Source organism: Antennarius striatus, chromosome 3, assembly GCF_040054535.1.
Source record: "Antennarius striatus isolate MH-2024 chromosome 3, ASM4005453v1, whole genome shotgun sequence".
Lineage (NCBI taxonomy): Eukaryota > Metazoa > Chordata > Actinopteri > Lophiiformes > Antennariidae > Antennarius > Antennarius striatus.
The window spans coordinates 2,240,098-2,300,421 of record NC_090778.1 but is presented as its reverse complement, the minus strand read 5'-3'; the positions used below and the strand labels follow the sequence as shown (position 1 = coordinate 2,300,421).

General features: G+C 41.2%; 1 protein-coding gene across 1 annotated transcript; it reads left to right on the top strand.

Annotated features, from left to right (window-relative positions):
• The first annotated feature begins 13,293 nt into the window (after positions 1-13,293).
• On the top strand, positions 13,294-47,204 carry tacr1a (tachykinin receptor 1a). The gene is made up of 5 exons (XM_068310961.1): positions 13,294-14,045; positions 28,264-28,458; positions 39,612-39,762; positions 40,632-40,828; positions 46,491-47,204. The coding sequence occupies exons 1-5, from the start codon at positions 13,639-13,641 to the stop codon at positions 46,831-46,833; spliced, it is 1,293 nt and encodes a 430-aa protein (XP_068167062.1). The 5' UTR covers positions 13,294-13,638; the 3' UTR covers positions 46,834-47,204.
• Positions 47,205-60,324: the final 13,120 nt, after the last annotated feature.

The window sequence follows — 60,324 nt, the reverse complement described above, 5'->3', positions numbered from 1 at the left end:
TTGCTGGAATCCTTCAACCCTGGTCCGTCCTTCTGTGCAATGATCAACACTAATCATGTCTCTTCAGGATCACATTGTTCTGTTGACCCTGAATGTTAAATTTGTACTGGAAATGATCAGTCAGACAAAGAGAATGTCCACACAGTGATCAATAGACTTTTTTTGTTTTCATGCCCATGTGATTGAAGGGTAACCAGAGTAGCTCCAACACTGGCCAGGACTGTAATACCTCCCATATGACCATGAATAGCAATAAGTAGTATGAATGAATGACGATGCAGTTCTGTTCAGTAGGAGCTGCAGGGCCAACATTTCATCGTAGGGAAGGTTATTCATCAGCACATGGATTGATTTTTGTGAAATGAATGAAATGTGTCGCCCTTGTGCACCTTGTGACAGTTATTAGTTTGGCAGCAGCTCATCAGAGGAACACTCAGTCTCACAGCTTTAGCAAGTAATTGAGGATAAAATGTTTAGAGGGTTTAATTGAAAGCCAAAAAAAAAGTTAAATTTCATAAATATCATTTAGAAAGTATTTCTTGTCCCCTATTCCTTTAGCATCATTGACCAGACTGTAAGGCAGCTAATAAAGTTTTATTTCAGTAACTCACTCATTCCTGCTGCTAAGTCACCTGAATCCATTCTTAATCCTCTCCATGGTTGCAGCTACATGCACGCACGCACACACACACACACACAGACACACAGACACAGACACACACACAAATTGAGCTTTTGCTCTTTGTGTTGACAATATGGTGATTTAAATCTGATATAGAATCTGCACTATGTATTTACGTAGTTGTGGACATTTTTTCTATTGATACAGATGAAAAAAAAGAACAGCTGTGTAAAACTACATGTGGATTATTTCAGCAGTCAGGATGGTTATACTGTATATATATGTGTGTATATATATATATATATATATATATATATATATATATATATATATATATATATATATAAATGTAGAATAAAGTTTTTTAAATATTTATTGGTAATAAATTATTTAAACATTTACATATGTTGCTATATATGTTATAGCATATTTTGTGGTTTTGAATCGGGGATGTTCTGCCTCACAGACGACTGCTGGACCTATAAATCGGATCTCATTTCTTTGATCGTTGCTGCTATTATGATGCAGCAGGATGTGGGTTCTGCAGAATGAGCACCCAGCAAAGCCCCTAAAGCCGCTTTCACAAAACTATCCGAGGTGGGATTGCTAAATAAAGGCACAATATAGCAGCCATTGTTGGTCCTGCTCCTAGCTAGTAGCCCAGGTGATGCATGTATGAGAGGAGTTTGTTTCTTTTATTTTAGCCCCTTTTTTGTGGTGTTATACAGAGAGGTGGGACGTCTGCCCACCCCATCACCCCTGTTGTTACCCCTACCTGCAGCTGTACCCCTTGTGCTTGTGCAAACCCATACATTATGCTGTAATGTAAAGGTTATTGTATGCATCCCTTAATTATGTCGGACCCTGATTTCTCTGAATATGGCAGATTTGCCTAAAGTCCCTTCAAAAATTTAAGTTGAAAGTTTCTGTAGTTTCCATGGACACCATTTGTTTGTCAGAAGAAAACAAGTCAAGAAAACCAAATTGAAAAGAGAAGAGAAAGATTTGACTCAAAGGAAAATAGACCCGTAATAATAAAAGAATGTAGCACTGAAATAAGTCTAATAGATGTCAGGTTTAATATAAAGGAAGAACTGATGGTTTAAAACATGATCACAAATTCTGAATCAGTTTAATTTCACACAGCTGACAGTTTGTTACAAGAAAACCAGTTTAGATATAATTCCACGTTTCTAGAAAATGAGTCGACAAAATTATTTGTTTAAAGGGAAAAGTAATCAAACAGATATTACAACAAAAAATATATCTTTAACTTGAGGTGAATTCATCCTGTACCAAAGCTCAACAATGGCTTGAATATCAATGTGGGGAAGAAGACTATTTTCCTTATTATATGACTAAATTCATGTCTTAATTTCAGATTTTAATAAAAATCTTTCTTATTCACTGTCATTCTCTAATTTCACATCAGAGAATCAGAGTTTTCATCCTGGATGATGGAGTCATGGGTGTCAAAGACGACACGGTGAAGCTTTTATTGTTTGGAGGTGTCTTCATCTAAGACAGAGACCCTTCATTTTGTGATGCTATTTGAAGAATGTTACACTGTGCTGTCTGTCTGTTTCCCTCACGGCGAGATGGTTCTGGGTTGAATCCACCTCCCAGTTATAATGTCTGTTCTGCTTCAGCTGTGAGCGTTAGGGAGAATCTATCACCTCTGTAAATTATGGTTATCAATTATTCAGACTTTTTTTTTTCAAAAAAAACAACAAAAAATAACAAAGAAAGAAAAGAAAGAAACTAAATGCATGTCTGTGATTACTGTATATCAGGCTTTTCAGGGCAAAAAAAATCAAAAGTATTAATGCAGAGGTTAAAAAACTCATTTATAAAGTATAATACACTTTACATGACTAATACCCAATCTGCTGTATTCGGATGAATTCTTTTTGTACATCTCCAACGTGCAAGAATCAATACCCCGTCTTTTAAAACTGATTAATACTTATTCAAGATTTTCAATTACTTGAAAAGAGTGAGTTGAAGCCAAAATATTTAACAGAGGTGGACAGATAAAGCTATTTGTAATTGATCCACTTAAGCCTTCAGCAGTTTCCCCATAGCTCAGCACGATACTAACTAAAAATCTTAATCTCCTGAGATTAAAACGACAACATGGAGTCTACTTCTGTCCTTGTTGGGAAGATAATTGCTGTCTCATTGATTGTATTGCCATGCCAACTTTTTCTCTTTCAATCCATTCTATGCTTTATTCATCAATCATATTTCAAATAGTTGGATTCCACTATAATGTGACTTTTTTCAAATTGTAAAACAGTCAGAATCTCAAAGAACAGCTCAACACTAAGAGATGAGGTTGGGTTAAACTTTGGGTTTAACCCAATGAGGTTGGGATTAAATTTTACAGTCGTCTTTCTTTGGATTAGCCCAATCCTTTTTCTACTGTGTGCAGAAGGTTCCTGTATTTATTTGAACTGAGAGCCTCGTTTCATTTCCAGGTTGTTAGGTTTTGGATCATTTAGTGTGTTCCATCTGTGGAATTTAATTGGAAACATATTTCATAAAACAAATAAGTCCCAAGAGAAATGAACTGTGAAAGCAAACACGTATTTCCTGAACTTACCCATATGGTTTCTGTGGCTTCATTTGACTAAAGTTTTGTGCTTTTAGAATTTGTGCAAATTGTACTTTGAAGGTTTTCATTCCAAAATAAAAGTGGACCTTAAACAGAACATTACCAACAAGATGAATATTATCTCGATTTGCTTTCTCTTTCTTTTCCTTTGTAACAACGACGTGCCGTCTACAATGAAAATGAAATGAAAGTGATGGGACTGTCACGGCTCATGCCCAGACACGTAATACCAATTTGTTCAGATGGTTTCATACAAATAAATGCTCTCACAGTCAGTTCAAATGTGGCACTTGCTGTAAATAAGATGAAGAATTGATTTGACCTCAGAATAATTTAGTTGTTTTTTTTGGGGGGGTTTTTTAAATTAAAAAAAAAAATTGACCTCAGAATAATTTAGTTTCGATCGCACTGACCTCTTGAAAGATGCTGAGTTAGCAGTAAATGCATCTGCCAAAGGCAAAGAGAAAAGAAATCATCCAACTTTGGTTTTCCTATTAAAAAAGATTCAAAACATTTTCATTCATGGGAAAAATAATCTGACTTTAAAAAGTATTCTGCGTGAAAATAAATATTTGGAGGTCACCTGCATTTAAGAACAAAACTATTATTAAAGTTACAGTTACTAGAATCCCGGAACATCACAAAAACACTGCAAAAGATCATTAATTTTTAACAATCAATAATATAAATCCTGTATTTTCAAATCTTTCTACAGAACAGGACATTTTTAGTCACCAGAATGTAAAGAAAAGACAAACATCCTGTCTCAGAGAATTAAAGAGAGTTCAGGAAAGTGCTGTCAGACCAAAGACAAATGCATTTAGTTGGAACCAAATAATTTTATTTGCTTTGAGATTTATCACAATAAACAGCAGACAGCATCAAATGTTATCAGATCAGTTCTCCTGTTAAAACAATACACAGATTTCTGTGTTTAATCTGAAGATTTAGGATGGATAATATGCATGAAATACATCTAACTTTAGATTTTTTTTTGTCTTCACTAGCACGTAAATGCAACAACCCAGCGCTCACCAACTATAAAGTCACAAGCAAAATCCCAAAAGTCTTTATTAAAAAGAGTTCAGATTACAGCAGACTGACAGCAATATCCCATAAAAAAAACTCGAACGGGAATCCATGGTGAGCATTAATCTCCTCATTCTTTTAAGCAGCTTGAGATCAACACCTGATCGATCCAATACAGTCACGTTCAGTGATGTTCAGTGAGGATATTCACATCCCCTGAGTTTATGGCTCATGACAACCGTTGACATGCTAATAAAAATTCAGATGCTGTGAACATCGTAAATGTGTGAATTTATATCAGCTTGCTCGCCACGAGAATTTCCGCCATGAGATTCTCATGAGAATTTTAGCATGTATGGTTGATCTATGCATGTATCTATGTATCCACCTATCTAAACTAACGTAATTTTATGTAATCTAATCTAACCCTTGTTTTATGTTGAAAAACAATTACTTTTAAAAGCCAAAAAACAGTTTAAACCAATAATAAAATTATTTTAGAATATATTTAGGTTAGAACAGAGACATAATACATTTTTAATTTCAACACTATATTTAAAAAAAAAAAATTCTCATATTTTCAGTGCTCAACAATTTCAATGCTGCCCATGATGGACAGAATGTAACCGTGTGCTTTCTGCAGATGTAATTCTTGGATTTTACACAAGAGGTATTTGCTTTACCGACAGACCTGGTATCTTTTCTGTTTCGTTACACCTGTGTCCACTAGATGTAGACGCAGGTGGATGACCTGACTGTGACCTTTTCAATGACAGCTGCCGCTGCTGGAGATTGAGCTGACCCGGAAAAAGGAAAAAGCTGATGTTGGTACAATTTCCTGGGATTCCATTGGTGGTTGATTACAATACTAAGAAAAACATAATTTTGAGAAAAATGCACTTCCATTCAACTAAAAATATTAAATGTTGAACCCCGAAACTGCCATTATGTTTTGATCTTGTGCGAGTTTCTCGTCACAAGACTCACCTGTGTGATTCAAGCTAATTAAAATCGACCAAACGGCAACATGACGTCTGTTCGTTTTACACACTTCAGTGAGAGCACGAGGACTTAGTTCTTATATTATCACCATGCCTCCCAAAAGTTGGAGAAAAACTAAGTGACAATGAGTGCTTTCTTGAATAAAAGACAATCAAAAGTTAATGAAGTAACAGAGACAGATATTACTGTGGATAGTACAGATAAAGACGCAGAAGAAGCCAAGCGAAAACCAGCAAAATTCCAAACATTTGTAACGCAATGTTTCAATGGGTGAGGCATGGCTAAACGTCAGCGCACAGGACAAAATAATGGGGGTGCAGCTTACAAAAAATCTGCATGGAAAGGCTCCCTCAGCTTGGTGTAGTGTCCACAGGAGAATATATGAATTAGAGGCAAAGAAAATTAATGAGTAAAAAAGAAAATTGAAATGTACATCTTTTTTTTATTTCTAAAACTGTTTTTTTAAACAATGACCACCAAACTGTAACATTTTGATAAAAATAAAATGCAAATTCACCCTTTTCCCCCCATTTCACTTTAAACAGTTATGACATCGTTATTAATAAAATCATTGAAATTAACAGTTTGTTTAGTTTTTATAGTTACTATTGGTAAAACTCAATCCTTGCATACAGCTTCTACCGCATATTCTGGTTTTTTGGGATGTATAAACGTCATGTTGGGATGCACAATTCTTTTTGAAGCGCATCCCAGGGATGCACTACTTTCTGTAGGTACTTGCTTCTCCATTTCACCTGTACATTCCACCTAATACCAGAATTTCCTTTATGGTGTCCTTTAGGGGACCAAGTGGAACCCCTAAAGGACACCCTGGTGGACTACTGGTTGAGAACCACTGCTTTACAACAAACTAAATCTCTGCTTTCAACAACTCAATGTTTACAGGAAGGACATATCCCAGTACCACAATATTTGTCTCCCCCCACCTGTCTGTCTGTCTGTCTGTCTGTCTGTCTGTCTGTCTGTCTCCCCCTCTCCCCCAGTCCGTGTGCCTCTGTGGCCCTGTGTCCTCCAGTCTCTGTCAGTCTGTAGTTCTGTAAAATTAAGTGACCAGAGGTCTCTAGGTGTGACTTTTGTCAGTTTTTCTTCGGCAAACACAATAAGCATTTGAAAATGTACTTTTTTACTAACTAAACTTCTTCCCTGGAGTCTCTGTGCTCTATGTTCTCCCAGGTTTTTCTCAGGTTCACCCCTCATCCGCCCATCCGCTATGGACCTGCTCTTCCCATCCCACCAGTACCACCCCTAACCTAATTATCGGCTGGGGTCCGGCTTCCTTTTTCCTCCGCGCCACCATACTGTTCCACCCCTCATCCGCCCATCCGCTGTGGACCATCTGCTGTGGACCTGCTCCTCCCATCCACCATTATCACCCCCCACCTATCCATCAACTGGGGTCCTGCTGCCCTTTCTTCCTTGGTGTCATCTTACTTTTCCACCCCTCATCCGCCCAGCCGCCGTGGACCTTCCTCTGTGGACCTGCACCTCCGAGCCCACCAGTATCACCCCCATCTCTCCATGTGCTGTGCACCTTATCCTCCAAGCCCACCAGTACCACCCCTCAACTATCCATCGGCTGGGGTCCTGCTTCCTTTCTTCCTTCTTCCTCCATACAGTCATCCACACAGCTGTAATTGTGCCTTGACTTTAGCAACCTTAACCATATTGACACTGACTCTATCTGGCCTATCTGTCACTCTCTCTCTGTCTCTTTCTCTCTGATGCTGTTCTTGTCTTCCTTCGATTTCTTTTCCACCCAACCGGTCGAGGCGGATGGCCGCCCAAAAGAGTCTGGGTCCTGCCCGGAGTTTCTTCCTCATGGAGGGAGTTTTTCCCCGCCACTGTCGCTTATGCTTGCTCTGGAGGGTTCAGTTGGGTTTCTCTGTCTGTTAAAGCGCTTTGAAATGTCTGCTGTCGTGATTAAGAGATATATAAATAAAACTTGATAACTTGATAACTTTTTCTTGTCTGAGTCTCCGTTGTCCTTTTTCACTTCTACAAACTCGAACATATCTTTAAGATGAGGCCATGGGTTTTCTTCCTCCGCCTCATAAAACTCCGGCTCATCATGTTCATCCGATTCAACGGAGGCTTCTTCGCAGTCGCCACCGCGGTCTTGTTTTGAGCTGATTGGGTAGGGGATGACGTATTTCCGCTTTTACGTAAATCCCAGTTGAGAACGTGTACTGTGCTAGGTTTCCTTCTTTGACGAACACTGTGTGTGGCCAATTGCATTTTTTGAGGGGGGGGGGGGGGGGGGCAAAAAAAACCAACAACAGTCAAACTAAAAGTGACGAGTATTCATGAGCCCTCTCAGAAATTAACTCGAGGAAGAGTAAAAATCTTTGCCTTGGAAATGTATTCGAGTAAGAGTAATAAGTATGAAAGAATTCTAGTATTTGAGTAAAGTAAAAATCCTCAGAATCTGTACTTAAGTACAGTACTTAAGTAAATTACTCCGTTACTGTCTACTCCTGCCATCTTTAGATGTCTATGTCCACTCTGTGGATTATGATTGCTGCACTCTTTGGTTTTCAACTGACAGAGGGTCTCTGGGTCTCTGACAGATCCTCTATCTCTGGAATATTTCCCTCTGTGTCACTATCTGAGTTCAGAATCTGTGATTGAGCGTCTTCAGCTGTAAAACTTCTGGAGCTCATTTTTGGTTTGCTGCTCAAAGAGATGACCTGAGAAATGTGACAAGAACAAGGGAGAGAAAGTCCCTCCTCCACACACACCTGGGTCTCTGTCAGTCAAAATACAGACACCAAACAGGCGTGTTTATTGTCCATCTGTACAGCTACTTACCCAGATTAAAGTGTCTGGGTAAAACCTAACCCGAACCCTGACTCTAACCCTAAACCACTACATCATCTGCGTAGAAAAACTCTGCACAGACTTGTGTCCAGATTTTACACACCAGTTACCCAAGGGCTAGTCCAATCCAGCCTCTCTCAAATGTTCTTTGATGTGATTTCATTTATTAATGCTATATTACTGACGTATGCTATGCTAAGTCAACACACCTTGACCTGCTACGATGAGGCCAGGCTGGCTGGACGGGCCACATAATGAGACGCCAAAGAACTGGTTTTAATGAAGTCCAGGGAGTCTCACACAGGACGGTCTGTCAAAGTCTGAAAGTCTTCCTGTAACGGTTGGTTTTTCATTTTTGATGCAGACACTAGAAATGAGAGCACACGTCTCTGATCTGCCTCCTGACTGGTCACCACAAACACACAATGACTGTGGACACATCTCACCAGATCGGCCACAGCGGTGATCAGTGACTGTATAGGGGCGGCCACCCCAGATGATGATGGTAGAAGGTTTGCATGATGTTAAAGTCACTTAACTTAAGGTGGACGCAGAATATCATTCTATGAATTATCCCAGTGAGAGTCGGAGTATTTCCATTTCTGTGGGTTTTTTTCATATTACATTTAGTTAACACAAAAATTCCTCCTCCATTTCATTTTCCATGTCAGTTCTCACCATGATGGTGACACATAAAAGCATTGTACAGGAGGTGGAGGTGGGGGACTTTCTAAGCACTTGGCCTGAACAAACCTCAGGAAATCAACAGGTTGCACTGCAATAAACTTGAGAGGGCTGGAGAGAGAAAGCACTTAAGTGTCAAAGATGTGAATTGCATGATTTCCGCTCTCTGTGAGTGCATGATAAAAAGACACAGCCTCTGACGTCAGCTTTTATTCCAGATCCATCCAGCAGTGTGTCTGACTGTCTGTGTGGGATTGTGTGGCTGCGGTGTTTCAAGCGGTGTATTTACACCGACCTTCTCCTGCATTATCTCTGGACCCTGGTCATTACATCTGTTCACATTTGGAAGCCACTTGCTGTCCTTCATTTGTGTTCCACAGCAGTCTTGACGCAATTTACCTTCACAAAGTTGAAGAATATGTCTTAAAAACATTTTACTGAATGGGTTATTGATTATAACTCCATGAGACTGTGGCCTCACAGGAAAAGAACATATCTAAAAATACGTTTTATTCAAACATTTGTAGGTGTTTGAGGCTCTGAAGAAGGTGAACTAGCAGACATGGCATTATGGCTTTATGCTGCTGAATGAACACTCATTCCATTTCAGGCTCTGTGGAGCTTTATTGAAGAATATAGTGGTTCTTCATGAATGTTAACAGCAGTAAACTAACAAACACAATGGCAAAAGGTTATGGGGGGGGCAGTTTATTCACAATGACACCTCAACGTGTTCCATTTGCCACGCTGTTCAAGATTACCAGCGTTAAAGACTACAGTGCAGATACCATCCATCCATCCATCCATCCATCCATCCATCTTCCACCGCTTATCCGTAGTCGGGTCGCGGGGGCAGTAGCTTCAACAGGGAGCCCCAAACTTCCCTTTCCCCGGCCACATCCACCAGCTCTGACTGGGGGATCCCAAGGAGTTCCCAGGCCAGTGTTGAGATATAATCCCTCGACCTGGTCCTGGGTCTGTCCCGAGGTCTCCTCCCAGCTGGACGTGGCAGAAACACCTTCCTAGGGAGGCGTCCCAGAGGCATCCGCACCAGATGCCCAAACCACCTCAACTGACTCCTTTCCATGCGAAGGAGCAGCGGCTCAACTCTGAGCCCCTCGTGAACAGCAGTGTTTCTACCTTATCTCTAAGGGAGACACCAGCTATCCGCCTGAGAAAGCCCATTTCAGCCGCTTGTATCCGCGATCTCGTTCTTTCGGTCATGACCCATCGCTCATGACCATAGGTGAGGGTAGGAACGAAGATTGAACGGTAGATGGGATGCACGAGAAGCTCCTTCGGAGGTGCGAATTGAAAGCCTCACGGACCGAGTCCTCCTCCAGACATTCCCAGTTCACCCGCACTACTCTTTTGGGCTTACCAGGTCTATCCAAAGGTTTCCTCCGCCAACGGACCCAACTCACCACCAGGTGGTGATCAGTTGACAGCTCTGCCCCTCTCTTCACCCGAGTGTCCAAAACACATGGTCGGAGGTCAGATGATACGATCACAAGATCAATCATTGACCTCCGACCCAGGGTGCTCTGGTACCAGGTACACTTGTGAGCATCGTTGTGTTCGAACATGGTGTTAGTTATGAACAATCCTTGACTAGCACAGAAGTCCAACAACATAACACCGCTTGGGTTTAGATCAGGGAGGCCATTCCTCCCAATCACGCCCCTCCAAGTGTCTCCATCATTGCCGACGTGTGCATTGAAGTCCCCCCATGGAGTCCCCTGCAGGGATCCCTTCAAGGACCCCCTTTAGGGACCCCAAGAAGCCGAATACTCTGACCTGATATTTGGTGCGTATGCACAAATAACAGTTAGAGTTTTCCCTCCCACAGCCTTAAGGCGTCGGGAAGCGACCCTCTCATCCACCGGGGTAAACTCCAACACAGCGGCACTCAGCCGGGGGCTTGTGAGTATCCCCACACCCACCCTGTGCCTCATGCCTGACGCAACTCCGGAGTAAAACAAGGTCCAACCCCTATCCAGGAGTTGGGATCCAGAACGGAGGCTATGCGTGGAGGTAAGCCCCACCAGATCCAACTAGTAACGCTCCACCTCCAACACAAGCTCCGGCTCCTTCCCCGCCAGTGAGGTGACATTCCACGTCCGCAAAGCCAGCTTTTGCCACCCGGGTCTGGTTCGTCGTGACCCCCTGTCGTCACTGCCACCCATATGGCAGCGCACCCAACCCCGTCGGTCTGCCCTGTGGGTGGTGGGTCCACAGGGGTGGGAAGAGTCCACGTTACCTTTTCGGGCTGAGCCCGGCCGGGCCCCGTGGCAGACCCGGCCACCAGGCACTCGCTGACGGGCCCTCTGTCCAGGCCTGGCTCCAGACGTGGGCCCCGGGCTTCCTCCGGGCAGGGTCACGTTTTTCCCTTTCCGATTTTTCATGGGATCTTCTGAACCACTCTTTCTCTGGCCCTTCACCTGAGACCTGTTTGCCTTTGGTGACCCTACCAGGAGTACAAGACTCCCGACAACGTAGCTCCCAGGATCCTTAGGGCACACAAACCTCTCCACCACGATAAGGAGATGGTTCCTTGGAGAGGCAGTGCAGATACCAGCTACCAGATACCAGCTACCAGATACCAGCTACCACTGCACTGCTGGTCTGACCCACAGTGTCACATAAACTAGTAGTAATAGTAGTATTAGCAGTAGTAGTATAGTGGTAGTAGTAGTAATAATAGTAGTAGTAGTAGTAGTAACAGTAGTAATAATAATAGTAGTAGTAATAGTAGTAGTAGTAGTAGTAATATTAGTAGTAATAGTAGTAGTAGCAGTAATAGTAGTAGTAATAGTAGTAGTAATAGTAGTAGTAGTAGTAGTAGTAGTAGTAATAGTTGTAGTAGTAGTAGTAATAGTAGCAGTAACAGTAGTAGTAATAGTAGTAGTAATAGTAATAATAGTAGTAGTAGTAGTAGTAGTAGCAGTAGTAATAGTAGATAGATAGATAGATAGATAGATAGATAGATAGATAGATAGATAGATAGATAGATAGATAGATAGATAGATAGATAGTAGTAGTAATAGTAGTAGTAGTAATAGTAGTAGTAATAGTTGTAGTAATAGTAGTAGTAGTAGTAATAGAAGTAGTAGTAGTAATAGTAGTAGTAGTAATATTAGTAGTAGTAGTAGTAGTAGTAATAGTTGTAGTAATAGTAGTAATATTAGTAGTAATAGTAGTAGTAGTAGTAGTAATAGTTGTAGTAATAGTAGTAGTAGTAGTAATATTAGTAGTAATAGTAGTAGTAGTAGTAGTAGTAATAGTTGTAGTAATAGTAGTAGTAGTAGTAATAATAGTAGTAATAGTAGTAATAGTAGTAGTAGTAGTGGTAGTAATAGTAGTAGTAGTAGTAATGGGATTATTATTAGTATTCATTCTTTCCGCTGGTACCACTAATGTTTCCTTCCTGACCCCGTTGGACTGTTGGTCAGAGACGTCACAGTAAATGGAATCAGTTCACTTCATTCATTCGTGTTAAATCCACGCAGCTTCCCACGCGGAGTGAAGGTGAATGAAGCCTCACCTGTCCTCCTCCTCCTCCTCCTCCTATTCCTCCTCCTCCTCCACCTCCTCCTCCTCTTCCTCCTCCTCCTCTTCCTCCTCCTCCTCCTCCTCCTCCTCCTCCTCTTCCCTCTCCTCCTCCTCTTCCTCCTCCTCCTCCTCCTACTCCTCCTCTTCCTCCTCCTCCTCCTCCTCCTCCTCCTCCTCTTCCTCCTCCTCCTCCTCCTCCTCCTCTTCCTCCTCCTCCTCCTCTTCCTCCTCCTCCACCTCCTCCACCTCCTCCTCCTCTTCCTTCTCCTCTTCCTCCTCCTCCTCCTCCTCCTACTCTTCCTCCTCCTCTTCCTCCTCCTCTTCCTCCTCCTCCTCCTCCTCTTCCTCCTCCTCCTCCTCTCCACCTCCTCCACCTCCTCCTCCTCTTCCTCCTCCTCTTCCTCCTCCTCTTCCTCCTCCTCCTCCTCCACCTCCTCCTCCTCTTCCCTCTCCTCCTCCTCTTCCTCCTCCTCCTCCTCCTCCTCCTCTTCCTCCTCCTCCTCCTCCTCCTCCTCTTCCTCCTCCTCCTCCTCTTCCTCCTCCTCCACCTCCTCCACCTCCTCCTCCTCTTCCTTCTCCTCTTCCTCCTCCTCCTCCTCCTCCTACTCTTCCTCCTCCTCTTCCTCCTCCTCTTCCTCCTCCTCCTCCTCCTCTTCCTCCTCCTCCTCCTCTCCACCTCCTCCACCTCCTCCTCCTCTTCCTCCTCCTCTTCCTCCTCCTCTTCCTCCTCCTCCTCCTCCACCTCCTCCTCCTCTTCCCTCTCCTCCTCCTCTTCCTCCTCCTCCTCCTCCTCCTCTTCTTCCTCCTCCTCCTCTTCCTCCTTGTCCTCCTCCTCTCCTCCTCCTCTCCTCCTCCCCCCTGACGGACCCGCCCCTCGGACCGGTGCTTCTCTGTCCTTAAACCCCAGCAGCTGCTCGGTGGGAGCAGAGGCGCAGGAGGAGAGCGCAGAACGGCTGGGGGAGAACCGCGGAGCGCAGACACGCTGACCGGGGAGCGGAACACAGGCTGGCTCGGTGCGCAAAAAGGCGCGTTTTCTATTTTACGCACGGAGAAAAGCGTCACTGATGAACACACAGGAACAGACTGGGACCGAAACATTCACGCCCGGGTCTCCTGCTCCAGCAGGGCGGACTCCAGGAGAACATCTCCCCGCTTCCACCCGAGGATGTGTCGGAGAAGCTGCATGGAAACTTTGAATGTTCATACTTGGCACCAGGATCCTTCACCCCGATATGTAATCAATTAAATCTATTTTTGGTGGTTTTAATATGACTTTCGGTCTTCAACAGTAAAAATGGATCCTTTATTTAACATCACCAATCTTGCCTCGAATTTGAACGTCGGCTCCAACGACACCAACAACGGGACCGAGTACTGGAACCAGTTTGTGCAGCCAGTCTGGAGAATCGTCCTTTGGGCCATCGCGTACAGCTGCATAGTGATAGTGTCAGTTGTGGGTAATCTGACAGTCATCTGGATTATAATGGCCCATAAACGCATGAGGACCGTCACCAACTATTTCCTCCTGAACCTGGCGTTCGCGGAAGCCTCCATGTCCGCCTTCAACACGGTCATCAACTTCATCTACGCCGTGCACAACGAGTGGTACTTCGGTCTGGTCTACTGCCGCTTCCACAACTTCTTCCCCATCGCGGCTGTGTTCGCCTCCATCTACTCGATGACCGCCATCGCCCTGGACAGGTGAGCCGCGCGTAAACGTTTGGAGCGCAGATCGGAGGTGTTTTGAATATTTATTATCACTGATAAATATTTCAATCCATTATCAAAACACTGCAATAACATCATTGTGCTCATGTATGTATGGCATTTTAGTTTAGATAGCATTTACATTTTGCTGCAGACCCCAAAATAGAAGCCCACGGATCCCTATTTTGAAATCTATTGGTTCACAGCAATTACAGTATTTTCTCGTACTATAAGGCGCACCCAAAAGCCTTTAATTTTCTCAATTTCTTATAATACAATTTGATTTATATATGAAAAAAGTTTTAAAATAGATTAAATATGAGATAGATTATAAATGAGTGAAATCTTTTACATTTCTCTCCAAATCAATGAATATATTATATCGAAAATTGAATATATTCTTAATATATTGAGAGCACTGCATAGAACCGAATGGATAGAACAGGAAATTCTATATTGGATCCCCTTTGAAGAGAAAACCCTACAAATAAACGCACTCATCTCATGATGCTGGGATACTTTGGATGTTTTTCTGAAGAAGGTTCCCCAAAACAATTAAAAGGATGCCCAGATTTGACAGATTTCTGTTCTTCCTCCAGTAGGACTATGTAATCTGTAGGCTTCAGATTAAATCAGTGGGATTTGGATGAACAGAATGACTTCTTTTGAGACAGAAAACACATTCTCCCTCAATGGATTCTTTAAAAAAAGGTGATAATTGAATGCATTTTAATTTAAAATCAATAAAAGGTGACCTAGAGTTGTGTTCTCAGTGATGTGAGGAGCTTGTTCCTCCTTAAGATAGAAGCCTGTAGATGTAGACACTGAAGGATTTGTTGGGTTGTTTGAGAAAGTTTCCCATCTCGATTTTGCTTAGAAAAGGTGTGGCTGGGGGGAGTTACGTGTGCATATTGATGGTGTCTCATCCTTTCAATGAACAGTCACGTCTTTAGGGAACCCTATTCATCAACTGGATGTCTGTTTGTGACAATGAGGCTGAATGGAAATGGGATGAAATGCCTGGACTGAATCTTTATGAGTGTGTGTGCCTCTGGGATGATAAGAGCGGATCTTTGGAGCGACTTCTTTTGTCTTGACACCTCTTCCCCTCAACCAATAACGGCCTGCCGTACCTCTAACTGCAGGTATATCGCTCAATCAGAATGTGATTTACACCTGATTTATGCTGCAGGTAACTAATATTTTAGTGATCAAAGTGAGAAAGAAAATGCTGGTTTATCTGCTTTCAAGGTTGTAAAAATGTGATCATGGTTGTGGTGTATTAAAGAAGGTTATACGATCTTACCTGACCTTTGCTGTCACGTGGTAGGTAAAAAAAATTGGGAAAGAGTTGAACCATAAAACCTAAAGTGTGATAGGATGAGTCATTTCCTGCCCAGCCCTGATCATGAAGCACGAAGTTATTTAAATATATTAAAGCGTCAGTCGAGAAACATTCCAACCATTGAAAATATGCTTATAATCAGTGACACATGGAGTGGGGAGATAATACAATGGCCGGACCATCATCATCACAGTAAACGCTGCTCTGTGCTTTCTTTAATGGTGATTATGGTCTAATCACATCCCCTCGTGTCGGAGTGATTTTGCAAAACTTGTACCATTTCACTCCCTACTATGAATGTTATTCTTTTCCTCAGAGAAAAAACTGTCATTAGATTCATCTTGTACAAACATACAGTATGTTTTTACAAACTTTTCTGCGGTAAAATAATTTCCCAGCAGCTGTGGAGCCTCTGACCAGCAGCTCATTGTCCTGTTTATAACTAGTTTTTTCTCCATTAAATTTCCGGTTGCCACTGATAGCTTCTGATAATCACTGATAATCACTTCTCTTCTGCCTTCATGCTTGAACTGATCATTCAGGATGAGCAGGGGGTTGGGGGGTTGGGGGTGGGGGTGCTCAGACAGCAAAGATGCTCTTGATTAGGCTGATTGCACAAGATGAATCACTTATCTAATATCTAATGTATATGCCGTACAAGTCAAGTCAATTAGCAGGTCATCAATAAAGAATAATCAGTGAGACAGAATTAGTGCTGCTGCTCAGAACACCCCCCTATCTGTAAATGTGCCCCCCCCCGCCCGCTCCTGCAGTTTGTCAGGAGATGATCTTGTTGGACATGATGGACAGTGGTGGACCCAGACTCTGTTCTTACGCTGCAGATAAAGAGAAGCTAAGATGTTAGAGAAAAACACCCGTCATCTGTGGCAGCGGTTATTTCATTCCAAAGGAGCTTTTATGGAGCGAAAGGAGAAACTTTGACAGAACATTAAATGTTACTGTGCAGCGTAGGGCTACTGACATCTGAGTTTAATATAGAGAACACCAATACACCTGACAGCCCGGGGTAATAATAATAACATAATAATAAAAAATTTTAAAAAATGATAATGACAATAATTGTAATAATACTAATGATACTACTACTACTACTACTACTACTACTACTAATAATAATAATAATAATAATTATAATTATAATTATAATTATAATTATAATTATAATTAGAATTAGAATTAGAATTATAATAGTAATAATAGTAATATAATAATAATAATAATAATAATAATAATAATAATAATACTCCGCGGTGGCGTCGTGCCCGGAGTGTCCCCCGCCTCACGCCCTGAGACTGCCGGGATACGCGCCGGCTCCCCTGCGACCTGCGTTTGCGGATTAAGCGGGTTCGAAAATGAATGAATGAATAATAATAATAATAATAGTGACATTGTTTCTATAGCACATATTAAAACATACTACATTCCACAAATGAACTATACATAGTTATAAAGTGTATTTATTAACATGGTGACTGATGGATCCAGAAGAATCCATTCACATCATGAAAGCTATCGGTTGTGCTTTCAGTCCCTCGGTATAACAAGTTTAAAGTTTCTTTGTCACATCCTCAACATATCCCTGCAGGCAATGAAATGCTGAGCCTGGGGTGAAAATATGAAATATAGTGAGGGTGGAAGAGAGAAGCTTATACTGAGAGGCATAACCAAGTGGCCGGGAACATCTGTGCCAAGTGTGGATTGGAATTACCCGACTCTCCGTCAACCCGTCGGTGATAGATGTGGTGAGACCAGCTGACTGTAGCATCACAAGGAATGATGTAGCATCACTAGGGGCTGAAGGAGCAACTGGAGGATGTGGAGGTCAAAGTGGTTCCAGGGGTGACTGGAGCATCAGGGGTCATGACCCCGAAAGTGGAGGATTGGCTCCATCAGATTCCAGGATAACACCTGAGATCTGTCTGAGTCTGTTCAAACTCACACAAACACACACACACACACACACACACACACACACACACACACACACACACACACACACACACACACACACACACACACACACACACACACACACACACACACACACACACACACACACACACTCAAATTGACATATTAAAGAGCCACTTTCTAAGGAGGTGTCTCATGTATCAGTTTATTAATTACAACCAATGGCACTTGTACTAATAAATGTATCACTCAGGCCGTATAAATGAAGTAGAAGCTATTAATTAGAGAAACGTTTAGGTTGGGCGGTGGAGAAAAGTCTTTGCTGTTGACTCATTTATAATCAAGCTCTTAAATGTTAAGATGCTCATGGCTGCAGTTTTAAATGCTAGTAACTGATTAATGGGGTAAACAGCTGTTGTGATGCTGCTGTGGATCAGTGGTAGATCGGGTCGTCCAATGATTCAAGGATCAGCTCGATTCCCACTCCCCCATAGTCATTTGTTGAGTCTTTGGGCAAGGCACTTTACCCTTCTTTCCATCAATGAAGCACACGCTGAGTACAGTAGAGTACAGTAGAGTAGAGTAGAGTAGAGTAGAGTAGAGTAGAGTATAACTATTTATCCCTTAAGGAGGTTCCATCAGAGAAATTAATTTCACAGTAAGACAGCACAGTAAGTACACAAAACACAGAAAAAGCACACAGAAAGCACCAGCACATAAAAAGCAGTACAACACCACATAGAAAGAGTAATAAATAAATATCCCATCAAGAATATATAAATAGAAAATATATAATAATAATAATAATAATAATAATAATAATAATAATAATAATAATAATAATAATAATAATAATAATAATAATAAGCGGCTCGGTGGCGCAGTGGTTAGCGCTGCCGCCTCACAACACGGCGGACCCGGGTTCGAGTCCCGCTCTGTGCGGAGTTCGCATGTTCTCCCCGTGTCTGCGTGGGTTCTCTCCGGGTTCTCCGGCTTCCTCCCACCTCCAAAAGCAGGCGCTTCAGGTTGATTGGCTGGTCCCAAATTCACCGTAGGAATGAGTGTGTGTGTGAATGCTTGTTTGTTTCTATGTGGCTCCGCGGTACACTGGCGTCGTGCCCGGAGTGTCCCCCGCCTCACGCCCTGAGACTGCTGGGATAGGCACCGGCTCCCCCACGACCTGCGTTAGCGGATTAAGCGGGTTGGAAAATGAATGAAAAAAGGATTATTATTATTATTATTATTATTATTATTATTTTGGTATATTATTATTATATAGGTATTGTAATAATAATAATAATAATTATTATTATTATTATTATTACTATAAATGTTAATAAGCCAACAGGAGACAGTTGGCAGCAGTTCTCTTAGACATATACAGACATATACAGTATATACCTATACTGAACTGCATTGTGGGAAGTACTTCAGTATAAGTATAGTGTGCTGAGTGTTGCAGATTGATGATAGATATTAGTGTCCTTAATGGGAATTGTTGATAATAAAGTGTTAGCCAAGGCCATGACAAGCCTCCAGCTCTGCGACCACTCACCTGCCCCCCCCACCCCCACCCCCACCCCACCTAAAAACAAGAGAGGGATTGTCTGGACTGGTTATTTCTACCTGCTTCAGGCCTCAGTCACAACACAAATGGACCAACATTTTGGAGCAGTAAACAATGTTTAAGGTTTAAGTCATCAAATAACAAGTTTGATGCATATTTAATCTGTGCAGGTTCAGACAAATTGATTTTCCTGCTTTGGGGATGTAGAGAAATGAAGACATTCCAGTAAATAATGCATGAGTTACATGAACAATGGGATTGGGATCACTGCAATGTGTGAGAATTGAGTTTTCAAAGTATTTCCTTTTGATACCAGGAACAGTTTTCATTCTACAGCTCTCCCACCTCCTTCCTTCGATTGCCCCCTTCCTCCTCTCCCTCCTCCAGCCGTTGTCCTCAGAGGGGTATCGTGGGAAGCTGTGCCTTTTCTGGTTCTTTTTATAATTCATGCTCTGCACCTGAGAATAGGAAGAATGCATTTCCACAACAGCGGGAGGACAGGATGTGACCGGAATGTGGCAGGAAGAAGAATACGCCTCAAGTCTCTACCCCACAGGTGCATCGGTTTCCATTCAGACACCAGTATTTCTACTCTTAGTGAATTTTCTTTGTAAATTTTAGGTTTTCAATGATGTTTGAGGCATTTCCCCAATCATGAGCAATTTATTTAGTTATTAATGTTGGAAAACTACACATGTAAAAACACATTCTGTTGAATTTCAGGTTCAAACAATTTGTCTGGTGGAGTTCCTTTGACAGAGTGAGTCATAAAAACCAATAAAGTGCCTGATTATTGTATTTATTAAAATGTTTTATTGGAGACAGAAAGCTTTCATCAGCCTGGAAAATAGTTGGAATATACCATAGAGATAAAAATCAAGAGAGGAGTGCATCAAGGCTGTGTCTTATCACCATGTCTATTGAATTTGTACACAGAAAGTATAATTAGAACACTGAGAATGACCCAGGAATTAATGTTGGAGGTTGAAACATAAATAAACAAAGCTACCATCAAGGAACAATCCAATCACTCAAGATGGACAAATGACTAAGAAATATTTCATTGTGTTGTATTCACTGCCCTGCAAGATGTATGAGCTGTTGTGTGGCTTTGGTAGAACATTAGTATGTGTTTTATGGTTATTTAATGTTTAGTTTACTTTAATGTCATTGTAAATGTATCAACCACTCATTTGCACAAATGAAAATATGCTGATAATAATGTAAGAAAAAGAAAATATAGAAACAAAATGACTGAACAATAACTGCAATCATGTCATTTTTTCCTCTAGAGGAAAAAGTCGATTACAGATGACATTTTGCAGGTTGTGTGTGGGAATTGTTTTTTGCAAGTTAAGCTGATGATACCAGTAACGTCAGAATATTTTTCAGTCGAGAAATTAAATCTGTTACATCCAAATATAAAGAAAAAATGCTTGATGTTTTTTTCTTTTTATTACTTTGTTAGGTTTAAATGTCCTCTTTCTCTCTCTCCATCCACTGTGAAGCTCGTTCGACCGCTGCTTCTGTCAGTCTCAAACTTCTTTGTCGAGTTGGGGGGAAAAAAACCTTTTAATAGTGGCAACAATTCCTGCTTCCGACAACAATTCCGACTGGTAGTCGCTCCAGCAACACCCACGACCTTTATTTCAACGTCTGATATCCAAAACGATGAATGAATGAATGAATGAATGAATGAATGAATGAATGAATGAATGAATGAATGAATGAGTGAATGAATGATCCTCCATTAAGGGAATCATTCATTCCTTTAATGGAGCGTCACGTCTGTCTCTTGTGTTTAGAATGATAGAATTAAGTTAGTTGGCTTCTTGAATTGTTTCAGAACTGATCTCATTCTGAATCTAATTGTGTTTCTGTTTTTAACTTGGTTTTCATTACCTGGAACGTCTTTTATATTTAATTGTGTACTTTAATAAGTAATTTTAATTTTCTCTATATGCTCATGTCTTAGATTAGATTTTGTGTCGACTACATTTGGTTTAATCAACGGAGAGGGAGGCTGAGTAGGGAATGAGTTTTACAGGAGACCCAGACCCAGACCCAGACCCAGATCCAGATCCAGAACCAGAACTGTCTCCCCAGCGTCGCTCTGGGAGTCACGAGTGGAAGGACGCAGGACATACACACACACACACACACACACACACACACACACACACACACACACACACACACACACACACACACACACACACACACACTTCTAGATTCTCCTCACAGACGTTGGAGCTCATCAACAGACGATTAAATCTGTATCTTGACGCTTTGAAGTTGCGTCTGCAGCCAATCAGATTTGCTGCACCTTATTAAGCAACCACTTAATCCAAATGTCAAGAATCCTGATTCAACTCTATTAAACTAATCATCTTAAATTATTGATACGTTATAAAGCGTTAACGGAGACGACATAACCACTGACATTTACAGGAACAGACTCAAACTCATTTTCACTGGGGGCCACATCAGCATCACGGCTCTCCTCAGAGGGCCTGATGTAACTAATAAATGTAACTAAATGTAACTCAGTGTAATGTAACTAAATGTAACTACTCCTTAGTGTTGTGTCAGTGTTTAGTGTTTGTAAATTATTCAAGTTACAAACATGTTTTTGTTTGTAACTTGAATAAGTAATACATTCCGAGTTATTTAACATTAAGGAGTAGTTACATGTATTTTATATTACATTGAGTTACATTTAGTTACATTTATTAGTTACATAGGCTGAATTACTGCATTATGGGAAATGTAGTTTTTGGTCAAAGCACACTTTTGACCTGTTTATTTTTAGACACTCTGACCTTTTATGCTCTCGCGGGCAACATAAAATGATGTGGAGGGCCACTTTTGGCCCCCGGGCCTTGAGTTTGACACGTGTTCCATCCAGTTACTCTTTGAATGATCAGCAACCAGAGTCGCTCATTCTTATTTTGCTGGGTTATTTTCATGACAATGGGCTCAATGTTCTTCCTCAAGAGACAAAATACACACACACACACACACACACACACACACACACACACACACACACACACACACAGTGTGCAGGTGGGTACTGGTTCTAACAGGACACAGCGGCGTCGCCTCCTTTGTTGATGAAATTGAAGGAGCTGAAGGAGTCATATGTATGCATGTCAACAGTCATGGAAACAGCTGCGGCAATTTTTCAATAACCCATCACACACACACATGCACGCACACACACACACACACACACACACACACACACACACACACACACACACCTGCTGATAGCGTTTTACTTAACCTTCTCCACAGCACCGAGGCCCTGAGAGGAATAAACCGCTGAACAGATTCATGATCAAATCACCGGCGTTTTCTTTCAGATTCAATTTGGAGAGGAAAAAAAAAAGAGTCTAAAACGCTTGAAGGCAGGCGATTTGATCTGTGGCTTTGGCCGTCTGCTTCTTGATCACCGTGTCTCTCCTGGAGCCTCGTGGTGTTCCATGTGGATAATTGGAGGTGCGCGTCTCCTCCTGCAATCCAGCGTTAGGAGGAGAGAGATGGTCCATGTAAGAAGACATTAGTCTGCAGAGAGCTTGGTTTGTGGTAATTTAAGCATTTAATAAAAGTCTTAATATTGAGTCTGGCTCAAGAAGCTTCACTTTAAATTATTCTCTCTTTGCAGACGGACAAGTTAAACAGAAAGAAACAGCTTCAAACTGAGAGAGTGAAAATTAGACGAGAAGTGAGACGGGGTTTGAATGTCAGTCTGCAAAGCAAAGCGAATCTTTGTCAGGATTTCTTACAGCTGAGCTGAAGCCTTAGAAATGAACCTGCCCTCAGGGATTTATTGCCTTTTTCTTTTCCGATTTTCCATTTCCCAAAAATCAGGTTTCCATTGGTTCCAATCGTTCTAAAATCACAGAGGGACCAAGCGATTAGGGGATCAGTCGAGCTCAAACCCTGCATGTGTTATAATACTTTTGTGTGTCTGTTAGAGAAAATCAAATTACTGGTATTAGTATACACCTATTATTGGTGGATTTATTGTTCCAGTCGTCTCCGTTAGGGTGGTTTCCTTCCCTCTCCCCTGACAATTTGAGGTGAAGCAATGAGTTTTTATGATTTCACCTTCATTTTATATTTCTGCTCTTTATGAGAGTGGCTGCTTGGCACTGATGGCGGTTTTTAAATCAGGTTTTAATGTTAGCTTTCCACCTGGACGGGTTCTGACTAGGTATTCTGATGCCGACATGAGCAGCAACATGTGTAGTGAAGGTTGTAAAGTGTAAATTCTATATTCATAACTATATCTCAATGCTGCTGCTGTGATGACATAAATTTCCCCACCGTGGGACGAATAAAGAATTATCTTAGCTTATCTAACGTAAATGTAGGCAGATATAAAATAAAAACAATAGTGGAGTCATGTTAATTAAATACCAAATATCTTTTCAGTATCTTTTCCAATTTTAAGAGTCTTTCATTCATTCATTCATTCATTCATTCATTCATTCATTTGTTCGTTCATGAACACTAAATGATCCAACTTTCAGTTGATTGTCTGAGATACGGGTCGCAGCTGTCTACAGGCCAGAGGCAGGGTACACCCAGAATGAGACGCCAGTTCAGCACAGGGCCATAATTGCAAGATATCAACACAAATATAACTCCATCCCAGACATGATGAGGCCACTAAACCTTGTTACCAGCATCTCATTTACCTATTGATTACACTTTCAAGGTTTTTGCGTGTATTTGGTGTTGTACTACTGTCTGTGCTGGTGCTTTCTGTGTGCTTTTCCTGTGTTTTGTGTACTCACTGTGCTGTTTGTAAAGCAATGGAGAAATTAATTTCCCTGATAGAACCTCCTTAAGGAATCAATAAGTTCTACTCTACTCTCTAATCTACTTTTGATTTCTTCACATCCTTATTAAATACAATCCCTTCCTCTCGGTGCGTTACTACGACTCAGTTTTTACCTCTTCATAATTTTTCTTTTGTCTTTCTGTAACCTGTAATTGGTCTGACATTCTGACCCATCCCAGACAGAGCGCTACCACTGTAAATGGACTGAACCATGGTTCAGTTTGATCATGCTGAGATAGCTGATGTTCACTGGACCAGAACTGTGTTAGACCTGGACCTTCGACCTTTGCAATTTTTGGGCTGAAGCAAACTGAAAAGTCTGAAAAGTCCTGGTTAGTTTCACATTCTGCACATAGTCTTGGATTTAACATAACATCATCAAATGAAATATTTTAAAGCAACGTTTATTTTGGCAGTTCAAACAGATCCAGACCAAGTCCCATTTCAAGCTTCCATGAAAATATATTTATTTAACCAAGTCAAAGTTTTCCTTCGGGTTGCTTTTCAGAATTCTGTCGTAGAATAAACTTTATAATAATAATAATAATAATAAAGTATAGCTGTAATAATAATAATTTCCCCTTGGGATTATTAAAGTATTCATCTTCTTCATCTTCATACGTGACATTTCTGAAAATAACAGCTCCCATTGTAAATAAGAGCAGATTCTGTTGGGGACCTTTGTGCATAAACCGGATTTGCCATCATTCTTAAAATTGCCAGTTTGCCTCTGCTGTGTGGCGTCTGGCGTCCAGGATGTGTGAAACCTGAGCGCAGTGAGTATTCACCAGCGGGGGGGCGGAGGATTTTGGCTGAAATGTGAGCAGACCGCCGTCCTCTGTAGGTGTGTTTGATTTTGACATCAGCAGCCGGGGGCCACTCACAGACGGAGGACGGCCACACGCAGCCGGTGCCGTTTGAGTCAAAGCATCTTCAGCAGACCCCTGGGGGTCCACCGACGTCGTATTGTCTATGGTGCGATCACGGGGGGGGGCTCCATTTATCTGATTAGTTTAACTTATTAGTGGGATTAAGCTTTTAACTTGACCTTTTTTTCCCAGGATAGAATCAAGGGAGCTGACACATAAACTGATCAATTCTACAGGTTATTGAACGGGATGAAAAAACACCATTTAACGGGATTAAAGACAATCATACCTGTGCTGAATTTTAATCTGGATGACCTGAGATGAATTACTGGAGCTGTTTTTTTTTCCTCCTGCTGAGGCGGGGTGTAAATGATGCAGGGTCATTTTAAGTAATTCATGCGCTCCATCATGTCTCTGATTAGGAGAACGATTATGGCAATTTGAAATGATTTCTCTCACACACAGAAGGAAGTCATCTGACAGGAAGTCTCCATCTTCATAGTGGGTTTTTTTTTCCTGTCGCACAGAGAACAGAAGCACAATTTTACGATCCAATAAAAAAAGCATCCAGAAAGGGAAATCTTTTAGCCGTGGTTTTCCTATGTGTGGAAGAATCCTTTTGAATGTCTCAGATGCAGGTGTGTGGGCGAGGGTGTGAATAATTGCATCTGCAGGTTGTTCCATTTTAAGTTTATGGCTCTTACAGCAATGAGAGTTTTTGGCACGAACATGAAAGATTCAAATAACTGGTTATATCTCACAGCGAACCTCCATCTGTACGACCCTTCATCTTCCATCCTCTTCCTCGCGTCAGCCATCAGACCAGCCAGCAAATCTGTACAGGTCTAGTTTGTTCAGTTACAGATGATTTACAGGCTGCTGCAGTCTTTCTGATAGATTTATGAACCACACACTAAGTGTAAATACGACATTTTCTCCGACAGTTACCAAAACAGATCGTGGTCATTTTTTAAAAATCGGACATCTTAAATCTTTGCTCATCTGTTATAATATAATGTAATATGACATAATATAATATAATATAATATAATATAATATAATATAATATAATATAATATAATTTAATATACAGTGGTACCTCTACTTACGAAATTAATTGGTTCCGGAAGAAATTACATAAGTAGAAAATTTCGTCAGTAGAGACGCGTTTTCCATGCAAATGCCCTAATCTGTCCCAAGCCCCCTAAAATTCAGACATAAATGTTTTATAAAGCATAAAAATGCATCAAAGCATGTAACAAATACATGTTACGATTAGATTATTACACAATAAATGAGAGTTGTGCATAATGTAAAAAACAAAGAATAAAGAGAATAAAGAATAAAAATGACAGTCATTTACCTTTTAACTGCTGTCCTCATTGTTTTTTGCCCTTTTTGGTTTATGCCCTCTTGCCCCCCCATGAACAACAGAGTGAATTCCAGTCCTCCTTCTGAACTTCTCCAACCACCCACGAGATGCCTTAAACTCCTTAAACGTCCTTTTGTTTTAATAACGTGGTGATTGTAGATGCATTACGGCCATATTCTTTGGTGAGATCAACCAAATGCGTCCCTTTTTCAGGCTTTTCTATCATCTCTTGCTTTGTTTGTACGGACAAAAAACCTCTTTTCTTCGTCTTTTCTTTTCCTCTTTTCTCCGTCACTTTCTTGGGGTCCATAGTGAATACTCTAAAAGTTAATATATTTACGGAAAACTATCAGAACACCTCATGGGTCGAGAGCCGAATGACGATGACGCTGCATAGACACCGATCTAGCTCCACACAGAGGTCCCTCTTAGCCAATGGGATGCCAGGAAGATACTAGGTAATAGCCAATGGCAGAGCAGCTATGCGAATGGTGCATTCAGGAACCTGTGGGAGCTGCGAGCATCAGCCCATACTGTATTTTTACTTTACGTAAGTCGAAATTTCTTTCATAACTAGAGGTAATACTTTTCTGATGAGAAATTTCGTAAGTAGAAAATTTCGTAAGTAGAGACATTCGTAAGTAGAGGTACCACTGTAATGTAATATAATATAATATAATATAATATAATATAATATAATATAATATAATCCACAAGATGAGCAGCAGCTGAGAACCACCATGAAACAGGAAAACCACTGAACAAAACCAGATTTTTACTTTAATAACTCATCAGAGACTATTTAACGCTGGGAGAATAACTTGGTTATTTGGTTAATAATTTGGTTATTTACCTGAATATTTATATGTGTAGTTGCATGGTTAATTACATGAGTATATGTGTATTTAAATGAATATTTTCATGAATATATGTGTATTTACATGGCTATTAACATGAATATATGTGTATTTGCATAGTTATTAACATAGGTATGTCTATTTACATTGATATTAACATGAATATAAGTGTATTTACATGGTTATTAACATAAATATGTCTATTTACATTGATATTAACATGAATATATGTGAATTTACATGGTACTTAATTTCTGCACTTTGGAAAACAAAAACATTACACATCTACAACACTTTCTTATTGATGGTAGATTCTCCACATTTGCAGATATGCTCCAGAAACTTGACATCAGTAACGAACGCTTCTTACAATACCTGCATATAAAATCAACAAATCCAAAATAAATATCCAACACCCAATTTAGAACTATCTCAAAACGTATTAACATATCATCTTCAAAAAAGTTAATATCTAATGCCTATGAGATATTGAAAGAGACAGAGACCAGTATGAGTCCACCATCTGCCAATGGTAATCAGACCACTCTATCTCTACGATGCCGATTTCTGGACCGAAGTCTGCAAAATTACCTTTATCACGACCAAAAATACCAAGCTACCACTAATACAATACAAATTATCCACAGGACTCACCTCACTGAACAAAACACGTCCCAACTGCTCTCAACACTGCCCAGACACCTACAGTATATCCACACACTCTGGTACTGCACCCCAATAAACATTTTTGGGAAATGGCCACAGGACGACTATCCTCTTTCTTTGGTTGCTGTATCCCAACCCCTACATCTCTCTGTCTGGTGGAGACACCAGTTTAACCAGATTGAACCAATTTAACAAAACCACCCTGTTGGTTGTGATAGCTGTCGCCAAGAGTGTCAATGTCCTGAACACAAGTTAGGATATTGACACTCTGACACTCTAACCTTTTATGCTGTCACATAAAATGATGTGGAGGGCCACATTTGGCCCCCAGGCCTTTAGTTTCACACCTGTGCCCAAGATGATACCACGGTCAACCCTCCACAACCGTCAAGTTGTACTTGACCATTGGGCTATTGTGATCATGGACCTTTGCAGAGGAGACTGGATGGAGTCCCGTCTCAAACTGACGACTGTTCAGAATCATCAGACGTAGATGACAACATGTTTTCCGTTTGTAATATTATTGCCACTGTAGCAGGTTGTTAATGTTTGCTTTTCAAATGTTTTTATTGAGCTCAGGGAACAGATTTCCATCTAAAATCACAATCAGATTTGAGACAGACATTGATAGAAACCTCTTTCTACAAGCGATTCTGATTCAGAGGTGGAGTCTAATTCCTGATCTGGGCCTGAGGTCCTTCAGGTGCCGCTCCCCAACATTCACCTGTCTTCTCCTTCCACCCCTGCAGGTACATGGCCATCATCCACCCCCTGCAGCAGCGCATGTCGTCCACAGAGACCAAGGTGGTGGTGGGGGTGATCTGGGTGCTGGCCCTGCTGCTGGCCTTCCCTCAGTACTACTACTCCACCACCGACCAGCTGCCCGGCCGGGTGGTGTGCTACATCGACTGGCCCGAATACACGCTCTGCGACTTCAAAAAGATGTGAGTGTCTCTGAGAAGAAGCGATTCAAACAGTCAACAAGCGGCGTTAATTGCCTCTGAATCGACAGCAAATGTAGGGGGATGTTGTTTGTGTTCGGCGTAAATGGGAGCGCGCCGCTGAAAAGCACGGAAGTGTTTTGAGCTTTGTTGTGAATAAATTGAACGTCAGAGGGGGATGCGTGCTCTTCCTCCACTGACAGGGGAATAAATCAGCTCTAGGCTGGAGAAAAGAAATTAGATTTGATTGTAGACTCACTCCGCCCTTCATTTTCCGTGTTTAATGCTACTATTGCCACGACTACCAAGATAAAAAGTGGTGGCATTTTAATAACTAATACTCTGACATTCATAAATCATTTTTAGTTTTAGTTTTTCCTCCCATAAACGCTTATGTCTAGTTCGTTTTCAGTAGAATATTTAGGATTCTAGCAGCGAATGGAGGCGACACAACAATTCATCTCTGATAAATCATTCTTAGTGGCCTTTTCACACAAATGTTATCTCATTAACATGAGGACAGGCATTAAAAGTCAATGGGATGATTGGAAGAAACATCAGCATAACGGCTGTCCTCAAAGAGCCAGATGTAACTAATAAAAGTAACTAAACGTAACTCAATGTAATGTAACTAAATGTAACTACTCCTTAATGTTAAATATCTGAATTACTTATTCTAGTTCCAAACATTACAGTTAGACAGAAAAAACATGTTTGTTTGTTTCTCTGTTCTAACATAAATCCTTTTCATTTGTCAGGCTATTAAACCCACAGAACTCCATCAATCAAGGATCAAACTATCAATCAATAAAGAAAAATAACATCAAAGACAAGTTAGGACGTTAACTTTGTTAAAGATGGTTTTGTCAGTTAAAATCGGCTGAATTACTGCATTGTGGGAAATGTAGTTTTTGGTCAAAGCACACTTTTGACCAATTTATTTTTAGACACTCTGATCTTTTATGCTCTCGTGGGCCATATAACATGATGTGGAGGGCCATATTTGGCCCCCGGGCATTGAGTTTGACACTTGTGCAGTAGAACAAGGCTTTAAGTGGTGTGTGTGGTGAAGTTCTCCAGTGCTGCTGCACATCATCCAGCCAGGACAGCTAGCCAAAACTAAAATATGGATCAACAGCAGTGGTGGGGTATATTACAGGTAGATCACAGCAAAAAAGCTGAAGATGAATGAATGAATGATGTCAGATTAGAGCTGGAAAAAGTTTAATCATCTGCAAAATAATTCTTAAAATGATATTCTACGTCCTCTAAGTTCTAGACTGTTGAAACCATCCTCGAAACCTCAGACTGAAGGGAATCACTGAGGAACTTTCTGCAGGTGAAGGAGTAAAATATCCTTTTAGTGTCGAAGCCTGTTCTCACATCATTCTGCACAGCGGACGTCCTCATCTTTTAAACCCTAAGTACCATTTGACTTTGGTGAGAGTCTTGTCAGACAGAATGTCTGTAATCCAGTAGGTTATAGAAGGCTAAGACAAGCATTAAGACTGATTGAGGTGTCTGAGACCCCGGTCTGGTAGCTCAGGGTTGACTGGTCACCTTTCCTCCAGATATCATCTTTCTTCAGCTGCTAAAATAGAATCCAAGGCCTGTCGTACCACACTAGTGACTACACACTAACACTAGTGATCCTGAGGAAACATCACCAGCCTCTCCTCCTCTCCTCACCCTGTGATCTACAGTCAGACAGGAGGCCTGTATTGTTACCGGAGCGCCGGTGATAATCTTCTCTCTGCACACAGAATCCTGGCTGCTCCAGATAAACCCCTGAGGCTGCTTTCAAAAAACATGATAAATCCTCCAAGCTTAATGTTAAATGGTACAACTTCAAAACTGTACAAAGACCTAGAATTGGATAGCAGCTCCCAACAATACCTGCTTTCAGAATTGTGTCCTCTTTGTTATAAAAGAATGTGTTTTAGTGCTAAAATATCACTAAGAACATCTTTAGAAACAGTTTATACAATTTTTGTTTTCCTCAACGTGGTTGACTGGACAAAGATGAAGGAATAAAAAGCACAGCATTGTTATGCCTGTGTTGTAACAATGTTATAACTGTGTTATAAACAATGTTGTGCTTTTAATTCCTTCATTTATTTTGTCATGGAATAAAAAGCACAGCATTGTCATAACACAGTTAAAGCAAAGTTATAACACAGTTATATAACAACATATTCCTTCATTTCCGTCCAATCATCCAGGTTGAATAAAGCATCTAGTGAATAAACTGTTTCTAAAGATGCTGCTATTTTATCACTAAAACACATTTTCCAGGATGGATTGTCATAACTGTGTTATAACTGTGCTATAACAATGTCAAGTTATAACTTCCTCATTTAAAAGCAGTGTGTTTTCAACCAACCCCTATGAGTGGAATGGATTTATTAACATAATGCATCAACCCCGCTAGCCTCCAACGTCTTACTTCTATCTTTTTTTATCAATCTGGGTGTTGGACACATGAAGGCTGAGGAGCAGATGGACCTCCACAAATGCCTACCAAATACTTGCAAGCAGAAAAAATCCCCACGCAATGACGCACTTGTGCAGCACTCAGACTCTCGGCAACAGCTCTGATGGCAGCTCTGGTGACGGCGCGGTCGACTCATCAGCCTCAGTGCTCACGCTGCTCTAATGCCAGCCCGCTCTCGCTTTTCTCTTTCCACTGGCTCTCTCGCCTCTCTCCATGGAAATGCAGCTCGCCATCAACACCATAGCAGCAATTTCCTTGTTCATGATGTGAAAGCCTGCTGCACCTATTACATTTTTAATGAAACTATAATCAGTGACACTTCGGGGCTGAGTGAGAACACAGAAGTCATTGAACTGTTGCTGTTGAAGCTGGAAATGACAAAAGTGATTAAGGCTGACCCAGGATCAGCTCCCTCGTGATTTTCTGGGCATTTTCCTGCTGCCACCATCACCATCGATGCTACCTTCACAGCCAGTGGGAGCTGATAGCGTCTCACAGGTCTGTAGATGGCTACAAACCCCATCATGTCTTCCTGTCACGTATGAGGAGCTGTTCTCAGGCGGCGTCCCGATCCATCTGGTGCTGCCTCCATGGTGTGGTGGTTACAGCGGCGCAGCAGAGGAGGTGTTACTGGTTTGGATCGTGTCCTAAAATCTACCTGGTTTAACCGCTTGATGCCCGAGTCGACCTCAGCATGAGGTTATTACATCCATTTTTAATGCTTCCTGCCGTGGTGAACGACGCAGAACGTCCAGGAGATCCCTGCAAATGACCTGAAATCTCAATTTGAATATCCAGTCTTGAGATTTAAATATTTACAGCATGTTTCCACTTATATCACATCTGCACACCGCCCCCCAGAAAGAAAGAGTCTCTCTTTAGACAATCTGATGGATTTTCTTTAGAGTGAAGAAGATCAATAAATGCTGCTTTAAGCATCTTTATGAAAATTTTGTATTCCCTCTCCATCCTAAACCTGATCCAAGTTCCAAAATCTAAACTCAAATCAGTTAGGAAATGAACTTCCAGTCTTAACAGAGATGTTGCTTCACACGTTTTGTAAATGCACGTCAACCATTTGACACACTTCCTGAATAAAACAAGTTGTCCTGTGTGATCAGTTTGTTCCTCAGGTCCTGAAGAACACGTCTGAGATGTTTCTACCTTTCCTGAGATGTAGTTTTATTGTTGCTCTGGTTTTATTTTTTATTCCTACATTTATTTAGCAGATAACTTTAAATACTTTTTCATGGATTTTTTTTTTTAAAACCAGGAAGTAGTCTAAGCCTAGCATGCTCTAAATATAGTGATGGATGGGTCTTAAATACATTAAAAATGTTTTATTTTTGCTGCATTTAAATGACATTGACATCGGTTAAAGTCAACTAAAAATCTTTGATTAAGGAAAAGCTCACCCCAAAGTCCAAAACTCTTCTATTAGAGTACTTTCCGCACTATAAAGTGTACTGGATTATAAAGCACACCGGATTATAAAGCACACCGGATTATAAAACGTATCTGAGAACTCATCTTTAATGAATGGTCTATTTTAAAACTTTTTCTCATATATGAGGCACATTGGATTATAAGAAATTGAGAAAATTAAAGGCTTATAGTGCGGAAAATACTACTAATGTTTATAATGAACTAAAAGGAGCTTCAGTTTTGCTTCTCTAAAATAAAAATCAATGCAACATGTCTCTCCAGAAGTTGATGTTTTGCTGTAATAACGATCTATCTGTGCTCTAGAAGGAGCTTGTTTTCACCGCGTCCAGCTAACAGCTATCTCAGCCAATAACACTGACATCAGCTGGTTCCATGACGCTGAACATAAGGACGACGTCTCCTTGAGAACAAACTGATTATTACCCTTCATGGCTTTGGGGTGAAATATTCATACATCACTTGGCTCTGACTGAAGCCTCATTTTGGAACTGATGCCAAATCAATAAATCAATAACTACCAGATACTGTGTGAATCCAGAAATATGAAATAGTGTTGAATTAGTTTGATGGGTAGTAGGAGATGCTCTGTCCTCAAGATCAACAGCACGGAGGCAGGAAGGAATTTTAGCGCCGACAGGTCAACGGGGTGTGTGTTCCTTCCATTATTTGTCTCGTAAGTGAAAACACACGCCACCTTAGATTAAAATCCTCTTTTGGAATGTTTTATTCTCATATATTGTTTAATCATATTTAATCAGGGTAGATCGCACCACGCCATCACACCACCTACTAAGACACTTTAATCATGCAAATGAGCAGAAAAGCATCAACTCCCTTTGAATTATCTGAGCTTCTGCTTCATGATTCATTGTCCAGAGCTGCTGGATAAAAGGAGCACTTCAGACAGAAGAGATGTAGAGGTGTGATTACAGAAAAAGTTTGGATATTCTGTAAAACATTATTAAAACAGGAAGTGATAAAGTCCTAATCTGTTTTACTAAACAGGCTCAGAAACTCCTTTCTGGACTGAACTGAGACAGAATGATGTGTCCAAGTGTCCTCTAATAATTCCAATAACATTTTGGAATAATGTCGGTCGTGTCCTTGAGGCTAAAGATGAAAAAGGATCACTCAGATCGTTACCAGATGTAATTCAGCAGCATTTAGGTGTAAAAGGATTGTTAAGTATTTTCTGATGACAGCAGGAAGATATTGAAGAGAAAAATGACGAACAAACTGGAGTGAGACGAGAACCAGGGATGGGAGTTTGACTTCTGATGCATTTCTTTCTGCTATCGTGTCGTACGCCGACGATACATTCCTTTAACACAGACATGGTGCACACATCTATCTTCGGTAATGCTTTCCTGTAAACACACATGTCCACTCCTTTTCCACTTTTTCTTCCATATAAGGGCATCGGCAGGCTGCTAGAGATGATGTCACAGCTGTGACTACAACAGAGAGGCGTGGCGTGACGTGTAATGTAATAAACGAAAGGTAAATCTAACACGATAGTGAAACACACCCACACCAGCGGTTCACACAGTTCGGTTCCTCTAAGCTCATTGCTCCTACGGCACCGGTGTGTATACAAATCACATTTCTGCTGGTAATTGGATTGGGGCGGCTTCCGTTTTTCTCTGAATTGATTTTCCTCAGCCTGACTTCAGACGCGCTCTGTGGATTGTGCTCGGGGTTTCCTGCACGCGTCGGCTTTAGTTAACACTTTTAACAGTGGTTAATTACAGCGCTGTGGCAGAATGCTTGACTTTTAGGTTTTTAATTAAAGACCAGATTAGACTCTACTGCATTTTTCTCCTGCTCTCGTGTGAAAATAGAGGATAAAAAAAAGAAAAGCCCAGGTGTCACTAATGACATTAGCGACGGTTCGTTCCGCTGACTCGTCCCGGCGAGTCGACGAGCGCGATGATGGCCATCGCCGCGTCCCAGATACATACTAATTTAAGTAAATTTGGAGGGAAAGTGAAAGAGCTAAGCATGCTAAAAAAAAAAAAAAAAAAAAAGCATTTTCAGAAAGCGTGCTTTTAGAGACTGCTGATGGAGGTGCTGCTGTCAGCTGAATAACATTACAATAACTTAAAAACTGCTAAATATGATGAAACATCGTATAGGTTTAACTGGCTGTCAGACTGGTGCAGTTGGCCTGTGGATTTATAGCATAATTAATAAAGTGGATTTATGGCAGAGTAAATGTCTGGACTGCTGACCCCGCACAGATGTGTCCTCTACTGAATGACTTTCTACTTTCTTGCTCTTATTTTATAATTTAAGTATATAATAAATGTTCTACTGGAAGCTCCAGTGACCCTGGTAACTGGGCGGGGTCAGGAGGAGCACTGATTGGTCATAGGATGAATTAAAATACTTTGGAACAAAAATATCAAGTGCATCCAGTTGCATCTACTGCATGAAAATGAAGATTGAATATACAGGAAGTTGATTTTTTTTTTTAAACGTGTCTCCGGTTCAATGGATGAAAACACCGTTTTGATGTTCAGTAATATCAAAAGGTTATGAATTCATCCTTTAAAGAGCAGCACAGCTACATATTTAGCAGTAAGGCAATGTAGTCAATCATGTCTAACGTTTGAATAAATGCCTTTAATGTATTATATTATGGGCTACACCGCATTATTTATTTGGTTGAAAGTCGTGTACTGCTACCGGCCAACTTGAGGCCATTTATTTGCTGCAGAAATGACTGTTTGATATCATCTTTGGTTTGCGTTTGATCTGCTCTGCCTGTTTGATGTGGCTTCGACTCCCCAACCTTCAGAAATTACAAGAAGAAAATGAAAGCACACATCCACATTCATGCATGCAGGCTAGGAAGCACTCCCCGCAGCTTTAATGTCAAGACGGGCATCAGAAAAGGATGTTTACTTCCACTGTTCATCTTCCTCTCCAAGAAAAGCAAATGAAGAGAAGAGGAAACTGGAGTCAGTAAACAAATCCGGGGCATTGGACGACCTCGACTTTGTGGAGACGACAGACATCAACTCGCTTTTATCCTCAGTGCAGCAGCAGAAACACATGGGGATGAAGATAGAGACGTAAACCTTCATGCACGGCCCTGCCTGGAGGAGGTGGAGCAGTCACTGAACTAGCGGTGCTGAGGATGCAACAGGCCACACACTGATAAGCCGGATCAATACGCCACGGCGTTATTACATCCCACAAAGAGGTGATGTATCGTAACTGTCAGTGTTCGTGTGTTCGTCCATCCCTCTACCAAATAGCTTCACAACTGTTGCAGATAGAAAGATGAAACAAAAAGCACTTTACTCAGGCAGCAAAGGGGATGAAAATGAGATGATGACCTTGACCTTGAGAAAACTAGGTCAAGGTTAAATTTCTACTTTTGTACACTCAGGAACCGGATAAGATAGAAAGACGAAAGGTCAAATTTCACTTTTAGACCTTTTTAGGTACACATCTCTGAAACCTGATGAGATATCCAGGGCACCCTCACACATTCACGCATCAAAGCTCACAACCCCACCTCATTGCGGGTTTTTGGTAGGCAGTCACGTGATACCGTACACGCATTCTATTGGCTGACGGCATCAGGAAGTGCGCTACGTTCCGTGAGTCTTTCGTGAGACACAAAAATCAGAGGCACAAAAATGTAATGATGACCTTCACCTTTGGACAACTAGGTCAATGTCAATTTACCACTTTTGGATCTTTTAGGGTGCAAAATTCAGGAGACGGAAAACAGAAAGAGTAGATCAGGGTAGAATTTTGAATTCAGGGGTGTCGTGGGATGTTGCAGCCTCTGACTGCCTTGTTAACACCTGCCTCTGGAGACGAGGAAACATCTGGTGGCACACACACTGAAAACCTGCCAGAGTTCTCCGGGCGAGCCCTGAAATCCACGTGTGGGTGGACGCCGCTGGAGACGTGTCTCCTGGTGGAGGAGGTGTGGAAAGGTGCGAGATGGTTAGCTCCAAAAATATGGTCACGATTCTGTTGTGAGGATGGAGCAGAAATGACTCTTGGAGCTTTTTAGTAAATTAACCTGTTAATTGTTGTTTGTGTGCAACAGCTGACAGGTTTCTGCTGTTATCATCCCTTTGTGTCGTGAAAAGACGGCGTGAAGCCGAGTTATTTCTTACTGAGTGGTGATGATTTGATTTTACACTTTCAGGTGTTCTTTTTTTTACTTTGTCTCTCAGATTGCGTCAGATTTTAACAGCTTTCGGGGAACTCTGGTTAAATTGTTAAATCCCTGAGGAGAGGACAGGTGACGTCTTATCCTAAATGGACGGATCCATTAGGATTCAAGTGCATGTACCAAGTCCAAGTGACCTGTGGACACCTGCATTGTGTTTGTGTGTGACAGAATCAATACCAGTACCAGAACCACTCTGTTTAATGACACAGATTTACTGGGGAAGAAGAAATACAGAGGGGCTTGAGAGCTGAGCTAAAAGAAAAAAACAGTCAAAAATCAACTAAAAATAAAGCAGATTCTAATAAAGAATAACATTATATCGACTCAGTTACCAATAGAAGTACATCTAGTGTTTTACATGATGCTCTATCATTTATTTTGTCGTGCCAACAATCTGTGAAACATCCTGTTGATGGAAATAACCTTGAAATAAACACACCAATAATCTCTTCTACCACCTACGCAGTAATCGTGTTTATTTTCCTTTTTATATGTGAGACATTTTTGAATTTTAAAAATATACAAAAATGTTCTGGAATGAGAAGATATATAAATATATAACTATATAATAAATAAAATAGGCAATCTGGTTGTTTTCTAATCCTGGTGGTGACGTGTTTGGATATCTGACAGGAAATGGGTTAGGTTAGGTTCACCGAATGGACTCCAGGTTGTAAAGCTTACAGTCTGGCCTAATAAGACTTTGTAAAGTACATCCAGTTGACTTTATTGATTTTCCTTATATTACATCCACTTAATCTCAAAGCAATCTAATAATATTTCTTGGATTTGGATGAAAATAAATTGACTTGAGTGCATGCGTCCTCCCCAGCATAAGAGACTGGTAAATAGTGCGTTCCCTTAGAGAGTGCTTACGATGCGTATTTATTATGTTGTGGAAATTAGCCTTGTGGTTTCATTTTGTCACAGCGTGTTTACTGCAGCCTCTGGAGCAGACACACAAAGACAAACCAGCACAAATCCAATAACACAAATCTGTGGTAGACATACTGTATATTGAGACTTGTTTCGTTGAATTTGGTTCTTACTGCTCCGATGATCATTTTGAAAATCAACCTGATGGACTCAGCTGACAGTAAAGGTCCTCTTTTCATCAAGGAAGACATCATTGCAGTCTGTCTGGCTCAGCGTGGGGTTATTTTAACTCCACGCTCGCCTGTAGTCAGCAGGATTAAGAGAATTAATTGCAAGGAAATGGTCTGTGAGGCTCATCTGCAGCGTTTGTGGGGGAAAACAGATTTTGTCTCTGTGCACGCTGGCGTCTTCCATCCCTAAATGCAGTTAAACACTACAAACACGCTCCTGGTGCACTTCTTAGACTGGGATAGTAAGGATATAATACGGTTAGCTCCATGCTAATGGACAGTAATCCACAGACACACACATAAATGACACTCACACACTCTAACACACTATTTAACCAGCACACAATTTACAGGGAATTATCAGGATTACACAGTGTGTCTGTGGTGAATTAACAAATCATTAGCTAAGTACCGACACTGTCATATTTAATTATTTCATAAACAGCTGAAATTTATGGGACAATTGTTGGAGCAGAGGTCTAACTGTCACCCTTGAGTTTTTAATTCCGATGAGAAGCAGCGTCAGACTTCTGGCCCACTGATGCTGACTGGGTTACTGTTCGTTGACCTGTTTGCTGGTGAGGAAGTGTTGGGAGGTGGGCAAACAAATTCACGGCTCCATACGGAATTACCTGCTGTAAAATTATCTTGAAACAAAAAAATAATCTGTAGCCTGTGTTAGCACTGTGAAGAACAGTCATTACCTCTCGTGTTTTAGCCACTTCTGTCCTTATGGCACAATGTAGCCGCAAGTGACACTGTCTCTGGATCAAACAACATCGTTGTGGTGAGACCAGCGATGTTGTTTGGTCTAGAGACAGTGTCTCTGAGGAAAAGACAGGAGACAGAGCTGGAGGTAGCAGAGATGAAGATGCTGAGGTTCTCTCTGGGAGTGACCAGGATGGATAGGATCAGGAATGAGTACATCAGAGGGACAGCACATGTTAGAGGTTTTGGAGATAAAGTCAGAGAGGCCAGACTGAGATGGTTTGGACATGTCCAGAGGAGAGATAGTGAATATATTGGTAGAAGGATGCTGAGTTTTGAACTGCCAGGCAGGAGGCCTAGAGGAAGACCAGAGAGGAGGTTTATGGATGTAGTGAAAGAGGACATGAAGGTAGTTGGTGTGAGAGAAGAGGATGCAGAAGACAGGGTTAGATGGAGGCAATTGATTCATGTGGCGACCCCTGAAGGGAAAAGCCAAACAGAAAAGAATGCTAATGCTACAACATCCACCACATGGTTTGGTCAAGACCCTCCTAAATGCTGAGTTGAACTCAACAGGACTTGTATGGAAAGCTTGAAGATGTTCCGTCACTCATTCAAGAGGCTTCGTGTCAGGTTCTAGACAGCTGGTGGGGACAGTCAGATATTGAACATCGTGGAACTCTGGAGCGCCGACCGGCCATTCAGAACTGGAGAGGCCTCTTGGATGAGAGCGGAAACATATTCAAGCTTTTTGTACACCTGTAATTAACTTCATTCAACACCGAGATCCACCAAGATCCAGCACGACTGAAAATATTCACAACAGCGACCAGGAATCCTTTATTCATGACCGTAGTTTAAGGCTCTTATTAAAACGGTTCTTTATTGCTCAACAACATTTGTGTCCCTGTAGATTTTTCTCTGTTGGTTGGGGTAAAGACTGCCCTGAGTCACTTTCTTCTGATATATTTGGAGGCAAAGTCATTCAGACCTCATCTAAATCAGTTTTGTTGGTTGTTTTCATGTTTATTGTGGAAGTCTATTTAAAAAAAATCCCCACAGAATTCACAGTATTACTGGGCTCACTTTACATTTGTTTTATTCTTTCAGGGTGGGGGAATGAATAGACTTCCAACTCCCTCCACTTTACTCTGAAACAATCGATTGATCTGATTTGTATGCGTAACACTGTGTGCTGTAGGTACTATGTGTGTGTGGCCGTCCTGCTCTACTTCCTGCCTCTGCTGGTGATGGGTTGTGCCTACCTGGTGGTGGGACTGACCCTCTGGGCCAGTGAGATCCCTGGAGACTCCTCCGACCGCTACAAGGAGCAGCTGACTGCCAAACGGAAGGTAAATTGGGTTTTGGGTGGCAGACCAAGCATCTGGGATTACCTCCTATTCCAGTGAGATTAGTTCACATTCCTTTTGTGTAATCTGGACCTGTTTGTTTGCTCTTTTTCCATATTTTCAACTATTTATATGAAGTAAACCATCGGCTTTCCTTCAAACTAGCAACTAACATGCTAAACATCAGCATATTAGCATTTTTACTGTGGCCCATGAGAATTTCATGTTAGAATTTATATTAAAAGACCCGAATTGTTTGAATGTTAGGAAATATATTTTGATATATCTGACAGTCATGTGGTAATTTCCTGTAATCACTTGTCCTGTAGGGTCACGGGGGGGGTGTGGAGCAGTCATTCCATTACAGAGTCAAGGAAAAGTCAGTATTCAGAATAAAACAGGAAACATAGAAACAAAAACCATGACAACTGTGCTTGTTGTGTTAATTTTCTGTTGCAGAGCTGCTGTGGTTTGGATTCTTTGTTTTCTTCTTTCCTATTGGCCACACATTTAAAACTGAGACTCGTTAATGAAAGACAGGACCGTGGGTTTTTTTCTTCTCCAGTTAATTCCATGAATTTAATCACCACCTCTGTTCATGCCTGTCCAGGAATGTCATTTCCAGTTCCTCCAGTGAGCGTTATCTGTGCTCGACAGCGCTATGTGTGTCATTACACTTCCATTGTTACACACAAGCCGAGTCCTTCCTGCAGGGACTGATTTCTTTGCCATTTGCGTAAAACAGACAATTCCTCCTGTGAAATCACGGGCATTGATGGACCTGGACAGGACTGACTCACACATGACCACATGTTAGTTAGCAGCCCTCTATCCTCCATCTGATGGAGATGACGCTGCCGTGTGTCCCACAGGTGGTGAAGATGATGATCGTGGTGGTCTGTACGTTTGCCATCTGCTGGCTCCCCTTCCACGTCTACTTCCTGCTGCACCAGTTCTTTCCTGACATGTTTGAGGAGCCCTTCATCCAGCAGGTCTACCTGGCCATCATGTGGCTGGCCATGAGCTCCACCATGTACAACCCCATCATCTACTGCTGCCTGAATGACAGGTGAGTCCATACACACACACACTAGACGCTGCCCTATAATCTGGGGTTAGATTATGAAGCAGGAGTGTGTGATCCAGGGTCTGTGTTGTCTCTCTCATCTATTTGATGTCATTTATCTAATAATAATGATAGAAAATGACAAAAAACATTACCACCCATGTGCAGGATGTTCTTATAATTATGAGTCTGTAGCCTCTGAAAGGTGAACATTTTGGATTCCACATTAAAAATCTGCTTCACAGACTGCGTTACAGGAACCACACAGCAGATGGAACAGAATCAATAAGGCAACATCTTTGCAAATATGCAAATATGCAATGAGTTGGGATTATATTTGTGGAGAATTATTTTTCATTCTGAATGTCTTCTTCAGGAGTCACAGTACGTAGCCAACATCATACGGCCAAAAACAATGTTCGACATGGATTTATATGATCAGAATTCGTGGAGTTGCGCTAATTTCTGGCGGTGGACAGGATTACAGATTACAGCACACATGATTTACAGATTTACTGTGACTATTCGGGGCGATATATTTGAACACATCTGGAGGATTTCAGCCTTGTTTTATATTTTATCATTCGTACACTGCCTACTGCCCCTGCATGACCATTTGGGTTGATGGATTATATCACAATCTGTCTAAAAATGCAAAAGTAATGCATCTATCCAGTAACTCCCCAACAATGGAGGAAGGTTTAGTCACATGAAAAAAGAAATTGGAGGAATAATCAACACATCAAATGAAACTCAAACTCCAGATATAAAGAGCCAAGAGTCCAAACTCTGCAGCTGCAGAACAATCTGTCCCGATCGATGAGGACGCGGGCTCCAGGTGGGGAGATCTCCCAGAAGCCAAGAGTACACACACACACGAACACACACGCACACACATACTCACTTATACTACCTCACAGGGTCCCACTTATCTTTGCTACTTTGTGGGGTCCAGTCACACAAAAACACACACAAATACACAAACAAACATACACACACACACACACACACACACACACACACACACACACACACACACACGTGGGGAAATAAGTGAACATAAGGGAGAAAACTAGACACTGCCAGAGTTAAATTTGTAATTTTTTTAATATTATATTTTGAGTCAATCCCTTCATATTTATGAATAACGTCTTACTAATTTCTAAGACAGCTCAAATAATAAACAAAAGACAACGCAATATATAGACAAAGAAACTGTGAATGGCTTTTATTTTCATTAGTATTTAAAACTGAACTTAACTTGCTACAATATTTAAAATACTAGTTCATCTCTGCTAATTAATTTCCCGCATCATTTCAAGTAATTACCAGGACAGAAGTTTGGACTTGGTGGGGAATATTTTCTCCATTTGTAAAAAAAAAAAAAAGATGACAAGTCTTGTTTGCACTGTCCTTCAGGGCTGGAACCAGCGGCGCACCAGCAGGTCCATTCATGGAGTAACAATATCCCATCAGGCAACTGAACATTGGTCCACCGCTGTGGAGACACTGGCCATGTTCACTTTGAGATAATTTGTCTGAAACGCTGCAACTCGAGGTTCAAATGTGCGTCACGGTCCTTCAGCTCGCCCCTCAAACTGTCTGGATCCCACGGTGAACAACAGTTTACCGTCCAACCGCTCCATTATTAGTTTTCTGTCAGTCAGGAAAAATGTCTGCAGTTTACCTTCTGGAAAAACAGAAGCAGATGGTCTCCTCTGCTGGTTACTTGTAATCAATCATCTCTCATTGTCTCGTGTTTCGGCCACCTGGTCATTGTGCTGTTGTAGAAATGAGATGTCAAACTTTTTGCTCATGAAGTTGTTGAAGGCTGAGCTTTGGTTTTCTTCACGCTGGGTCTCCATCGGCTTTTGTCATTCAAATCGGAGTCAATGTCTCTTTTCCATCAATCTCTTCCCACTTCTCTGCCGCTCTTCTCTTCTCTTCTCTTCTCTTCTCTTCTCTTCTCTTCTCTTCTCTTCTCTTCTCTTCTCTTCTTCCCCTGCGTTGGCTTTGTCTGGTTTCTATTTACTGAAGTGAAGTGTTTCCAGTCAGCTGTCTTCACCTCTGCATGTCTTTCGTCTCTCTTATTTTTAAATTAATTCCCACCAAGACATAAACCGTTGTTTGCATCGGTCTTAATAAACATCACGGCTAAAAACTAAAGGTCTGTTGGATGTCAGGGAAGGATAGACGGATGGTCCATGGACCACACAAGAACCTGTCAGAATTTGGGCCTATATGGTCTCATCTCTATCAGTGTGAGGTATTTTTCAAGATTTAACATTTTCTGTAACAACTAGTCAACCAATTCCTCTTAACTCCGCTGTTGGATCAGGACAAACCACTTAAATATTGATGTAGATACCGATAAAGGAGCTTCCACCTTCACACAGATGATGGCACACTCTCAGCTGATGCAGATCTCACCTTGTGGAATTTATTTATGTGTCATTTCTGCATGCATGTTAACCTGGCATTTACTTTATAGCATTTATCAAGAAGAACTCAGGCTGTTGTATTTCTGTAGACCCGCGTCTGTGAGATTCCCATTCTTGTGACCCGAGTTCGATTCCCGGGCGGCACATCTTGTTTCAGGTAGCTCAGTAGCTCAATCCACTAAGTCTTGGACTGGAGTCCCATTATGGGTAAAAGATTTTGAAGTTCAAACTAAATAGTTGGAGATGTCATTCACCTCCTGAGCACTGCTGACCCTTTTATAAACTGCTCATTAGAGGTGCACCATGAAAGACCATGAAGGAGCTGCGTGCAACTACTAACCGGTGTTTGTAGAGTGGACTAATAATTTCCCTACTGGGATCACTGGAGTTAATAAAATTAAACGAAATTATGTGAATTTAATGTCAGTTATCACTAGAAATGTTGGTCTCGCAATGCTTCTGTGTATGTGTGTGTGTGTGTGTGTGTGTGTGTGTGTGTGTGTGTGTGTGTGTGTGTGTGTGTGTGTGTGTGTGTGTGTGTGTGTGTGTGTGTGTGGGTTGCAGCTGTAACTCGTGTGTCAGACGGATCAAAATAAACCAGCTACCTGGAATGCGCTGAGTCATCAAATGATCACATTTGTTAAAAACTATTGAACAATTATTTTGTTTTTGTACCCTGAAAGCAAATCCAGATCACAGAATGGTTCAACTTGTAACCATGGAAATAGAAAGATTACATGGGATATTAAAACCCTACATACCAAAATCCACTATTTCATGTTATGACGGGGAAAGTTTGGTGGAAAACAGTTTTTGAGTCCAGAAAACTGAACAGACGTAACGGATAAATATAAAAACAAGCCTTCACATGTCGGCTGAATTTAAATAATTATAAGATCTGATTTGTTCAATTAATTTCACTAATTTCCCCTAGGGGATCATTACAGTATATAAAATTAAAATTTTAAAAAATTAATTCTATTCCATCCATCATCTTCCACCGCTTATTCGGAATCGGGTTGCCGGGGCAGCAGTGAATTCTATTCCTTCCTTGACTTATCTCTTCGTCTGTGCCAACACCCCCACCATAACTACACTGACACCCCAGAATGGGGAAGAAAAAGGGTAAAAAAAATAGCTGCTTTCTATTTGCTCATGTAATTCTCTGTAAACATCATTTACATAATAGAAACGTCGCAGGTTCCCTCAGAGTCCAGCAAACTCCTGGCGTGACTTAAATCTGCACATCTGATCCCAGACCAGCAACAAACAGAGGCGACCGCTTACAGTTTGCATTAAGATTTAGACGTTACACTGTCTGCATTTTCGGATCACAAAGAAGGGAGCACATCCATCTGAGTCCAATGCATTATTTATGGACACCCTGGTTTTGTTGCCAACTGGAGTTTCTACCTTCAGTGTGAAAAAAAATAATGAGACGTGCCAGACGCATCGTTTCGTTCCCTCTGCTGAATTCTAATGCAGGACAGTCCTTAACTACTGTCAACACGCGTGCAGAGGAAATAAACAGCCAATGACATTATAAAGCACAACTGCATCATTTGTATGACAGACTGAAACAAAATGTGTAAACCAGTCATTACATTTGAAATAAAGCAGAAATGCAGCAATTCTGAAGCTGCGATCCCAGCTGGGCTGGCGGCCGCATGCACCTCTGAGGCGGAGGGGAATCATTTCTTTCTTCTAGTGAGGATGCTCTTGGTGCTAAAATGAAGGCCTGTCAGCTCCAGACTGGGGGAATGAAGAACGATTGATCCATCAGAGCGACTGTATGTGAGCATTTATGGGCTTGAATGTAAAAAAAAAATAGATGGAACTGTAACACTTATTTCAAAAGAAGTTGAGACTGTGTATGTCAAGAAATCTCTCTCTACTGACCTCCTCCCGTGGTTCGTCTGCATGTGGACAGCCTCATTAGTTTAGTGGATGGACTCAGCCTGGAGATTTCTACTGATATAGTGAAAAGAAGTGTGTCTGAGTCTCTGTAACCAGGGCAACAATGACGACAACAATGATTATCATAATTATGTGAATAATACTCAGCTTTATATAGCATTTTCACTGACTGACGAAGCTCCAGCTTTCTTGCTCTTTATTGAACTGAACTAAGACGTTAAAAAGGAAAAGATGAGAGTGAGGATTTATCTTGACTCCGGGGCAAAGAAACTGTTTGTAATTTGAATCTTAATCAACGTCTGTTATCATCTGAACGGTATGACAAGACTTCTCAGGATACGTCGACACAGGATTAGAGAAACAAATGTCAGGTCCTGCAGGAGGTTAGACGATTGAAACTCTTCTCTTTTCTGAAGTCAAACTTCTTCAAGCATCTCTCACACGGATGGAAGCAGCTCTAGAAGCGACACCAGTCTCCTGGATTCTGGCCTTGCTTTATTCAGCTGTTGAATAAATGTTCAGTTTACTTATGTTGGCATACAATCTACTTCATGTCTGCGGCTCAATGTAGATTTCTGCCCTCTACCCTCTGATAGTCTGATGATCTTCACCAACATCTCCCAGTATGACTATCACTGTTAGTCTTCCCTTCTTTTCCAGCCTGTGATGCACCCTCAGAATTTTCCTGACCTTACGTTCATGTAAATTATTGGTGATTCTGAACTTAGTCGAGACTATTTTTATGTGTTCTTGTGTTCTTGAGTTTGGCTGTTGGTTCTGATTTTTAGAGTCTATCTGGCTTGTTCACATGTAGCCACTGACCATTGATTAACCTAATATGAGAGCTCTTGTTGACAATTTCAAAGGTCAATGTGTTAGTAGTAAGTTATCTCATCCTATACTAAGTATAACTGTTATTAGACTCAGAATTTAATGCAAAAAATTCGTGTGTAGTTGCTGTTTTATCTGCTTAGTACAAACTTCCAGAAGATACAGATGTTTCATGAACTCTGTAACAATCCAAAGACTAAAATTGCATTTTCACCTTTTAAACTTCATTCCATAAAGAACATTTGGTTGTCCTTGAATACCATACATCAGCTTGTCTTGACTTCTGAATTAACCAGCAATAAAGTTCCATCATTGGTCAGTTCTGTCTGAATATTTGCTGCAGATTCTCGTCTGTTTTTGTGCTGCTGTTATGCTCTGCAAAAAACGCTTGAGGCTGACGTATGTGGGTCTGGCAGGTGAATAAACAGTTACACTAACCGGTCAGCGAGACTAACCAGTGTTTCTCCCCCACACAGGTTTCGTGCTGGTTTTAAACAGGCCTTTCGCTTCTGCCCCTGCGTCCCCCGAGGCTCGTATGAAGGCCTGGAGCTCAAGTCCACTCGCTACCTTCAGACCCAGACAAGCGTTTACAAGGCCAGCAGGATGGAGACGACGGTGTCCACCATTCAGGTTGGGGAGGACATGGAGCAACCCAGGATCAAGGTGATAGCAGATCCAGGGCCGGGCAGGGCTGCCAGGGCAGCCAGACCACACAGCTCCTCGCTGGATCTCACCTCCAACGGGTCATCATCCCGAAGCATCTCTAAGACAGTCTCAGAGACGTCCAGCTTCTACTCCAGCAACAACCTACAGGATTAGAGCTCCGGGAGTCGACTTTCACATTCCTGCTTTTGCCAGCATATAGCTGCAAAAGCTCAGTGCGAATGTTTGAGTTTGTTTGTCCGTGACTGTGACCGAGATTCTGATGAAAACATTTTGATGCGTTTAATGGAATATCATGAAGTTCCCTCAGCTGTCTTATCCCACAATGCCCTTGTGTGAAGTTCTGACAATGATCTCCTCCCTTTAGAAAGATTTGCTGTGTGCCAAAAAGCAAACTGCAAGAGACGCTAGAACCTGAGATTCTCCTGGTCGCCACTTGTCGTATCTAAATTCTCTCAGTACAGAATGATTCTTCGCACATCCCCAATCACACAATCTGTGTTACTTCACACTGTCTATTTTGGACTGGAGCTATGACACGAGACCGGTGTGTCGCGAACACACAGCTCCTCGTTTTGTCGGGGGTGTTCTCTGCGAAGAGACAGCGCTTGGAGACCTTTCAGAAAGTTCTTTACCCCTTTAGCAGAAAAAGAGTGTTTTTCACAGGAACTCTCCACAGAAGAGGTGATGAGAGAGAGAAACAGCAAGCAGAAACTGAACTAGCTGTATGTGTGTGTGTGTGTGTGTGTGTGTGTGTGTGTGTGTGTGTGTGTGTGTGTGTGTGTGTGTGTGTGTGTGTGTGTGTGTGTGTGTGTATACAGTTCCGTGTGTGTGTGTGCTGATTAGACTGCCAACCCCGCGTCCCTGGGCAGGAGTGATCCAATGGCCGAGGGGAGTCTGGCTGAAGAGCGCTTTAGGGATTCCTCGCTGGTGTCGTCATCTGCATAAAAATGTACTTTTGGGAACATCCTAACCTTTAAGGTGATTGGCTACCCACTGTGAGACCTCAGTCACCTATATGGTCCTCAGTGACACCCCAACACCGAAAGCTTTGAGATCCATCTTTCTGCAGAATCAATATGTTTTGACACTAAACGGGTCCGACCAGCCCCCCCCCCCCTCCGTTACCGGACTCATGACACCGGCTCACAATCTGAATGCAAGACACCTCGCCCTGTGAAATATTTATAAAAGTCTCATCAGTCGCTCTGCCGCTCCACCTGGAAGCCAACAAGCTCCCTGTGTCGTCATGGGATTTGACTGGATCACATTCAAACATAACAAATGCAATTCAAGTGGGGGTTTTTTTTCAAAATTTTTATTTATATTTTCAAAAATCCACAGAATTTAAATGTATCCCAGTCACACAAGACAAGAGTTGATATCAGCATCAGAGGATCATAGATGTTGTGCAGGCGAACTAGACAATGGGTTTGTGTCTTGCTGTGTAGCTTAATGACTGGAAGAGGAGCAGAACCCCCAGATCCCTCAGCTGGGGCCCAGGAAACGGAAGGTTAGGAGGCCCTCAGGGACAAATCGTCTCAACCCCCTACGGTGTTTAGTCTTAGCTCGACAACAGAAACATATCGCCTGTATTAAATACACTTTGTCAAACAGAGAGCAGGGCAGCATCGACTGGCTTTGGTTTGGATAAATGTCTACTTTATATCATGATAATCAAGTTTCAGTTTCACTTGGGAGATTTAACTCATAGATTTTCTGTGTTTATTTCCAAGACCTTCTGAAATGAATTCACAGTAATTAATGGATTGAAGCCGGAATGTTTGAGTACAAATATCCTAGGGTGAGCTTAATGACTAAATCCTTCACATTTACATATTTACTGTGTGTAGAAGAAACTCTGTTTGTCAGACACACACACACACACACACACACACACACACACACACACACACACACACACACACACAATACAAGCAATACGACGTATTTCTTGGAGTCTTTGTGATGTATTTTAGTGAAGCTGGAATTGGTATTGTTAATATTAGATGATCAGATGTATGATATGAAAACTACAACATGTAGAATTGGAAATTCTTGGCAGCATGCATGCAGAGTGTGATCACCTGTTCACACCCATCATTCCACTCTCACCCCCCCCCCCAACTCCCAGTTTATTCTCAGCACATAAAGGCTGTTGTTATAAATTCCAGCATCAGCTGACGTGAAAACCGAGGAGCAGATGTCAGACAACGTGACTTTACTGGAATCACAATGACGATCAGTGTTACATCACTGCACACACACACACACACACACACACACACACACACACACACACACACACACACACACTGTACAGCTTTAACACAACTTCATCTTAGTGACGCGGGGGCGTCAGTAACACTGAAGAAGAGAATTTAAACAGCGATCGTCATCGCCGTGACGATTTCTTTACAGAGGCTGGAATATGAAAGTAATACATCCCATAAAACGTTTACAGGAAGAGTGAGTTGCCACTGGCACATTCACATTTCTAATAGTGTTTGTCCGTGTCGGTGCAGGAAGTCACCCGAAGGCTGGACTAAAACACATCCTGTTTATTCTGACAGTCAGTGGAAACGTGTAAAATCAGCAGGACGTCGTACAGCAGCTCCGTCTGGAACCACGTTTCATCCAGAGCCATGAAACTGATCCAACCTCTACCTTCATCGGGTGCCAACATCAAACATTCACAATCTGTAGGACGTTTCCTGCAGTTCAAAACAGTTAGTGTTGAGTTTTGAATATTTTATTCAGAAAAAAAAAAATTATTATTGAAGGAAATGAGGACTCCTTTGATGAAGGCCTAAAACAGAACTCAGAACTAAACTCTAAACTGGTTATATTTTCATCATCATCATCATCATCATCATCATCATCATCATCATCATCATCATCATCATCATCATCATATTTTGAATTAAAAATTCTGAATAAATACAGAAGTGAATAAAGAATTCTAGGTTCAGAAATACAGTTATCCCTTGTTCCTTAATGCGTTCCAGGAACCACACGCAAATACCAAATTCCGCGATATAGTGCCAAACTATTTATTGTATTATTTACGATAATTTAAACGTTTGCGAACCCCCCCTCCCCCCATACTGATATTAAACCACCTGCTATCTGTATTACCTTTAAAACACTCTGACAGACTCTTTAAAACACTTTTGCGTCTCACAAAAGTCCGAGATTCACAGAACGGAGCGCACTTCTGGATGCCATCGGCCAATAGAATGCGCGTACGGTGTCACGTGACTGTTTGAGTTCCCGTCATTCTCAAAAGGTTTTTTAGTTCTTTTAATCCATTCCGCAGTCGATCCTCCAATCTGTCTGAAAGCACTGAATAAATGAACTCCCTCTAGCCCGTCCTGGAGCGACTCGTCCTCTAGCAATGTCGTTTTGTGTCCTGATTTAGTGCATATATAAAACGGCACTGCACGAAGTATGTAAAGATTGGGTTGACAGAGAATGACAGAATTTCATTACATTTCAACCATAGCGGTCCTGATCAGATTGGTCCAGGAGAGCTTTACACTCCATATCATCAGATCATGGTAATCTGATTACATTGTGAAGGAGATCTGATCCCGTCCTGATGGGTTGATGTGGAGTCAGTGAGCAGGATAGGGAAATGTTCTTCATCTGTGTGTTGGCCCACAAGTGAATTATCAAATACAGTCAGAGGGTAAATGAGTTTGTTTGTGTTTCTTTTCCTCATGAGGACCAACGGGACTAATGAACCGTTTCATTCAGCCTGAGCTGATGGAGAAACCATCACCGCAGCTGAAAACCCAGCTAAGCCCATATATACAGTATATAAGTATAGAGTATGGCTGTGTGTGTGTGTGTGTGTGTGTGTGTGTGTGTGTGTGTGTGTGTGTGTGTGTGTGTGTGTGTGTGTGTGTGTGTGTGTGTGTGTGTGTGTGTGTGTGTGTGTGTGTGTGTGTGTGTGTGTGTGTATGATTTAAGCTGAGCATGTTTTAGATTTTAAATCTCCTTAGCATAGAAACACATTTTGTCAATTTGGTGATGGTAAATTGGAGAACTGCGCAGAGACAGTTTGGATTTGTCTGAAGGTTAAACAAAGGTTAGAATCAGAATTAGCAGAATCAGTTTAACCGACCACATCGATGAGAAGTAAATCCTATTTTTCTATTAAAGATTGAACGACTGTAGAGTCTCATTCCCCAAAAAAAACAATCAAATGTACCTAAAGGGTTCAATATAAAGGGTTATATAACATTAAAAAACATTGACGCTCATTCATTCAGTCATTGATTTGTTATGTGTTCATGATTAGCTTTGTCAGCCATAATGCTCTGTTATCGATCATAGATAAATACCCCAAGTCTTCAACTGATGCATTTCTAGATCTAATTAACAAATCATCAAAATACTGACTGTTTAAACTTGTGATTATTCTATTATGATAGATTATTCGCATCAATTATTGTGATTAACTGTTTTCGTTTAATTATTATTAAATGTGTTAATCAACAGATTCATTTGGAACTCATTCTAACAAAGGAAATATTCTCCAGTTCCTCAGTTCTGTAATGAAGCATCAGTTTTAGTCTGAATGTAACGTTACTGGTCTTTTCATCATTTTTATTTTTTTTTACACTCCATTGAACAGATTATTACTCATGAAAGAGTTTCAGTAAATATCAGTGCAGATAAATGGAACCGGTATCAACCAACGTTCAGACTGGGTCAGAGGAAAGAAGAAGTGAGCACTCCAAAAGCCCGTTAATTCTCTCATTATCATTGATTAATTTATTTTAATTTGACTGCTGGGCCCTCGTCGCTCTGAATGCGGCGTGCGTTTCTTTATCTGCCCATCACCGGGGCGGGTCAAACGGGGCAGGTGAACGTGAACCGGGGTTTAATTAATGAGGGATCAGCATTGTTCAAAGTGGGTTCCTAATGGATGTACACACACACACACACACACACACACACACACACACACACACACACACACACGCAGCCATCGCCAATGAGAGCCTTAGCGATGGAAAACAAAAAGACGCGAGCTTGTCTCCTCATCTCTGGAATGGCGCCATGCAGGCTTCACTGCAGGGTGAATAGCCTCATCATTACATCCCATCATGCATTTCTCTCCATCCCTCACTCTCCAATCATGTAGTTAGAGCAAAGACACGAGGAAAACACTCACAGAAGTAGACACACACTCACATAGTTGTGCCAGGTACATACTGTACATGTATGCTTAAGTGTGTGTGCATGTGTGTGTGTGTGTGTGTGTGTGTGTGTGTGTGTGTGTGTGTGTGTGTGTGTGTGTGTGAAAGTGGGGATGGATTGGTGCACTTATCTGAACAGTGCACAAGTAGTTTGGAGACTGCCACACGTAGCTGCTAACTTAATGTCCTTAATTCATTCCTTCCACTTTGCACTTCATGGATAGAACACAGTGTCATCAGCGAAGGTGACGCTTCAACACACACAAATCAGTGTCGGAAGAGTAAAAAGTGAAGCAACTTGCAAAAAACAGATACACTCAACTAATATTCTGTGTGGTGTAATTAATATGAAGGTGTTAGACCAGGTATTATTGCTTTGTGGAAATATTCTAGTATCTTCTGTCTGGTTTTCTTCATCTTGAACAAACGTCCAATGGTCTCTTTGTGAAACTATTGTTCTCCTGAATGTGACATTTTAATTATAGGAGCTGAAAAGAGAACTCTCCTTGAATCATGATATTCTAGAAATGTCTGTATTTGTGTTGTGTTCTTAAATTAATGAAGCCATTGCAAAATGTACGGTACGTTATCACAGCATATGGGGACTGTGGGGTAAAAAAAGCGATTGGACTCTGGGGGAAAAATGCCGACTGTGCTTTGAAGATGCATCGTTTTACATCACTGCATGTTCCACTGGAAAACAGTTGTGTGGAAGTACTTCTTCACTAAGACAAGGGTTGTGTCTGAAACCTATGAAAGGTTCTTTTGTTCACAGCAGGCTGAACCTCCACCTTCATGAGTCGGCATCGACGGGCATCATCTTTACTTCATCCTCAGTGGATTTAACAGCCGGACTGGGTTTGGATACCTCGTGATGTGCTGGCGACATGTCCGGGGTGTACCCTTCTTCTCAGTCGTGACCTACATGATGGAAAAGTGACTGAAGACACGTTTGGTTACGGTCGTCTCGTCTTCAAAAATATGGATGGATGAACATCATCAGAAGGTTGGGGTTCAGCGTCTGCATGCGTGTCGACTTTAATATCCTCATGTCTGTTTTCTTTATTCTTATGTGCATTCGGTTAGAAATAAAATGTACATGACAAGGTCGGCAATATTCAATGTTCTCTTAGTGTTAACAAATACCCCAACTTTGTTGATTGTTGATCTCTTTAGGGAAAGATAAGGAACCTTTCTTAGCTGTGAATCAGCCACAGGACAATCCCACAGATCCATTTTGCCTGGTACAAAACCTTCGAAAACAAAAATTGTACTTTTGGACTTGTTATCGCTGTAAATCTGCTTCTGCTGCATCGCTGCAGTCTTTCTTGATCGTAAAAAAATGACAAAACTTCTTGAATGGAATTGTTATCTCAAAAAAATGCACATTAAAATAGGCATGGAAGTTATATTTTGGAGACAGACAAGATAAACTCGCCTCCCAGTCCATCGTTTGTGCTGATGAACTAGAGAAAGGATGACCTAAACATTTTTTAATCCAGCAATTCTAAAACAATCGCAGCAAAAAAAATGAAACCAACAGTGGAGTAAAAAAGACATCAGTAGGTCCCAACATTTCTCTTTATGAATGCACTAACTGTACTAACTGTTTATTATACAGAAACCTAACAACTCTCTGCTGGGTAGAACAAACCAGGTGTTCATCAATCAGCAGCTCAAACTGATGCTCCTGTTTGAGTGAAAGCGGCTACATTCCATACCGCCTGGCCTTTTATTAAATCAAAAAGCCTGAAAAACAAGTGAAAGTGTATAGCTTTTACTAGAATTTAAAGAATTTCTCCTGGAGTTTGAGGACAAATAAGTCTGGAGCTGACTGAGTGCACCGGAAAATAGTGCAAGCAAAAATAAATCTAAGTTTGTGTACTATAAGAAAAATATGTCACAGCCTTATCTCTGAAAATGCAGACCCTCAGCTTATTTCTAAGACATCCAATTAGCCATGTAGAACTGGTAGTCCCTTAAAAAAACTTTAAGGATATAGAGATACAGTTCCTATCGTGTTGCCTTTAAATTTATCTAATCCCTCGAATATCTTTAAAGGTCAAACTCCTGTCAGCGTTTCGTTTGAAGCTACAGCATAAAGCCAACTGGTTACCCGTCTGGTTCCAGACGCATTCATGAACACTGGCCTCTATTTTGATGTTTGGCTTGTTCTGTCATGCCTACTTATGTCTGAAAGAAATCACATTTTAAGTGGCTCCGTCTCTCCACATCAGTCACGGCTTCCTGCTTGAAAAGAAATGAAAAAAAAAAAAGTTTCGAGGTGCCAGTGTTTGTGCATTCCATTTGTGGGTTTTTCTTTAATTGGTGTTAAAATTTAGGATATTGGATTAAGTGTATGCTATTCAAGACAAACAATGCATCTCATCTGTTTCTGTTCATTTTAAGCAAAATAATAAATAATAAAGTGTGTGTGTGTGACCGTCACTGTGTGGGTTTCTACTTCATTATCAGATACTTGAGGCTCTGGCTTGATAAGAAGAAACTGGAACACAAAGTGCTGAACAGTATTTGTAATGTTCAGAAAGAGGAAAGGCCAAAAACAATTTACTTTGTAGATGTGCAGCAGCTCTCTGAATCCTGACCTGTGAGAGAAGCTGAGATGAGAGGGAGGAGGATGAGGAGGACGATGCCTGTTTGTGTGTAAACAGGTGACAAACAACAGAGGATGGCTGTGATGCTCGGCTCAGATAACCAAAAGAAAATAAAAAATCTTGACGGTTTTTCTAAAGGAGCATAAAGCATGAAAAAGAGCTCTGTTCACGGGCCGGAGCCCTTTGCCGTTTTTAATAACTTGTCACGGGTGTGTGATGACAAAATAAAATCTGATCTTATATTTTATATAGTGAACGTGAAAGCAACAAAAACATGAAGGCAGACATTATTAAAAATAGATACGATGCGTGATAACACTGTCATATCTGTGCGCTAAATGTGAAGCTGCAGCAGCATGCAGTGTACAAATGAGAATAAACAGGTCAAAAAACTGGAATTTTAGAGCGTGATATATTCTGACTTATATAAATAAGTTCTTGTACCAAAACAAAAAAAATTGATGTAACAATTTCCATAGACAGTATTTAGTCATAGAATGAAAGGATAATAAGTTAGATTAAGTAAAAGAAGTAGTTTTACCACAATTAAAGTTAAGTTGGTTTAACTTAAATAAAATATTGAGGAATAGGAAAATCAAGTTGATTGTACTAAAGTAAATGAGTTTGTCTAACTACAAACCTTGTCGCATGTACTGAAAAGTAGATAATAACAAAAAAATATCCATGGAAATTTTTACGTACATTTTTTTTTTTTTTTGCATAGAGCCAGTCCATTATTTCCTAGAGTGCAGATTGTTTGACTCACTAAAAAAACAAACAGGAATCATCAAGACAGAATCCATCAAAACTGAACAAAGTCCTCCAAATATCTCTGATAATAACATATTACATGTCCCTCTGCAGGAAAGTGACATTTCAAACAATTGAGAAATTGCACATGATTATTAAATTAATGTATGAGTTCAGATCTGATTTCTAGGACTTATTTTTAAACAGAAAATGTGGCTTTGTCTAGACTCACTTGATAATTCTTCATTTTATTTCTTTTCCACCCAACCGGTCAAGGTGAATGGCCGTCGAAAAGAGTCTGGGTCCTGCCCAGAGTTTCTTCCTCAATGAGGGAGTTCTTTCCCACCACTGTTGCTTATGCTCTGGAGGGTTCAGTTGGATTTTTCTGTCTGTAAAAGCGCTTTGAAATGTCTGTTGTCATGATTAATATCAATAAAACTTGATTGATTGATTGATTGATTGATGATTGATTGATTGATTGATTGATTGATTGATTGATTGATTGATTGATTGATTGATTGATTGATTGATTGATTGATTGATTGATTGATTGATAGCGATGCCTCCCATCCATCCAGTTTCATGCTGAAATATCTCAGTTTGCCGTGTCTCTGTCCTCCTGGACACGAGGTTGTTTCCTGTCTGCCTCGTTTTATTCCTCACATCTGCTGGAAGAAGCTTTATTTTTCACGTCATTCTCTGTACAATATAGAATAAGTTGTTCTCTGTGCTTGACCCATCCCTTATGAGCTCTAGGCAGTCCTCATGATGTCCAGGGAGCAAATTGAGATTCAAGTGTGCTTGTGAGTGCAGGAGATCAAACTTGTGTTCCAGTAAGTGGACGACCACTCTACCTTACCTCCTGAGCCAGAGTGGCCCCAGCGCCTGTGAGGGGCCTTTCTCCAGCTGCACCCTCTCTGGACCCACTTATCCTCCATTTGCAGGAATGGCATCCAGAGGTAATTTGGCTTGAAGAGTGGGCAATAAATCCCTCTCACAGGAATTCATCTTCCATGCTGACTTATTGACCGGTCACTGTTGTGCTTGACATGGACAGAGCTCACACAGATGGAAGTGCTATAAATTTCTTATCTACAACAAAAAACTGCCAAGATCTTACCTACATTACCCTGTGTAATACTTGTTTCAGTTAAATCAGCAGAGGCTACAGGTTATTTGTTAATCAGGGAGTCTTAGTTATAGCAACTAAAACTCATGGTGGCAGGACACTGGTGACGGTGGCTGATGACTCTGCAAAGACTGAGAAAATGAAGTTGGTGAATCTGTGAAGACTGTAGAGATGAAGGTGTACATAAGAGCAGCATTAAAGAACAGCAGATAAAAATAAAATATATTTACAAAGAGAGTAGAAAAGGGATGCTAACAATGTAGGTTTGCCTCCGTCTTTAACAAAAACCCGCAGGAAATGAAGTTGGAAAATGTGTGAAAAAACAGAATGGAATGTGAAATCAAACTATGGGTCGAGTGTACACTGAAACAGAGTGAACGTCTCCAGAGGTGTTGGTATGAATATCAATAGATGTGTTCATTTATAAGGAAAAAAATGAACAATGAAACAAAATCAAATGCAACGTCTGAAAGAGGACAATAAGAAACCACGGTCACGGAGCGACACAACCCTTCCTGTTCCAGAGAGCAGCTTGTCCAGAAGCTGCTGCTGTGCTGACTGAAGGGTGCTTCATTCAGCTGTGAGTCTGAATACAAACAGCATTGATGGAGTGCTTTGCGTTGTGAACGTCTCGTTGTATGCATGTGTTGTGGTCGTGGCCCTTTGACTTCTGGCACCTAGCTGCTGTACATTCAGCCATTACCAGATTGTTCCGCCATCTAAGTGGCACTTTCTCAGCCTCTCTCTATAATTTATATGATTTTATTCCAACCTAGCTCTCCCATGCCCAGAATCATCTGAGCCAAATTCACCACTGCTCAATCTGCCCATAGTACTCCATGCCTGCGGCCATCAGCCTGTCCACCCGCCTGCAGCCTCATCTTCTACAGAATACATTATAATAAAGTCACCTTCATCATCCAGGTGCAGTCTGTGTGTGCTGTGGTGCTCATTTCAACCTTAAATATAAATGTAATAGATCAAGGAAATGGTGAGGCTTTTATAAGTTGAGTCAGTCACCAACACTACATTCATTGTCCAATAGACATTGATTTTATTCACTCATTCATCTTCATAACCACTTCTACAATGCACCAAAAATATTTATCATAGTCTTGAACGTGTGAGCCTTTGGAATGTCAGTGGAACAGATCAGCAGTTATATTATCACACCCATCAGTTACAGGACAAACATTGTTAAATTTAACTGAACTATAAAAGACAGGGTGACGCTAAATGTTAGGTGCCAAAAGACTTTCTGCTGCGCTGAGCTGAGCCAAAAGATCTGTCTCACAAAACAGACCCAGAATCCCAATCACAGCCTCACAAAGTCCAGAAATAGTCTGCAACATCCACCCCAACGAAAAACACACTCTACTGAATACCTTCAAGTCATCTGAGGTATATCTATATACTCTATCCAACTAGGTAGGTAGGTAGGTAGGTAGGTAGGTAGGTTGGTTGGTTGGTTGGTTGGTTGGTTGGTTGGTTGGTTGGTTTGTTCATTCAGTCCTAGTTAACGATGGACAAAGGCCTGGTACACCCTGCATAAGTCACCAGTTTATCGCCCGGCTTGTGAGTATAATGAATTCTTGAGATGAATTATTGCCAAAGGCGGCCTTGTAAAGCAGAAACAAGATAGCAACCAAGTTTAACTACGTAAGACTATAAGATTTGATATGGGGTAAAATAGCTGAATGGTCTTATTTAGTATTCAGCCCTTTTCCTGTAATGTCTAATTGTCTGGACAGAAAGCATCTAAAACGGAGTTCAGACTACCTTGGGAGTGTAAATGTCTCCACTCAAAGCCAACTGCTCATTAGGACATGGTGGAAGACTCTTTACAGGAGAGTTAATGGACTGGAATGACAGGCAGACACATGACACACAGGTAACTGCCCCGAACCGCCGGATCAGGGAGTACAAATAATCTGAGAAGCCACAGACGAAGTGTGTTTTTTAATAAAAGGTCATAATAATCAGTCCTGCTGTCAGTCTTTGGGAGACTCTCCGCTGCCCTGCAGCCGTTTGCTGTCATTTTCCAGACCAGCAGGGACATATTAGTGAGAAGGTAGTACCATCTGTGCTTCCTTTCATGTCCTCCCACCTTCATCGCTTCTTTAGCATCAAGGGTAAGGTTATTTGTCCTTTGACTAAAAACACAGAGTTTGAACAATCAATTGCAAGTTGTGTAGTTCCTTTGATGCTCCGCACATAGAACATTTACACAGTTTAAATACATTTTGAATTGAGCATCTGGCTTGAACGCCACAAAGAGAAGTCAAACCCACCATGAATAAACTATAACACAAAAGCATTTAATTAAACCAAATTAAACCAAATTAGATCATTAGATCAATTGTAGGAATGTTTGAGAGAGTGTTGTTGGGTGCAGAACAAGCAGAGCATACATCAACTTATGTAACTAGATATTAACAAGACGCACCTCAGTTGAAAACTAAGCTAGCATGGCCTCCATCCACGATCCCTCTCCCCACCACCACGACTTCTAAACTCAGGAAAACCTGTGATGCAATGATGTTTATTTCTAAAAGTTAGTGCAAAGACAACAGCATAGATTTGTGCAATAGGATCAAATTTCAGCCACTATAAGGTGGAGCATCCAACAAGATGATCAAAATCCAATAAAACACAAATTGATACAGTCAGAGTGATTTAATGCCAAGCTAGGAGACTGGGTCCCTCTCCCACTTCTATGGTAGAACATACAAACAAGAACAGGCAACCTCAGTACTGATCAACATACAGACCTACTGATGGTTCCCAGAATCTACAATAGTAGGACAGGGGCTAGAGCCTTTAGCGATCAAGCCCCTCTGTTGTGGAACCACCTCCCTACCTTGGTTCGAGAGGCAGACACCCTCTCATTATGTAAGACTGGACTTAAAACATTTCTTTTTCAAAAATTTTACAATTAAGGCAGCTTAGGCTGCTACGTTCTTTTTCTCATAGTCCTACGCTGCTTGAGACTCAACATCCAGATTCACTGAGCTCCTCTCTCCTCCTTCTTCTCTCTGGCCATCTCTGTTACTCCTCCTCCTCGCCGACCTCTTTCCCTCATAGTCTCCAATCACACCTTTACTAACTCAACTTCTTCCCTGGAGTCAACCCTCATCTACTTGTCCGCTGTGGACCTACTCTTCTAATCCCACCAGTATCACCCCTCACCTCAACATCAGCAGGGGTCCTGCTGCCTTTCTTCCTCCTTCCACCATACAGTCGTCCATGCAGCTGTGATAGTGCTCTGAATTTACAAACTACATGATGTGGAACATGTATGAAGACAACAACTCAGGAGTCGGTGAACACAGCCTGACTTTCTCGTTCCTAATTCAGCGTCTGCATCAAATGGTCTACCTATAACCATAAAGACACTGACTCTATCTGGACTGTCTGACACTCTCTCTGTCTCTCTTTCTCTTACCCCATACTTATCTTCACTTTATTTCTTTTCCACCCAACCGGTCAAGGCGGACCGCCGCCCAAAAGAGTCTGGGTCCTGCCCGGAGTTTCTTCCTCAATGAGGGAGCTTTTCCCTGCTGCTGTCACTTATGCTCTGGAGGGTTCAGTTGGTTTTTTCTGTCTTTTAAAGTGCTTTGAAATGTCTGTTGATATGATTAAGCACTATATAAATAAAAGTTGATTGATTGATTGATTGATTGATTGATTGATTGATTGATTGATTGATTGATTGATTGATTGATTGATTGATTGATTGATTGATTGATTGATTGATTGATTGCGAAGAGGGTGTTTGGTGTTTACTATGGCCAAGGTTAGATAATTTAACCCTATAACATCCAACTAAGTCCTCCATAGTGGATATTTAAAGTGGTAAACAAAAAAATCGAACATCCAGTCTGATTAAAACATTCTCAGTGTGTTGTGAACAAGAGTAAGTCACACACCATTAAATGTAAAT

Bases quoted from the DNA above. Each gene is read 5' to 3' on its own strand.
- tacr1a (XM_068310961.1), top strand. From the start codon at position 13,639: ATGGATCCTTTATTTAACATCACCAATCTTGCCTCGAATTTGAACGTC. The intron at 39,763-40,631 runs GTAAATTGGGTT...TGTGTCCCACAG, and splicing joins AGCTGACTGCCAAACGGAAG to GTGGTGAAGATGATGATCGT. The intron at 40,829-46,490 runs GTGAGTCCATAC...TCCCCCACACAG, and splicing joins TACTGCTGCCTGAATGACAG to GTTTCGTGCTGGTTTTAAAC.